The sequence below is a fragment of the Pongo pygmaeus genome, chromosome 7, assembly GCF_028885625.2.
Source record: "Pongo pygmaeus isolate AG05252 chromosome 7, NHGRI_mPonPyg2-v2.0_pri, whole genome shotgun sequence".
Taxonomy (NCBI): Eukaryota; Metazoa; Chordata; class Mammalia; order Primates; family Hominidae; genus Pongo; species Pongo pygmaeus.
The window spans coordinates 102,950,926-103,023,014 of NC_072380.2; the positions used below are offsets into that span (position 1 = coordinate 102,950,926).

General features: G+C 38.6%; 1 protein-coding gene across 1 annotated transcript; it reads right to left on the reverse strand.

Annotated features, from left to right (window-relative positions):
• Window positions 1-25,701: 25,701 nt before the first annotated feature.
• Window positions 25,702-48,031, reverse strand: TMEM64 (transmembrane protein 64). The gene is made up of 3 exons (XM_054499091.2): window positions 47,237-48,031; window positions 33,707-33,862; window positions 25,702-28,034 (listed from the first exon to the last, which is right to left on the reverse strand). The coding sequence occupies exons 1-3, from the start codon at window positions 48,029-48,031 to the stop codon at window positions 27,843-27,845; spliced, it is 1,143 nt and encodes a 380-aa protein (XP_054355066.2). The 3' UTR covers window positions 25,702-27,842.
• Window positions 48,032-72,089: the final 24,058 nt, after the last annotated feature.

Below are 72,089 nucleotides of genomic sequence, written 5' to 3' on the forward strand. Positions count from 1 at the left end.
CAAAATAAAGTAGAATTATACAAGGTATAAGAGTTATCCCTTATCAGAGGATTGCTGAATCTGAAATTTTACTTTAATGTTAGCTAAAAATTAGAAAACATATTTAATATATTTCTAAATGTTTTCTTTGCTCTAGGGTGTGTGCTTGTCAAACTTTTTTGCTTCACAGCACATGAGAAAACCATCATCTTTGTATAGCACACTGGTCTAAGTGGATGAAGCTTCTCACAGATCTAAGAAGAGACCTGGAATGCTGGGCTGCAGGTCCTGTCCAGCAACGTCAAAGGCTGAGGGGATCAGTACCTGGGTATACCTGTAGCACATTCATGGCTGAGAAGCTCTAGTCTAGAAAATGGGAAGGCATATTGCATTAGGGGTCCTAAGATCAGTTCTAGAATCAAACTAAAGGACTTCTCAGTCACTAGAGCTCACTGCCGTTTGGTTGCTTCATCCATAAAGGTCTAATAAAGTCTACCTCATATGGTTAAGGTTATCCCTGTTAAGTGCCTGGACAGTTGGAGCTTAAAAAACATGACCTGTTGCATTGTTCCAAACCCTGGGATTATCCCAAAAGACTATGGTTAAGCCAGATCAGCTGCAGTGGAACAGAAAGGCACACAGCTTCCCAGGAGATGAGTGGGTGGATCAGGAGAGAAAATGCTATGTAGTTACTGCGGAAATCTCAGTGCTCTTCTCCTAAGAGCAATGTCACAACTAAACTAGATTGTGGCATTTATTTTTCCAAAGAATAACTCCAGACATTAACAAAGTATAACTCAATGGGCAAACAATCAATTTACAGGATTCACAACACAGATCCTTATTTCAGAAATAACTCTATGTTCTACATTAAAAAAATCATTTAAACTATTTTTTTTTATTTTGACCATACCAGCATGTAAACCTAAGATAACATGGGCTTTGCAACACAACAACTTAATATGAAAATGTTATAAGATTGAATGTAAATTTAATGAAGTCAAGAGGTAATTTTACTTATGAAAGGAGCCATAACATATTAAATAAACAGAGTAGTTGTTAATATGAAAGAAATGTTAATACTTAAATATTAGATAGGGTTTAATTCTCAAAGTTTCCATCTCTACCTTGTATGTGTAATTAGCATCATTTAGTGAATTCGTATGTTCTGTGACAGAAGGATATTTAATTAGTACTTTACTTCCCACTAGATAAAATTAGAACATAAAATCAGTATCTGAAATCTGTTGAGAATTAGAGTTTTCTATGTTTTCACCTAGATAACTTGCTGCAAAGAAATTTCTTTATAAAATTAAAAAATAATTCTACTCTAGAATAATATAAATCTCAAGAAGCATTTTCATGCATTTTCCTAAGAAGAAAACTCAAGATGGACACATTTTCAACATCAATTTATCAAAGTACCTGGGCAAAAATACTAGGATACATTTATTGTCATTATTTCTAGTGACAGGAATAAGTTCATATATCCGAAGCAAGAGATATCACATGACATGCTCAATAGAATTTATCCAAGTATGCTTTGACTGAGTCCCAAACATTTCAGTGACTTTTTGTTTGTTTTATATTGGCTGGATTGTCAGTATACCTTCCCAGTTACATATATAATGACAGTAATAATATTCAGCTCATTTATGCAGCAATTTCCCCTGGAAACATAAGTGCATTTTTTGTAATTTTTATTTTTTTGTTTTTGTTTTTTTGAGACTTAGTCTTGCTCTGTCGCCCAGGCTGGAATGCAGTGGCATGATCTTGGCTCACTGCAACCTCTGCCTCATGGGTTCAAGCAAGCCTCAGTCTCCTGAATAGCTGGAATTACAGTTGCCTGCCATCATACCTGGCTGATTTTTGTATTTTTAGTAGAGACGGGGTTTCACCATGTTAGCCAGACTGGTCTTGAACTCCTGATCTCAGGTGATCCGCCCACCTTGGCCTTCCAAAGTGCTGGGATTGCAGGCATGAGTCACCATGCCCAGCCCATTTTTTTTAATTTTAATAAAAATTTAGAGGCAACAAGCCATGGTAATTAGAAAAAGGTATTTTTAAGTTTAGGAAAATCAAGAATTTATTTTTAATTGAGTAGTTGTCAAGCCAATCACATAATTTTCTTTCTACTAAATTATTTCTATCATCAGAGGACAAAAATATCTCTTATTACAAAGGCAAAGGGACAATATTTATTCATTTATATAATCTATATGAATTATTACTATGTGTCATTTAAACATACTTAGAAATCACCTTGATAAATATAATACTTATGACTCTTTGGAACCCATTTAATTAATATGAATTTTTAGTTCCATAAAGAATGCTTGCAATTTTAAAATACTGTTTTAGGGGATGATATTGATGTATTTTCTCCTCATTTCTAAAAATCTGTGTCTATACATCTAAAATAAACTCCTCTTCTTTTTGTGAAATATAAAATTGTCTAACATAAAAGTAGATTTTTAAACATAAACACTGGAACTACTGAAAGTACAAGCAAGAAAATTAATTTCTAAATCCTAATGACCATATTTATTATACTGAATTCTACAATAACACTCCTTAATAAATTTACTTTAAAAATTCAGAAAGTTTCTATCAAATTCACAAGAAATTAAATGTTTTTGTTTTCAGTAACCCAGAAAAAGCAAGATCCTTAGTATAGCATAATTGTGAGTATTAAATTATATCCCCTGGCATTTACGTAACACATTAAAAGTGAAAAATGATTAATATCAACACTTTTAAGTATTTATTAAATCCAATAAAGTAAGCAAATAATATTAACATTTGCACTGTAAAAAGTAATAATAATTTTACTATTTCACAAGTCAACAAATGTATAATGTATCTACTAGGTACCAGGCACTGTACTAGGTACTGCCATATGGTAATGACCAAGGCAGAGAACAAGACAAATGCTTCTGAGAAGGCAAGGATGTTGAAGCAAGAGAACTTGAGTGTACCTTAGTAGGCATCGCTAAAGCTCCATAAAACATTCTATTTCCATTTATCTGCTTCAGCTGAACCCTAATTGGAGTCCCTGGTCCACTCCAGAAAAAGAGGAACAAAGCAATTGTGCATAGGCCAGACAGAGAAAGGAAAAGAAATGAAAAGAGATTGGCTTCTTTTACTCTGTGAAATGGTAAATATTATCGAGTAACCCAATATACTACTATTGATTTCACTGTTAAGATTTTCAATTTTAGAAATTAGAATAATACGCAACAGTACGTTCTTCAAAACAGATAAAGTAGGAAGGTTTATAAATATAGCTTAGAAATTAATTTAGAACAAAAGACTTCTTTACAATTTGATTTCCAAATAAAATCACAGCAGACCTTGTTTCTTTGAACTTGACAGTAAATAATGTGATTTTAAAGGTCATCTTGTTTCCAAAATATGTTGTGCACTGAAAAAAAATTAAAGATAATAATAATATATATAGCACAATCCCAGTATAGTCAGTGAGGCAAATGCATACAAACATATTTTTATATACTTGTACACAAAGAGAAAAAACTCCAAAGTATTTTACACAAACTGTTAGCTGTGAATTACCTATACCTGCAAAAAAAGATGATTGTTAAAATACCCATTAAAATGGTAATTTAAAATACCACACAGACCTAAGAAAGAGCATAATACTAAATAAAATGGAATATAAAATGTAGTAAACACGTGTTTCTGCATTAGACAGTATGTACAGAATAACAGAGGAGAATAAATTAAGTATTTTATGGAGGTGGAATTAAGGCTTGGATTTTCAAGTTAAAAAGTTTAAACGTATCCACGCCCCTTTATTCTGGTAATAGCATGTTGTATTTAATTTTTCCCGTTTTAAACCTCTGATTTTTCTTTAAACTTTTCAAAAGATTGTTTTCTAAACGCTACTTATTGATATTACCTTTTAAATATAATATATTCTATGTACACCTAGGTCTCATTCTAGACTTTCTCTTCTGTTCCATTAGTCTATTTCTTCTGATTTCCATGACTTTACATATTAAATTTTGGTACAGGAAGTCCTTCTTTATAATTTTAAAGCTTTCCTGGCCATTTTCACAAAATTTCATTGCAGATGATCCTTGCATCATTTTGTTAATTAAAAAACAAGAACAATGCTTTGGAATATTTATTGTAAGGAAACTACATTGATAGGGTAAGTTGAAAGAAGTCAATATGTGATGTGACTCAACTGGCCTCTCTCACCTCACAATAAAGGCACAGTCCTGGTTACTCATTCCCAGCTAAAAGTTAGATATTTAAATACAAAACAAATATATAATAAGCCCCGTAAGAAAAGCAGTAGGGCATTTTTTTTCTTTTTTATTCTAAAGGGGTGATATGAAATACAGTAAATCATAATAAGAAAGGTAGTTCTAATTTGATTACAAAATTTAAAAATCCTTTATCAACGGCTGATAGGTGCAGCAAACCACCATGGTGCATGTATACCTATGTAACAAACCTGCATGTTCTGCATATGTATTCCAGAACTTAAAGTAAAATTTAAAAAAAAATGCTTTATCAATCCAGAGTTAAAAGACCTCGAATTAAATCAGCTCATTTGTCAGAAGTACGAAGCCAAGAAATTCAATTTACTCAAGTGTTACTAAATGGTAACAGCTGCACCTAAACAAACTATTTCTTAACTTATTAGTCAAGAGTAACTGACACCCAAAAAAGACATAATTGTAATTGTTTTGTTGTTGTTTGTTTTGAGACGGAGTCTTGCTCTGTCACCCAGGCTGGAGTACAGTGGTGTGATCTCGGCTCACTGCAACCTCTGCCTCCCGAGTTCAAGCAATTCTCCAGCCTCAGCCTCCCAAGTAGTTGAGACCACAGATGCGCGCCACTGCATCCAGATAATTTTTGTATTTTTAGTAGAGACCGGGTCTCACCATGTTGGCCAGGCTGGTCTCAAACTCCTGACAGGTGATCCACCCGTCTCGGCTCCCAAAGTGCTGGGATTACAGGCGTAAGCTACCGTGCCTGGCCAAGTAATTGTAAATTGTTAGGTCTCTTACACCTTAGTGAAAATATGAGCCTCTTTTGTCACTGAATGCTCCTCCATACAGTGTGTCCTGCAGCAATGGTCATTAATTCTGTCACTTAAAGAAAGCAAAGCAGTGAGGAAAGAAATTCACATTTCTCAAGTGTCTATAATGGATGGCTTAGGTCTTCTGCATATGTTATCATCATTTCATAACTTTCGGTCGTGGGGGGAAATGTAGCACAAAAATTGTGATCCAAAGCCAAATCAAGTTTCACTTCTCTGACATCAGAGTTAACTCATTGAGCACTGTAATTCAGAACCTTAGGTTAAAAGACTAGTAAAAGTAGCTCCTAAATACACTTCAGTCTTTCCATAGTATTACAAATAAAATTGTTTCTTTTGATCTGTTTGAATAAATCCTATGTTGTTTCTAATTGTGTCTATCAAATCAATAAGTACAAAAGGTTTGTAAGATAAATTCGAAGAATTCCATTGATAACATCTGCTCCTCAGTGTTTAGCACACATTTTAACCCTGAAAGCATATTATGAATACATGCATCTCCAGAACTTTATCATTTTTTAAGCTTGAAACTAATGCTAGAGCAAAAATTATCTTATTATCTGACCTAATGTCCTATATATACAGCCAGAGATATGATAAGGCTTGCAACTACTCCTTAGGAATAATTTTCCTTTCTTTTCAATTACTTCTTATACGTGTCTCTGTATTTTTAAAGATTTTGCTTTTTTTGCTGAGTAGAAAGTATATCTACTTTGACATGTAACAAACTTTTCTGTGTATCACTAACTAAATACCCTAAAATTCATTTTTCTTTATTTCAATGGCAAAGACTTAAAACTAAGGGATTGTGGCATGCGCGCGCACACACACACACACACACACACACACACACACCCCCCATATATACACCATGAGTCTCAGACTATTTGTTATTATTAGATATGCAATTTTCCGGAACTTAATATTTTTGTTGCTGTTGTTGTTTGAGACCGAGTCTCGCTCTGTCACCCAGGCTGGAGTGCAGTGGCGTGATCTCGGTTCACTGCAACCTCCGCCTCCCGGGTTCAAGTGATTCTCCTGCCTCAGCCTCCCGAGTAGCTGGGACTACAGGCACGTGACACCACACCCGACTTATTTTTTGTATTTATAGTAGAGATGGAGTTTCACCGTGTTAGCCAGAATAATCTCGATCTCCTGACCTCGTGATCTGCCCGCCTCGGCCTCCCAAAGTGCTGGGATTACAGGCGCGAGCCACGGTGCACAGCCCAGCTTAATGTTTTTAAAGAATTCAGCTTTAATCAAATTATATGCAGTTTAAGTGGTTGTGGAGTAAAACTTTCAATAAATTAGGAAATTCTAAAGGTGCTCTGGAGCCTCCCGTATCACCAAGGCAACACAGGCTGGACGCTGTTCTGTCACTGCTTCTGCTGGCCTCCTGTTGCCATTGAGTTGACTTGCACAGAAAGCACAGAATGGGACAATGAAATACTGAAATGCTTTGCCACTAACTTTCTCTCACCCTAGGAAATGTCCTCTTTTTTCAACATGAAAAATCTGAACTAGATAATCTTCATTACTTTCAGGTTTAAAACATGTTTTTCTAAAATTAAACTAATTTTAAAATAAATTTCACTGGAATAAAAATGTTGAGGGTAGAGAACAGAGAATGAGTTTTCTCTAAGCCCTGCAGTTCTCCAAGGAGGGTATCAGATGTGTTTCATCATATGAATCTTTTGATATTCTTATTTAGGAAATTAAAGAAAAAATGTTAAAGCATCCTAAGATTGATTAGAGTTGGAATTATATTTAACCCCACGGACAAATCCGTTACTTGTTCTAGAGAGCCATGATTCTGCTAAAAAGGTGGTTGAAAACTAAAACAAATTTATACTGAAATGGACCTTAGGTAAAGGATCTCAGCCTCCACACTGTATACATGTGGAATTTTTTTTTTTTTTTTTTTTTTGAGATGGAGTCTCACTCTGTCGCCCAGGCTGGAGTGCAGTGGCACAGTCTCGGCTCACTGCAAGCTCCGCCTCCCGGGTTCACACCATTTTCCTGCCTCAGCCTTCCAAGTAGCTGGGACTACAGGCGCCCGCCACCACACCCGGCTAATTTTTTGTATTTTTAGTAGAGATGGAATTTCACTATGTTAGCCAGGATAGTCTCGATTTCCTGACCTCGTGATCCACCCACCTCGGCCTCCCAAAGTGCTGGGATTACAGGCGTGAGCCACCGCGCCAGGCCCATGGAAATCTTTTACTTGCACAAAATTATGTAGCTAACTGGCAAGAGTGAGAATTAAAATGCATTATGTTTCTTAACTCCCAGACCAATACTGCATTTACTTGTATAATACCAGTATCTTGTGATATAGGCTAAAGGTATCTCTAATCAATGAGTTACAACACACTAATATAAATTATAGAAGGCTTCTCTCTCTCAGTATTTAGTAGGCTTCACTCACTCCTAGCTTAACTGAAAAGCGCTTCCTCTGCGGTTTTCCAGTCTCACCCTCTTACTAGGCATCAGAATTAGCTGGAGCTCTTACATAGAAGTCAATGCCCAGGCCTTACCTGGAAAGATTATGATTAATTGATGGCAATGGCCAGGTATGGGCTATTTTTTTTTTAAAAGTTCTCCAGGTGACTTTAATATGAGAGAACTACAGTCTTACCGTGTCTGGAATTGGTGGGTTCTTGGTCTCGCTGACTTCAAGAATGAAGCCACGGACCCTCGCGGTGAGTGTTACAGTTCTTAAAGATGGTGTGTCCGCAGTTGGACATGCCTGGAGTTTCTTCCTTCTGGTGGGTTTGTGGTCTCACTGACTTCAGGAGTGAAGCTGCAGACCTTCGCAGTGACTGTTACAGCTCTCATACGCAGCACAGACCCCAAAAGTGAGGAGCAGCAAGATTTACTATGAAGACTGAGAGAACAAGGCTTCCACAGCAGGGAAAGAGACCAGAGCCGGTTGCAGCTGGTGACTGGGGTGGCCTGATTTATTCCCTTATCTGGCCCCACCCACATCCTGCTGATTGGTCCATTTTACAGAGAGTTGATTGGTCCACTTTACAGAGAGCTGATTAGTCCGTTTTGACAGAGTGCTGATTCGTGCGTTTACAATCCTTTAGCTAGACACAAAAGTTCTCCAAGTCCCCACCCGTTCCAGGAGCCCACCTGGCTTCACCTCTCACAGGCATTTGCCATGGGGACTTTGCAGCACCTAGCCCAGGCAGTTTGGCAGCCCAGAGGGAGCTTGACCACTGATCAAGCTCAGCAAGCGCCAGCCAGCCGCGCGGAGTGCAGGTCCGCTGAGCCTGCGCCCACCCGGAACCCGCGCTGGCCCGCCAGCGCCTTGCGCAGCCCCGGCTCTCGCCCGCGCCTCGCGATCCACACCTTCCTGAGCAGAGGGAGCAGAGGGAGCCGGCTCCGGCCTAGGCCAGCCCCAGAGGGGGACCCCCACAGCCCAGCGGTGGGCTGAAGGGCTCCTCGAGCGCAGACAGAGCGGACACCGAGGCCGAGGAGGCTCCGAGAGCGAGGGGGGCTGCTGGCACGTTGTCACCTCTCATTACCTGTTTCATCTTTTCCCATTCCTCAGCTACTGCTGTAACTCGGTCTGACTTTCCAACACTTACAATGACATAATTTAATAACTATATTAAAAACTTCAAAAGCGGTGAAATTTACAGTAAAGGGTAAAGAAATGCAAGTCTCTTTGAAAAGCAGGCCCTTTTCTAACAAGCCTCAATGTTTATATTGTATTCTTCCGCTGCCGCTGCTAAGCTTATCTAGAGTGGTCTACATTTTCCCATCTCCCATTCGCAACTCAGCACTGTGGCAAGGCTTCTGTGTTCCCAAGTTGTGTGTAATTACTGCCGACAAGCTACCAATGACTGCTTAAATTGTCAAACTCAATCAGTGTTTTTAAGTTAACACATTTGGCCTCTCTGTAGTATTTAACAGCGTCCTGTTTCTCAACACTTTCTCCTTCCTCTTAGCTGTTTTTGTATCTGACTCCTTTGTGGGACTCTCATGCCTGGCCCTAGTCTTGGTCACCATTTCTTCTCACTTGGTATCAAATCCACACCAAACGCTTGATATATCACCTATGGATGTTGATAAATTTTCAAACCTCTGTCTCCAGCCTCTATCTCTTCTTGAGTTTCAGCTCCGTAAGTCCACTTACCCAGTGTCTCTTGATTTCCATGGCACATAGGCATTTCAAATAAAATATTGTCCCCTCTGTGTCCAAATTGCTCATACTTATATTCCATCTGCTATAGTTTGAATGTGTGTCCCATCCAAAACTCATGTTGAAATTTCATTGCCATTGTAACAGTATTAAGAGGTGGGACATTTAACATGTGATTGGGTAGAATTAATGCTGTTATAAAAGGACAGGTTCAACCCCTTTTTGTCTCTTGGTTCTTCTGCCTTTTGCTGAGTAACCAGGCTTTCTCCACTCCAGAGTCTGCAAAGCATAGTTTTGGAAGAAGAGAATGGCCTCACCAGACACCAAATCTGCCAGCCTTGACCTTAGACCCCAACCCTTCAGAACCATGAGCCAAAAAATTTCTGATCTTTATAAATTACCCAGTCTCAGGTATTCTGATATGGCAGCACAAAACAGACTAAGACACCATCCATTCCAAAAACTGAGGAGCCATCACAGCTTCTTCCCTCTTTTGACACCATTCATCCTATCCTTGCCAAATTTATTTTCTTTATGCTAATGGCTCTCAAATATAACCACTCCCTATATTTGTTGTCATGTCCTATTTCTGGCCTTCATTATTTCTTCTGTAGTCAGTCTTCAGACTGGTACTTTTGACCCTCTTCAATTTCTCCAAACTTCTATGAGTGTGATTTAAAATGTAGACACAATTGTCACTTTAATATCACCTCATCCATACATATAAAACCCACACTTGTCTAGGTGCGGTGGCTCATGCCTGTAATCCCAGCACTTAAGGAGGCCGAGGTGAGTGGATCACAAGGTCAGGAAATCAAGACCATCCTGGCTAACATGGTGAAACCCCGTCTCTACTAAAAATACAAAAGAAAAAATTAGCCGGGTGTGGTGGTGGGCGCCTGTAGTCCCAGCTACACGGGAGGCTGAGGCAGGAGAACAGCGTGAACCTAGGAGGCAGAGCTTGCAGTGAGCCGAGATTGCGCCACTGCACTCCAGCCTGGGCAACAGAGCGAGACTCCATCTCAAATAAATAAAATAAAAATAAAAACCCACACTTGTTAATTCTTAATATTTTACATTATTTATATACATGTTGTAACACGCAGACATACACACACACACCCCTATAATGCAAATCTCCAGCCTCAGTTCAATAACCCCCTCTAGCCCTCTATGTTCTAGCTATACTGAACTACTTGCCATTCTTTCCTGTGCTTTTGTCTTTAAAACACCCTTCCTCCTCTTTTCCCCTTGGACTATTTGTGTTTTTTCTTCCAAATTCAATTCGGCAACCACTAGCTGTAGCATACCTTCCAACTCTGGTTCAACCCCTGCCACCCCCAGTGCCCTCTGTCCCTACCTCCAAAATGGCCTTTGCAAAAATTGTAACAGTGAAAAAATTATGATAGTAAAATATGACCATCTAACCAACTCCATCCTGTCTTTGACCTCCAAACTGGGTCATTCCTGGGTGTGGGCCAAGCTAGCTAGGAGAAAAATTTAGATTATAGTTTAAATAATAATAGTCCCTCCCAAAACTAAATCACCTTTATAAAACTAATAAACATTTACTAGATTAAAAAAATGAGAAGGGCCTAAATTCTGCTAAAATATAGGCACAGTTAAACAATTACCCATCATTATTCTAAAAGTCACAAGATTTACAACTTCCTCAATTACTTCTGTAAATAACATCACTATTATCAAACTGAAGACTGACCCTTTGAGATGTCTTTTCAGGCTTTTGCATTTCTGACGACCAGACGTCCCCACCTGAATCTGTGATTCTGACTCAGTTGGTCCTGTGAATCCCGCCCAGAAGTGAACTCAATGCACAAAGCCAATTTTCCATACCTCTATGATTGCATCCCTAACCAATCAGCATTCTCCATTCTCTAGCTCCTGCCCAGCAAACTATCTTTGGAAAACCCTAGCCTGCACATGTTCAGGGAGGCTGATTTGAGTAATAATATAACTCCAGTTTCCTGTTTGGCTGGGTCTATGTGTATTGAACTCTTTCTCTACTGCAGTTCTCATGTCTTGATAAATTGGCTTCATCTCAGCAGAGGGCAAGAGGAACCCATTGGGTAGTTACATATTTGTCAGCTCATCTGGGATAGTTGTTGCGGGCACCTGCCTGCAGTTTGGCAGCCCCTCATTGGTGATGGGTCTGGAGGCCAGCCCAAGTGGCCACCTCAATCTATTGGACTAAGGGCTATTTCTGGCACTGCAGCTAGCGGCGGGGTGCTGTTGACCTACAGTGGATGGATCTAATTGCAATGGAGAAATATTGGTGAGTATTCCAGGCACTGTCAACACACCCTTACTTCTCTTGATCTGTTGGCCCCTCTAGAGGCATTTATTATTTTTTCCTCCATTTTTCCCATCACAGAGACTGTCTGGCTGTGTAGTCTATCATGGGGACTGTTTGGCTCTCCATAGATTGTAGGAAGAGTTTTGCTTTGGGGATATTTCTCCCCAAATGTATGGAGAATAGGGGACCTGTTTGGAGGAATATTCTTCTGGTTTGGAATCTGGTTTGGAAGGTCTTATGTCTTTAATTTGTTGCCTGTGTTTATGTAAAGGAGATCGTTGAAGGAATTGCTGGTTGAAGTCTAGCAGCCTCTCCTAGTTTATTTGGTAGGTCACATTGGGTGAGCCCTGAAGGAACTGTTAGCAGGAGTTCAACAGGTCTAACTCAGGGTGATCGTCTGCTCTTCCATCTTTCCCAGAGACCACCTGTTGAAATTCCTGGTCAGAAATCATCTGACTCTACTTTGAGTAGATCAAAGATATCAAGGTCCAATAGGAGCAACTTTGAGGCTTGCCAGGTCGATACTCAAGTGCTGAGTGGGGTGACTGGTGTGTGTTTTGTTATGTGTATTTTGTTCCAGTCAGAATAAGGGATGTTAATTCAGCTCCCCCATGAAAATTGAGAGGCTTTTGCCTATGGTTCCATGAAGTGGAGAAGGATGACTTCCTTTTGTAATGCAGCTTGGCCCCTCTATCTATGGCACAGCAAACATAGTCACCAAAGTCACTCAGAGAAAGGGAACCTGGAAACCTGTCAAACTGGCAAAAGGGTAAGAATTTCTTACCAGGCAGGCTTCTGGCCTCTATCTGAGCAAACCAGTTGGTTGAATGAATGGTAAGAAACAAGTCTCCTCTGCAAGGTTTTGATTAATAGGAAAAAAGATTTGTGAGACTAGACTTAGGCTGTAACAAATCTGGTGTATTTTGTACCATAAATTTGTCTTTCTGTGTTGTTCTGTTGTGGAGAGGGGTACCACAGGATAGAATGTAGGCCTAAGACCCCTATAAACCCACTGTTCGAGCCCACCCTGAAGACTGATCAGATACAAACTTTGCTGCACATCCCTGAAACAAAATCATGAGGTTTCCCTCTTGTCTTATGTCCTTAAAAACTTGACTTTGTGACCATATGGAGGCACTCTCTCTTGGTCTCTGCCATTTGGCAGGAAAGAATTTTCAGGTTCATGTCATGGCTAGCCTTAAGAATTCTCTTGAGCAGTTAAAATCCTTTACAAGCTTAAAAATGACCACTCTAGACTCCTTCTGGGAGAGCAATGACAACTGTCCCATGCTGTAGTTTAGTAGCTAAGGCACTGCCCTTTCACAATGGTGGCCTGGGCTCAATTCCCAGATTAGGGAACAAGTCCTTTCTGGTTTAAAAATTGTGGGACTTTTGCCATTTATTATTTTTTCCTCCATGTACAGCTTCTGATATCCTGTCTTAAATTTTTCTTTCCCTGAGCTACCTTTAGTGTGATTTTAGATCTTGTAAAGCTCACTTGCCATCTCTTTGGAGACACCTCATGTGTCTGTGGTTAAGTCATAGCCTGAGTTAAGGATTATTAATTTTATGTGGGAGGTTACCTTTGGTAAAAAATTCAAAAGCTGAAAATATCCACTGTTTGTTCCTGCTGAAATCTGGTAATAAGAAATTTTTTAAAGGATTTTTTTTGAAAGCTCTGTAGTTAAAATTGATTTAATTTGGACTATATGGGTACAGATATTGTTTTAAGGCTCTTGCTCTCCCTCTGTAAAAACTACTCAGTCAACTGAATTCTGTTTCTCATTTACTCCTGTTTGTCCCTCCTTCCACTGTATCTAATATCTGACTTTTGGGGGCACCAGGATTAATTTGCATTATGAGAAAATTTAACCTTAATGTATAATAGCTAGATAAGAGATATACTTTTTTAAATGGCTGATGTCAGTTGCTTATAGTGAACGATGATCACCACAGGGTTGTACGTCTTTCTTTGTATGTTTAAATAAGGAAAGCATGCTTGTAAACACCTAGAAGGTACAGAATGGAAGATGGGGTGATTATAGCATAGGCTGATTGGCATTGGGTTGCCAAACGGCCTAGGAGAAATGTCCTTTCAATGAGATACACTGTGGAATGATTGCACTGTCTTGTCTTATAGTATTTCCCTCTTTCGGGGACCCAGGATTTGGTGTAAAAATGAGATCCTTGATCTTGGGGATCTGTTTTGCCTTCCAGCTGTGCCTGTTTATCGGTCCCTAAAAACTGCATGCTTTCCTGACCCTGTTCCCTAAAAGACTCCATCCTGAAGCCAATAATCCAATCAAGAAACAGATCTTTAAAAAGTCTCTCTGTGTAAGGTGGAGGTTGCAGTGAGCTGAGATCATGCCATTGCACTCCAGCCTGGGCAACAGAGCAAGACTCCGTCTCAAAAAAAAAAAAAAAAAAAATCTCCCCGTGTAAGAGTGTCTGTTTTTCCTGGTCATCTTGACTAAACTTTTATCCACGCCATTTTCCCTTGGTTTAAATAAAATATAAGTTCTCTATTTTGTTTCACCTAAAAATTATCCATTTAAAAACACAAATTTAGAATTGCCTGGCTGACAATTATTTAGGTCAGAGAGCAGATAATCAAGAGACTAATGGTCTGAGGCCAAAAAGGAAAACTTAAAAACTGACAAAGAATCTTATCACAATTAGCCAGGCACGGTGGTGTGCACCTGTAGTCCCAGCTACTTGGGAGGCTGAGGTGGGAGGATTGCTTGAGCTCAGAAGGTCAAGGCTGCAGTGAGCCATGATTATGTTAGTGCACTCTAGCCTGAACAAGAGAGACATTGTCTTAATTAATAATAATAATAACAATCATCATCATCATCTTATCCCCCACCAGATCTGCTTCTGTCTATTTATATATGCTGGGAACATATTTTGTTACCAAAATACATGAAAGAACTGTAATTAATTGGCTTTAACAAAATTCTGTATATAAGCAAGTTGGCCAAAATTAAAAGGATATTATTTAGTTTTTCCATAAATTAAAATATTAAAATAAGAGTACACTGATGCAGGGCCAGAATCTAGGTCCATCTGTCTAAATAACAGAGTTTCCTTAGAACGCTGATCTGCCCTTTAATAAAAAATTAGAAAGGATTATAAAAATAGACATAAAAATCATACCTCATAGTCAAACTAATTAAAATTGGACAGATTTATTTATAAAATATTAAAAATTGAGTATAACATTAAGAATACACTAATGCAAAATTAAAATTTGGCTTTCTCTTTTAAATAAGATTTTCATAACATTAAGAAATAAAAAAATTTGTCATTTAAATACAGAGGAGAGAGAAAAGATAGATTGCGTTGGCTTCATGCTATCTGTATTGGTCTTAACAAGTTGAGACTCCTCTCTACTAACAAGTAAATATTTTTGCCTTTTTGAAATTTTAAATTATTATTTTGGCTAAATAAATGACTTACAATGACCTAGAATTCTATTTTGTGATATCAAGTGTTAAACGTTAGATATTTGACAAACATTCCAAAATCAAATTCTGATTTAAGTATATTTTTGACTTCAGTAACTTTTAAATATTAGGTCCTCTGAAGTCCAAAAGAGACATATTTGACTTATTTGGTATGCTAAAATCATACAGAGAGCACTGTCAAAGATAAAATGGTATTCAGCTTTTTTTTGGCTGCAGTCAATAAATGTGTTATTAATATGTGTTCCAAAATTCTATACATTTCCTATAATTCTGATATGACTGAGTATATGTTATAAATAATAATAATTACTATATGGTTATGTGCCATAAAAATGACCAGGTTTCCTTTTCAGTTGCATCTTTAACTGTGGCTGTCCTGACTTTTGTCTTCCACAGATAACTGTCTTGTTTTGATCCTTTTCAAAAGGCGGTTTATAAGCAGCTATAAAATGCTAATGGGTGCTCTTGGATGCAGGTTTCTGATAATTGTACAGACTGTGCCATTAAAATGAAAAAAAAAACTTCCAGGACTGTCATAGAGAGCTAGTGTGTTCATGAGGACTGCTGATCCAATATTGGGCAAAACAGGAATTGCATGGACTGAATTAATAAAAGACCAACATCAGGTGCAGTGGTTCACATTTGTAATCACAGCACTTTGAGAGACTGAGGCAGGAGGATTGCTTGAGCTCGAGAGTTTGAGACCAGCCTGGGCAACTTAGGGAGACTCTGTCTCTTAAAAAAAAAAAAAAAAAAAAAAAGACTGAAATAATATTTATGACATTTTGTTTAAAATATTGCTAATTCTTTTGTTTTGCAGACTCTAGAAAACTTTTTTCTTTTAAGCTATTTACAGAGTATACTCATCGGAGTAAAAGTTAAAACACATTTCTTTCTATCTTATTTCTCCAGAATTTAAAAACTATTTATAAGCATATACTTAATTTATAACAGTATAGTTACATGCATAAGTTCAATAAAAATCTGTTTTCTTTTATGACAAGATACCATTGGTTATTTTACCAAGACTTTGACTAGAATGGCATGCTTTCAAATATAAACAGACTACTTTAAGGAATCAAATTGACTTACAGAGTTGATAAAAGACCCTTGAAAAAATCAACTTCATACCTTGTCTATCTAGTCCCTATACAGGGTTCCTGACCTATGATTTAAAAAAAAAAATCACTTTCTGATAGGCCTGGGAGCCTCAAGTTATCTTGGGATCTGGAGAAAAGAAAAATTATCCAATTCATACAAGTATTTGCAGGCACAGATAAATCCATGGCTGGCCCAAGGCTTTAAAAATTCAAATCTGCAATTCCTTATTTTAAAAAGTTCCAGCAAAGCCAATGTTTAGAAAGCCTGTATGGCAAATAATTGTTCTTGTTGCACTTTATGCAAATAATCAAACCAAGTATAAAAAAACTAGACTCATTTTGCAAATAAATTTGTCCTACTATGATTTGACGTTAATAAAATGGAAACTGGAGAGAGAAAAAAAATTATATTTCAAATAAAAAAACCTATAATACATCTGTTTTTAGGTTCTAGTCTTGTCCACTGTTTTGGGGTTTTTATTATTTTCTGCAATTTGGACCGAATCTTGAATTCTTTCCAGGCTACAAGTCCCTAAACTTAACATTTTCAAATTTTTCTTCCATTTTTCTGACAATGACATTGTGACTACCTTTTCCCGAAGACCTTGAAAGCTAGAACTTATTCCTTGTAATACAGGCAAGAAAATCATGTCAGATCAGATTGCCACCACCTTTTTCCTCTGTAACTAAAAATGCTTTGAGTCTAATATCTGGATAAATTGTGCCCAACATTAACCTTGGCTTTTATTTCTATAAAAATGCCTTTCATTAAAAACTTTTGCCTTCATCATATATAGAGGCCTAGCCCATCATATATAGAGGCCTAACGTCCTGAAATGAGACACAGTTGTTTAACTGATCTAGTCACAGAACTAAAACTGACTATAAAAGATATAGTATATTTAAATGTACTCTTTCCTGTTTATCCCAATTTGTCTTTCTAACAACCTCTGACCGACCCAAATCTCTCTCTAATAGCAAACTCATCTCTGATTGGCTCTCAGGGCTATTCACCAGGATCTCTCAGGGCCTCAGATGAATTCTACAAGTACACCTGCAGCCAGAACTTTTGCTTGTTATATTAGGCATGCAGACAGCTGCAAAGCAGTTTCATTTCTCTTACCCTGGGACTAACTCCTATCTCAACTAAGCCCCCTGTCAGCAGGAAGTTGGAGCAGTCACTGACTTTTTTCCATCTCTGACTGGTTTGGCTGTGTCCTCACCCAAATCTCATCTTGAATTGTAGCTCCCATAATTCCCACATGTCATGGGAGGGACCTCGCGGGAGGTAACTGAATCGTGGGGGCAGGTCTTTCCCACGCTGTTCTCCTGATAGTGAATAAGTCTCACAAAATGTGATGGTTTTATAAAGGGGAGTCCCGCTGCACACACTCTCTTGCCTGCCACCATGTAAGACATGACTGCTCCTCATTTGCCTACCACCATGATTTTGAGGTCTCTTCAGTCATGTGGAACTGAGAGTCAATTAAATCTCTTTTATAAATTACCCAGTTTCAGGTATGTTTTTATTAGCAGTGTGAAAACAGATTAAAACAGTAAATTGGTACCAAGAGTGGCGCACTGATGTCAAGATACCCAAAAATGTGGAAGCAACTTTGGAACTAACAGGCAGAGCTTGAAACAATTTAGATGGTTCAGAAGAAGACAGGAAGATGTGGGAAAGTTTGGAACTTCCTAGAGACTTGCTGAATGGCTTTGACCAAAATGCTGATAGTGACATGGACAATAAGGTCCAGGGTGAGGCAGTGTCAGATGGAGATGAGGAACTTGTTGGGAACCGGGACAAAGGTGACTCTTACTATGTTTTAGCAAAGAGACTGGTGGCATTTGGCCCCTGCCCTAGAGATTTGTGGAGCTTTGAACTTGAGAGAGATGATTTAGGGCATCTGACAGAAGAAATTTCTAAGCAGCAAAGCATTCAAGAGGTGACTTGGATGCTATTAAAGACATTCAGTTTTTTGTATTCACAAAGATCTGGTTTGGAATTGGAACCTATGCTTAAAAGAGAAGCAGAGCATAAAAGTCTGAAAAATGTGCATCCTGATGATGCAATAGAAATAAAAACCCATTTTCTTTTAAAAAATTCAAGCCAGCTGAAGACATGTGCGGAAGTACCAAGAAGCTAAATGTTAATTGCCAAGACAATGGGGAAAATGTCTCCAGGGCATGTCAGAGGTCTCCACAGCAGCCCCTCCCATCACAGGCCTGGAGGCCTAGGAGGAAAAAAATGGTTTTGTAGGCTGGACCCAGGGCCTTGCTGCTTTGCGCAGTCTCAGCACTTAGTGCCCTGCATCCCAGCTGTGGCTAAAAGAGGCCAACATACAGCTCTGGCTGTGGCTTCAGAGGGTGCAAGCCCCAAGTTTGGGCAGCTTCCACATGGTGTTGAGCATGAAGATCCACAAAAGTCAAGAATTGAGGTTTGGGAATCTCCACTTAAGATTTCAGAGGATGTATGGAAATGCCTGGATATCCAGGCAGAGGTGCACTGCAGGGGTGGAGCCCTGATGGAGAACTCTGCTAGGGCACTGCAGAAGGGAAATGTGGGGTGGAAACTGCCACATAGAGTCCCCACTGGGGCACTGCCTAGTGGAGCTGTGAGGAGAGGGCCATTGTTTTCCAGACCCCAGAAGGGTAGATCCACTGAACGCTTGTACCGTGTGTCTGGAAAATCCACAGATACTCAATGCCAGCCTGTGAAAACAGCCAGGAGGTGGGGCTGTACCCTGCAAAGCCATGGGGGTGGAGCTTCTCAAGACCATGGGAAACCACCTCTTGCATCAGTATGATGCTGATCACTATCAGCATTTTGGTCAAAGCCATTCAGCAAGTCTCTAGGAAGTTCCAAACTTTCCCACATCTTCCTGTCTTCTTCTGAACCATCTAAATTGTTTCAAGCTCTGCCTGTTAGTTCCAAAGTTGCTTCCACATTTTTGGGTATCTTGACATCAGTGCGCCACTCTTGGTACCAATTTACTGTTTTAATCTGTTTTCACACTGCTAATAAAAACATACCTGAAACTGGGTAATTTATAAAAGACATGGAGTCAAAGGAAATCATTTGGGAGCTTTAAGATTTGACTGGCCCACTAGATTTTGAACTTGTATGGGGCCTGTAGACCCTTCGTCCTGGCCAATTTCTCCCATTTGAAACAGATGTATTTATCCAATGCCTGTACCCCATAGTGTTTAGGATGTAACTAACTTGCTTTTGATTTTACAGGCTCATAGCCAGAAGAGACTTGTCTCAGATGAGATTTTGGACTGTGGGCTTTTGAGTTAATGCTGAAATGAGTTAAGACTTTGAGGGACTGTTGGGAAGGCATGATTGGTTTTTATGTGAGGATGTGAGATTTGGGAGGGGCCAGAGGTGGAATTATATGGTTTGGCTATGTCGCCACCCAAATCTCATCTTGAACTGTAGCTCCCATAATTCCCACATGTTGTGGGACGGGGGTAATTGAATCATGGGGGCGGGTCTTTCCTGTGCTGTACTCGTGACAGTAAATAAGTCTCACAAGATTTGATGGTTTTATAAAAGGGAGTTCCCCTGCACACACTCTCTTGCCTGCCACTATGTAAGACATGACTTTGCTCCTTATTTGCCTTCCGCCACTATTGTGAGGCCTCCCCAGCCATGTGGAACTGAGAGTCAGTTAAACCTCTTTCCTTTATAAATTATCCAGTCTTGGGTATATCTTTATTAGCACGAGAATTGACTAATACGATCTCCAAAGCTCACACCTTAAGAATAAGGTGTGGAAAAACCCAAAAGGGAGGATTGAAACTATCTTTGCAAAAATTATAACAACTTGTGTCAACTTTTATAACAGTAAAAGAGATCCAATCTAACCAACTCCAACTTGCCTTTAACCTCCAAATTGCCCTTGGTCATTCCTGGGTATAGGCCAAGCTAACTTTGGAAAAAAAAAATAGCTTATAGTTCAAATAATAATAGCCCTTCCCAAAACTAAACCACCTTTATAAAACTAATAAATGTCCACCAAGTTAGGGGCCTAAATTCTGCTAAAACACAGGCATAAACAATTGTCCACCATTATTCTGGAGGTGACAAGATTCACAATTTCCTCAGTTACTTCTGTATTAATACATCACTATTATAAACTGAAGACTAGCCTTTTGAGATGTCTTTTTAGGCTTTTGCACTTCTGACAACAGGATGGCCCCACCTGAGCCTGACTCTTGACTTAACTGGTTCTCTGGCCCCCACCCGAAAGTGGACTCAGTGCACAGGGCCATTTTCCACACCCCTATGATAGCATCCCCAACCAGTCAGCAGCACTCACTTCCTAGCGCCTGCCTGCCAAACTATCTTTTAAAAACCCTAGTGTCCAAATTTTCAGGGAGGCTAATTTGAGTAATAAAACTCGTCTCCCATTTAGCCAGCTCTATCTGTATTGAACTCTTCAATTCTCCTGTCTTAATAATCAGCTCTATCTGGGCAGTGGGCAAGAAAAATACACTGAGCAGTTACACCACAGCTCCTATTTCTACCTTATCCTTCTGCTTTTACAGTAGAAACCTTTATTATAGACCTGGTTGGCCACATTTTATTGTAATTGTGTCTTCACTTTTCTACCTTCCCCATTGAGAATCCCTCTAGTGTTATTTCTATCTCTGTAACCCCAAAGCCTAATAAATGCTTGATATCTAGCCTATTTTCTCTATTTGCTCAAAATATGACTACACAGAAATTCAGAAAATTTAAATCCTACTTTCTCACTAATAATATAAGGGATTATATGGATAACAGAAAAATTGATGTAAAAAAATCACAAGAATTCAATAAACTTAACCTTAACTGTTTATGAAGGAAAGAACTTGGATAACTCAAAAGATATGAATCAAATGAGTCTAAGTTATGTGTTAGCTGAGTAATTTTTTAAAGCTGCTGGTGGAGGTAGTAGTCAACTGAGGGAAAAAACTCACTAGACTGAAAACTCATTTGTTTACACCACCCTGAAAAAAGTTCCTATTTGCATGAATTTTACCTTTTGCCTCAATTCTTCTTAATCCTTTTTTGGTCAGAGACCCCCTTGAGTACCATGAACTTTATAGTTCCTACCTGCAAAAACCAAAAACAAGGTAAAAAATGTATCTTTTTAAAAAAATTTCCCCAACCATCCCCACATGCAATGATTTCTTTAAGTACTCCTTTCACCACTCAGTTTGTGCTATAGTAATTTTTACATTGATATTTTACCCTGTAAGTATTGTATGGTTGTCGTTTTTGTTGTATTTGTTGTCTCTCTACCTTCATTGTGTGCTCTGTAAAGATAGGAGCCAGGTAACTTAATACTCTGTCCTACTCTAGCCCATAAATGACCAACTCAATGTAGTCTGCCAAATACTCAAATACTGAAAGAGCTTCTCAATGCCTAAGAACAAGTTGGTGCCAGGTAATAATAGCTAATGCTTATTGTGTACTTACTACCTACCAAGTGTTACTCTCAACACATAACTGTTTAAACTCTTTAACAATCACCCCAATGAGCTAAACTAGGCTATCATCATCCAAGTAAGGAAACTGAAACACAGAAGTAACTTCTTAACTTCTCAAGATCATGTATCCAAGAAGCAGTGGCCCTGGTGTTTGAATACTAGTAGCTGGCCTTAAGAAAGGACATTCTTCAATTCTCTACTACATCACCTCAAGTACTTAAGCAGAACAACTAACAACTAGGATGTTTTAAGAAGAGAATGACTTCTAACATGTCAATGAAAGAAATACAGGCCCATTTTGTCATTAAAAATAATTGCTTTTTTCCCTTCCTTTTTGGCTTTATTATCTTCCCCCTCTCTCCTCTTCATTCTATGCCCATCAAACCCCTGAACCCAGCTTTCCACCCCCACCAGAGTAATCCTTCTTAGTTTCCCTTCCATATTTTTATCCATACTAATTTAATCCTATATGAGGAGATGCAGATATTCACATGCATACAAACCCACATATACATACATATACCAAGGAAGAAAGGGCATTTTCTTAAAAATGCAATAGTTTTACAACTTTGTGCATCTTCTTTCACAAAACAATACCTCCTGGTAACGTCTCTCACTGGAATACATCTAGTTCATCCTTTCTGATGGCTACTCAATCTTCCTTGTGTGGATCTATCACAATTTATTCATAAGGGAGTGGCTGAAAACAAAGTTCACTTTGTTTCCAGTTGTTTGACACTAAGAGCAAAGCTGCAATTAATGTAAGACATTAGAAATGCCAGTGGTGGAACATGTAGCAGGCAGGCTGAGTTCCTTGGAGGAAGCTTCTCTGTTTCTGGTCTTCCTGAGTTGTCTTCTCAGGCAGCAGGGAACACTCCCTCCTTCTCAGCCATTTGGTGGGGGTCAGGAAGGGAGAAGTGACATATTTTGGTGGGGCCAATATCAAACTTCTCTTCAGAAGCTCAAATTTGAAAGCCAAAGAGATCTTCAAGATCTGCTCTCCAGTCTTTTCCCCTGACACTTGCTGGCCCATGTATGAGAAAATCCTGTCCTGGTTTTCTCTGCCAAGACCCCCACCAGAGAGCAAGGCCTTATATGCACTCGGCAGCAAGGGAGGGAAGGAAAAGCCCCGGTTCTACGTTCCCGGAACCTATTCCAAGTCCATCTCATAATTTAATGCTCTGCTATGAAACCTGCTTGAAATGCTCATTCCAAACAAAGCTGTTCTATTGTATATTTAAAGTAGAAATGTGATGATACAAAACCAGCTAATTTACTTAAAAATCAGAGTAATTAACTGAAAAAAAAAAAAACTAGTGGAAAATACCTCAGTTCCTGCCTTGCCTGCCAAGGTCAACTTAGGACAAGACTATAAGAGCTAGAGTATGAAACAGGCCATGTTTCAAATCACTTTACTGAAAATGGCTTGATAATCAACAAAGACAGAACCAAAGAGTTCCCTCTTGGCTTCTACTTTTTGGTGGTCATGAATTTTATGTCTCCTAGGATAAATGTACTTACATTGAAGCATACCACCCAAATTGTACTCTAAAATTTTTGTAATTTTGGAATTATTATTTTTTGTCCAATACATATTCTATTCACTCTTTCTTACTGAACTTCACGGCATATTTTAAGATTTTCAAGTCTTTCATCCAGCAGGCTACCTTACAGAACACTAAGTCACTTTTAAGACAGTGATATCAGTTAGTAATTTGGATAATCAACTTGGCAGAGTGTTTAAATGTAAATTTACTATATACACATATCTTGTTTAATATCACCATGCATATAATGCTACCCCTATAAATGTTCAATATTTAACTTAAAATACAGTATACCACTAATATACACTTTCCCCATACTCAGGATACTAATAGGCACTGTCAACCAAGAAGAGCAAGCATGGCAGACAGTATCGTACAACCTTGGATAACAAGCACACCACAATGTCAAAATGCTTATCTGATGAATGCTCCTCCTCTACACCACCTTGGTGAAAGTAATCTGCAACATGTGGCTATGTCTTGTGGCCCATTTTATAAACTAGCAAATAATTGTGGCCCAAAATGGCTAACAAAAGGTGTACAACAGTATTGGAGCTTCTACAAATAAACAAGGACAAATATTGTTCTTGGTGCTAAGATGAAAATGTTATGGCAAATGGAATGTGCCTTTTAGGAAACAGTCATGGAAATAGGGTAGAGATCAACAGAAAATTAGATTAGTTAAAGTCCTCTGACATTATGAAAAGCATCATAAATATTGCCACTGGCTGGGACAAACGACTAACAATTGTTTGGCAGGTGGCATTTCATGACTTAAAGATATAGAAAAAAACTGGGGTGAGTGCCAATTTAAGACGTCAGAATAATTTCTCCTTAAAGCTTCTTCAAGAACCATAAGCACCCCATGGAGGGTCAATTATCAACATTCTCATTTTTAGGAGCACATCCTCCCTATCCCCTGAATCAAGGAGTGATTCAGGGGATTAAGGATATCCCCTGAATCCACCCTACATGACATGTAGGGTCATGTCTCTACATCCACTAAAGTATAAAGACAAAGAAAGAAAAGCGAGAACAAAGTAAAATATTACCTTTTATTTTCTCAGGCACACAAGTGATTTGGATACCAATTATCAACACATTTTACTGATTTCCCTTTAGAATGATCTATTTTAAATCTTCAGCCACCTTAGAAAAAGTTTGCAGCAATCACTTTGCAATTCATAAGTATCAGGTTAGAATTTAGTTGTGGAATAAGTTAACAGTTTATGTTCAATATGTGAGGTTATTTGAACTCCTGAGTTTTAAATATCCTGTGGAACAGTGATTCCTCTCCCTTCTAATGGCTTTTCAGATTAAAGCAATGACTTTAAAAAGATTACATCCTAAATACTTGATTACAACAGAAATCGACCAATCTAAAAATCAGATAGTGTTATACTGAACATCATTCTGATATAATGAGTAGCCTCTGGCTGAAACAAAATTCCACCACCAAGGCCATCAACCAGGTTAGTATTGTTTTTCCTGGGGTCTATGTAAAACTCTCCTTTTCTCTGCAAATGCTGCTTGGCCGTGAACAGCATGGATTTACCTGCACCAATTTGGCACACACCTAGCAACTTTCTCAAGCATTCTAAAGATATCCCCAGAGCTAACAAATATTGACATATGTAAGTCACAGCACCTTTCTCAAGAACAGTCCAAATCAGCAGTGCACATTCACACACACAGGAATGCTGGGGATATGCTTATACCTGCACCACTTAGTTACAACAAGGGGAAATAAGAGTAACTAATGAACTTAATAGCTTCACAAGAAAAATGTTTTATAGTCATATACCTGACCCTATTAGGGAAAAGCCACCTAAAAGGATGTGTAGCTGGTTACAAAGTGCATCAAGGGAGAGAACGGCTGGCTCTGAATAAACCCACAGTCACTTCTGAACATAAAATACATATTCTAATGACAGAGATTTGGTAATATTATTTTCACAAACCAAACAGTACAAATTTCAAGTTATTTCACAAATCAGATGATCAGATAAAAATGGACATGAATATACTTAGTAAATTAGTACATACTTTTTTTAAAAGGTGCTATTGTAAAATAACCTACATGACAAAATTTGGCAAAGAGTAAACAAAATCATTAACAATAAACCAAAAAACATGTAAAACTTAAGAAAACGCCCAAAGAATTAAAAAAGAACTCATATTTCATAAGATTCAGAAATTATATATCATTTTTAAGTGTGCATTAAGCAACTTTATACTGCACTTTAACAGTCTGAGAAATTTGACATTTCATTTCTATAAATATACATGACTGGAGACATTTTATAAGTATATATGACTGAGAGCAATATTTGGACAACATAAAAGTATCCTGTAGATATGTGTTGCTGCCATAAATCTGGGATGCAGGATTAAAAATGGAGTAAATAAGGCATGACAATGCTTTGCACGATTTATTGTGAATGCAACTTAAAAACCCAGCAACCAAATTCCCCCATCAAGTAGCAGGACTATAAGGGACTATTGTTTACTTGGATGCTGGAAATGCTGAAGAAAAGAAAAACCACAGCCATATATTGGTATTTTAGAAACAGTCAATCCATACTATTTTAAGAAAAAAAGGATGATTTATTATATAAAATTAAGATTGGCAGAATACAGAAAATTATTTCTTTTACCTTTACATATTTATAAGTACCAAGCAAAGTGTAACAATTAGAAGAACTCATTACAAACTACCAAAATGTATTCATTTGGTGAAATTATTCAAGTCACAAATGCTAAGTAAATAAATGCACTTCAAAATACATGAAGTATAAAACAAGTATGAAAACAGTGATCTTAAATAATGATTCCTTTCACAAAAACTAACCAACAAACAAGAAGCACAAGAAAAAGGTTGTCAGGTTACACAGAAAAAAATAAATCAAATGTATTGTTGGTTGGGATTGTTAAACTAAAATCATTAAACAAAAACCAGCAACTAGGATTCAAAAGAGAGAAAAAAAAATGAAATGAGTAATTAGGATTCAAAAAGAATAAGGGTATTCCAATACTATATCTATTTTCCCAGTAATAGCAAGAAATGAGGATTTAGAGACCAATTATGTCCTGTAGACCCAGGTGCTCTCAAAGTATTTGCACTGGTCTTCTAGGTATGGACATATAAATGAACTTTACTGTTACTCAAAAGGGAGAAAACTTACACATTATAAAGGAAAGGAAAAGAAAACAATTATACCTGATAGAGCAAAAAGATCACACATTAAAATGATCAAATTCATCTCTAGCGTAACACTAGAATACTCGGCTTCCAAAGAATTCCTTTGTACTTTAGTAGATGAGGACAAAGCTTTCACCATAATGAAAAGGCAAATGGGAGGTCTCTGATAAGTTGGAATCGTCATAGCAAAAAAAGAGATACCTATCAGAAAATTTGCATTAATATCTATAATCTCATTTGTAAAAAAAATTCATTAAGTTTATAAACTATTTTAAAAATAAAATGAATACATATGTAATATGAATCATATGCCAAATTATATTCTATAGTCATAAGTGCTATTAGTAAATACAATTGATTCATGCTACAAGAGAAAGAATTGAGACAATTTCACATTTCAGAATTCCTGAGTCTTATCAGAGAAAAACAAGTACTGAAAAAACAAACAAAATAGACCTACTTAAAGTAGGGCAAATAACACAAATTTGGGCATTAACTTAATATCATATTTATAGTTTTAAAGCTGAAGACTATGGGAACAATATATATGTACTTCATGAAATTATAAACATGTTTTTAAAGCTTGGTTTTTAAAAAAGGCGTTTTGATCAAACAAGGCCACCTGAGTGACATCTTCAATGATGGTAAGCCCACCATTTTAAAGGAATAACATCTTTATTTAAAAGCCTAATTATTAATATAAAAAGGAAAAAAGTTTATTTTAACAAAATGTTTTAGTAAGATTGCAATGGGACAGCCCTTTGATGAAAAATCTAAGGAGGGTAAAGCCAACGTAACTGAATTAGAACAAGAGTTCTAATTTTGAGCTACCATCCACCAAATAATTTCCCTTTTGCTTTGCATATTACACAGTGAAAATAAACAGTTATCTTAAGAGCACTTCAGTCCCACAAGGTAGGATTTAAGCTTTCTGAATAGGTGTAAATGGCCCTGTAACAATGATGCCTGCAAAAATACATTCGACTGAAAATTAATGTCTGTTCTTTAATTAGTAAGGAAACGGGAAGCTAAGTGGTCCCACTTAAACAATAAAACAAAACAAAACAAAAACCACTGTTTATCCTTTCTGGAAAGACTACCAAAGCAAAGAACATCCAATAATATTATACATTTAAAACTGCATACTTTTACTCATCTTTACAAGTAGGAAAGATGCATACAAACTACTCATGGCCTTTATAAATAAAGACACTAAGCAGAAATAATATTTGGGTTATTTCTCTGTTCGTAAATACCCAGAAATAAAACAATTAAAAAACACTAAAGTGCAGACCTATAGGCCAATACAGGCATGATAAAGAGGTGCAGCCAAATTTGCATCTACATTTACACTTACATATCCAGAAATGATTCTTGCTTTAAAAAAAAAAATTGTGCAATTTAAAAACTAGTCAGTTTTGTTTGTGCCATAATACAATTAGAACTTGTCTCTGCCCACTAGTGAAGTGACTGCTAGACCTTAGATAGCACACTAGGCTCTTGACAATCACATATCTCATTAGAATCATACAACATTGATTCCACCTCCAGAAAATGTTAGGGTCCTCTTGTTGTAGAATGAAGAGCCACTGGTATTTGGTTGATTGCCTTTAACCAGAGAGGATTTCAGTTCCATTTCACAAGCTACAATAGCTGCATTCAATTCCACTTGAGCTCGATGAACTACATAAAACATGAGGCCTATACTTATAATAATCTGCGAATAAAAATAAAACATTAGTTACCAATATTTTATACAAAAAAAAAGAGAGAAATAAATCCAATAAATATTTGGCTTAGAAATGCTTCAAACAGGGTACTTCTCAAAGACGGTAGGTAAAAGGTTATACATTTTTAAATAGTTTACACACAGTTATTGTTTATTCTTTCCTTTGCTGCTTCTCCTGGTAGTGGAGGACCGAAGTCTACAGGTAACCATGACATGGTATTAGGAAAACACACATTCCTTTTGGTTCACTTGATACAAGCCAAACCTGTCTCTTTGTACCAAAAAGCTTTCTTGAAGCAATAAAAAATGTCTACAACAGAGGTAACAGCTGACTAAACTTTGTTGGTATAATTAATGTAGTATTATACCTTTGCATGACTATAAATGTCCACAGGTATTTCTAAGCCCACTTAGTGAGAAGCACTACTATTTGCAATGAACTACCCGGTGCAGACAAAATTAAAAGTATTATGGACCACTTAAAAAAATGAAATGCCAATAAACTTCCAAAGAATTAACAAGAGATTGTGAACAAGTAATTGCCTGTACTTAGGAAAACACAAAATCAGAGGGAAACATGATGATTATTTAAAAATGTTAGTCAAAGGGATACTAGAAAAATCATCACACTGATCAAACTGTAAGTCAGGTTTCTAGTCTTAGCTATTCACTAGTGATGTGATTTAGGGAAGCTTCATTGTCCTATAGGAAGCTGTGGTCCCTCTGTACTTTTTTTTCTTTTTTTGAGATGGAGTCTCGCTCTGTCGCCCAGGCTGCAGTGCAGTGGCACAATCTTGGCTCACTGCAACCTCTGCCTCCCGGGTTCAAGTGATTCTCCTGCCTCAGCCTCCTGAGTAGCTGGGATTACATGCATGTGCCCCACGCCGGGCTAATTTTTGTATTTTTAGTAGAGACGGGGTTTTACCATGTTGGCCAGGCTGGTCTCAAACTCCTGACCTCATGATCTGCCTGCCTCGGCCTCCCAAAGTGCTGGGATTACAGGCGTGAGCCACAGTGCCCGGCCCACTTTAACATTCTATGTACAATTCCTCAGAATGTCTAAGCAGTGTACATTTTCTAAATGAGTTTTATTCCAAAGTTCATTTGTAAATCAGTTCTTTAGGATCTGGAGCAAACACAGCAGGTGTTATTTAATGTCCCAGCAAGTTTGCAAAGGCTGCTGTAACCAAAAGTGATACGGAAATATAATACAATTTCAATGAAATCTACCCATAATTATAGCATAAGCTTTATAGGGAAAGTATTCTAAATCCAAGTGCTGAGGATGGTTGGGGGAGGAGATAACAGAAGCAGAGCATACTGCGGGTATGGTAAGTGTGAGAGGGGAGGAACTTGGAACTTGCGCAAGGGGGTGCCATTAAATGAGTACTCATCACTCAGTAAAATTGTAAATAAGTTAGGCATCTTAAAGCTGGGTCTTTAAATTCTGTATTTGTTTTCTGTTAATTCTCTTAAAAGAAACAAGATATATTTACTGAAAACTCCTAAGTTTGCTACGTATCAACAAATGGAAACACCATGTAAAGAGATGAAGAAAATTTGGGGGTGGGGGTGCGTTGTGAATTAGATGCTACATTTTGTTTAAGACATGCTGAATTTGAGGTGCCTGTTAGATACCCAAAAAAGTTCATGGATGTCCGTGAATGGGTCTGAAGCTATGGAAAGAGGGCTGAGCTAAAGACAAGTGCTGGGGAGCAGGATGAGGGCGGGGGGAGGGTCTTTACCCAAATACACATATTAGCAACCATCAGAGTAACTGGATTTGCTGTAAAAAAGTTTTCAGAGTAGGACTAGAAAACTTAAGCTAGGATCTTCAAAAACACAGATATAAGGGGTGAAAGGAAGAAGTTAAGCATAAGCTAGGCAAGTGGAAAAAAAAAGTTAAGACAGTGGTATCAAAGAAACTAAGGAAAGGAGTGTTTTAATAATGAAGGCACTGTCAAGAGTCTTAGACTGCTAACAGGTCAAGCTAGATGAGAAATGGAAAGTACATCTCATTTAGACAAGGTTACTAACAGCCCTAAAAAGAGCAGTTTGAGGGAAGGAAGTGGCAGGGCCACAGACAGCAAGGGTGAAATGGTTACATCTTTAAGTGGGACTTTCCCAGCTGCACTTCTGATCCCAGGGCCTGACGATTTGTACTGTCCCCCAACACACCCTCCCCATCTTCCTTAGCTGAGTGAAGTGTTAAAAAGGATTTAGAAAATGGAAACAGATAGTATAGACAATTGTTTTAAAAGTTTCCTTATTAAAATGAAATCAAAGAATCAAACACAGGCAGAAGGTCAAGCCTCATACAGAAAGACAGGCATCTCTTAATGCTAACTGGTAAGCAGGCTAAGCAGGGGCAGGAACGTAAGAAGTTAACAGATTTCTTATATGAAAATTCAGGGGTTTCTCAGTTGAAGGCTTCTGATTTTTCTGTTAAGCAAGAGAGTTAATCTGTTGACAATAAAGACTGAAACAGGTGAAGGAGTCAAAATTGTGAGGAGAAGTGAAGACAGTTTAAAATAATTAACTATTTCAAGACAACAGCAGGGGGTGAGAAGACAAAGGAGACAGATAGGATGTGGGGCAGTGTCGAGAAACTAGGTGAAGATTTGCAACCGTGAGTTAAATATCAATGTGTCTGGTTACATGACTTCCCCAAAAGAATAGGGGCAAAGGAGATAAAACTTGGATGTATTCAGGTTTGGGGTTTTGGTTAGCAGATACATAGAAAAATAACAGGCATGGAAGAGTAACTAAATAGACCACAGAATCTAAGCTGGATTTCAGTACAGGTTGAGCATCCCTAACCCAGAAATTCCAAACCTCAAAGGCTCCAACCAAAAGTTTTTGAGCACTAATAAGACACTCAAAGAAAATGCTCATTCGAACACTTTAGATTCCAGACATTTGGATTAGGGATACTCAACAGGTAAGCATAATGTAAATATACTAAAATCTGAGGAAATTCAAAATCTAAAACATTTCTGGCCCCAAGCATTTCAGATAAGGGATAATCAAACTGTACAAGAAATGGTTGTGGCTTCCTATGAACATTTATTTTGTATTGCTTTATTTTAGGCTGGCAGCCATAAAACTCAGAGGCAAATTTGTGGCTCATTTCTAGAAAATAAGAGAAATCTCATGAATACACTTATTATGCTAGCTTTAACCTAAGCTCTCTTTTTTTTCTTTTGTATATATTTTGTAAGCTGCATTAAATGCCTCCTGATACAAATTAAGCTGTAACTAATATCAATTAAATCAAACAAGCGTAAACATGTCTTCACTTCTTTTCATAAATCCCTAGGCGAAGAAACACGTGCTTTCCCCACTGTCTTGTATTCTAAGCTTAAATTTGCCAGCTTAACCAAAGGGTGGAAAATCACTGAATAAAAGGAGATTCTATAGTTTAAAAAGCATCATGAACTTCATTGACTATAGTTGAGTAATTTACTAAGATGCATAAAAATATGAAGTTTCAAATAGTAAAAGTTCTCTCCAAGCTACTAACAATGAGGGATTCTAATTACTCAAATGTAAAGTCAAAGGGAAAAAAATGTTTCAAATAGATAACTTATTTTCAGGAAACTAAAAAAAAAATGCTTAACTTCATACTAAAAAAATCTGAGAATGCAATACATATGAGATAATTTTACAGTTCTTTGGGATGATCATAAATGTTAATTTATATACTGTGCTATAGATATAATGCATAGAAAGTTTAACTTTATATGATTAGCATGCTGTATTAATATAAATAAACCAACTGTAACAAAAACATTTAACTTAGATTCAGATTATCTGAAGAAAATATAGCTCTGGGGAAAAAAAGTAAAGAAAAATAAAAACTGACTCTGCATGTCAAAAATATTACAAAATTTTTCTTAAAGCAAGTACTCTTATTGATAAGCTTTATTTAGGCAACATTTCAATGTAAATATTCATGGTTTTACTTTATGTACTAAACTTGTACCTCATAAGCACAAAGAAAATTAACTCTGGCTTTATTTTATCATAGTATTTTAAATACAATAGGGCCTCAAAAACTTGAGAATAATGCCACTAAAATTAAATTTGTAATATGGTACCATATACTCAATAACAGTTAAGTTAAAACTAACAATTTAAAAAACCAGTAAGTCTGGAGGACCATTTCATTAGTATTATTTGCTTAGAGGAGTATAGTGTTGTCCCCTGTATCTGTGGGGTACTGGTTCCTGGACCCCCCCAGATTTCAAAATCTGTGTATACTCAAGTCCCTTACATAAAATGGCATGATAGTTGCATATAACTTTTGCATATCCTTCCATGCTTTAAATGATTTCTATATTACTTATAATACCTAATATGATGTAAATGCTATGTAGTTATTGTAATACATTTTTTGTGCTATTTTTTATTGTTGTATTGTTATTTTTAATTTTTTTCCCAAATATTTTTGATCTGTAGTTGGTTGAATCCATGAATGTGGAACCAATGGATACAGAGGGCTGACTAGATTCTACTGGTTTTGAGCACCATCTCTAGAACCAACCACCTTGGTTCAAATCCTGGCTCTACCACTTATTAGTGGGGACTTTAAACAAGTTACTATCTAATGGTGTCTTTGTGAACCAGTTCTTGTGGATCAGAGATAGGTGGCTTGATTTAGAGCACTTGCCATTTCCCATGGTGTAAATATTCCTATCATGGGCAATTTCAAGCTATCAATGTGATGTCACTGAATGCTGAGTTGGGAAGAGATGTACTATACATAACCAGCTCAAGATAATAAACATCTAAAAAAAAAAAAAAGATAACATCTGTACATCCTAGGATTTTGGTAGGGACTAAATGAGCTTAAATATGTGGCATATAAAGCATGGAATAAAGGTTAACTATCAACATCATCTTAATAGTTCATGAAAAATTATGATTTTCTATTTTGTTAAATCTCAGGAATAAAATCAATCACAAATAAATTTTTAACTATTCTGCATGCAAATTTAAAGGCTCTAAAGAAATTTGCCTATATGGCAGTGTTTTCCTCTTTCATCAACTTCTTATGTAAAATTTTATGTGCCCCAAACTATATTACAATTTGCATGGTAATAATAATCCATTACACAAGTCTTATTTGGACTTGTAATAGAAAACCTTAGACATTTTTATGAGGTAATACTTTTTAAAACAAATCTTTTGTTTCACATCAAACTGCACTAGAAAGAAATTTACATTGTCAACATAATACTCTAAAAAATACAAATAGGTGAGTTTCAATAATTTGAATATAAATAATAAGATAAGCACTCAACTCTGCCCAATCTTACTAAAATTATTTTCAGATACACTTCATACAAAATCAAAATACAGTATTTGATTTGTGATGACTCTGAAAATAATCACTGCAAAAATAACCCTATTTTTGTCATTCTTTTTTGCCTCTTTAAGAGGATTTTTCTGTATCAATTCAGTTCTACACACTTGCATATATCCACACAATTAAAAAATTTTAATGTTGTCAAAATATGAAGTAGTAATGAAAGAACCAAGAAAAAATCTAAAATGGAAAAACCCTCCAATTATTTTCAATGAAATCTGTCAAATCAGCAATGCCATACAAAAAGAAACAAAGAGAAAAAAGAGACAACCTTTGGCCTTAAACTCACCTGTAAACAAAAAACAAAATATCCACTAACACTCTGTTCTGCAATGACATCTTCCATTGTCCGCAGGGTGGTACCCAAGTAAGAATTCAGAAGCTGGGTAGGAAGCAGTCCAACCGAAGATGCCATCAGATAGCTGGGTAATGAGAGATCAGTAATCTAGAAGAGTAGATTAAAGGGAATGATTCATTACCAAGTAAAATTTCAATTCAACATAAAAAAATGTGTGTATTAAGTCTAACTAGTGGTATTTCCTTGGGAAGGAGCTGACATCTTTACAACAGTATTCTGACTTTACAAAATGATTATAAAGAGAATACATGCAGAATGTAGAAAATTTAGAATGAAATAAAAGTAAATTTTAATATTCCATTATACTATCATTGAAAGGTAACATTTGTGACTATTTTTTCTTTCATATAAATAAAATCCACACATAGATAACTCTGTAAAAACAGTTTTGTAAGTCTTCCTCATATCATTAAACATTCTTCATAAGCATTCTTAAATAGCAGTGTGGTTGCTGAGCTTTGAAGCCAGATAACCCTAGAATGGCATTCTGGTGCTGATAATTCAATATGCTACTCTGTCTCTAAATGTCTGTTTTGTTTTGTTTGGAGACAGAGTCTCGCTCTGTCGCCCAGAGTGGAGTGGACTGGTGCGATCTGGGCTCACTGCAACCTCCGTCACCTGGGTTCAAGCAATTTTTCTGCCTCAGGCTCCCAAGTAGCTAGGACTACCGGCACATGCCGCCACACCGCTACTTTTTGTTGTTGTTGTTGTTTTTGAGACGGAGTCTTGCTCTGTCGCCCAGGTTGGAGTGCAGTGGCCCCATCTCAGCTCACTGCAAGCTCTGCCTCCCAGGTTCATGCCATTCTCTTGCCTCAGTCTCCCAAGTAGCTGGGACTACAGGCGCCCGCCACCACTCCCGGCTAATTTTTTGTATTTTTAGTAGAGATGGGGTTTCACCATGTTAGCCAGGATGGTCTCGATCTCCTGACCTTGTGATCCGCCCGCCTCGGCCTCCCAAAGTACTGGGATTACAGGTGTGAGCCAGCATGCCCGGCCCTACTTTTTTGTATTTTAGTAGAGACAGAGTTTCACCGTGTTGCCCAGGCTGCTCTTGAATTCCTGAGCTCAGGCCATCCGCCCACCTCAGTCTCCCAAAGTGCTATCAGTTTTTTCATCTGTAAAATGAAAATCACCAGCTTAGATGGCTGTTGTTAGGATCAGAAATATTTCTAAAGTATCTAGGAAATACCTGGCATATGACTGACACTCAAAAAAGGTGAAAATTATCATTATTATGCAATTATACTACCATTGTGTGGATGTAGCACAATTTAACCACTCCTGCTGTAGAATATTTACATTGCTTTATTTTTTGTATATATGTAATTACACATTTATTTTTGGCTATTATCAAAAAATTCTAAAATTACAATGACATCTTTTGGATATTAACCTCTGTGGTAGGCAACATCTAAAATATTCCTAATGACTTGATCTCCTGGTATTCATGCCCTTGTGTGATCCCTTCCCCTAGAGTGTGGGCTGGACCTCGTGCTTACTTCTAGCTAACAGGCAAGAGCAGAAGTGAGGAGATGTCACTTCCAAAATTAGATTACAAAAAGAATAGGACTTCCACTTCTTCCTCAAGCAAGTAAGCTGCCATGCTCTAAGTAGCTCCCATGGAGAGACCCATGTGGCAAGGAACTGATGTCTTCAGTCAATAGCTAGCAAAAATAGTCTGGAAAAATAGCCAGTCAATAGCCTGGAAGTGAATCCTGCCCCAGTCAAGCCTTAAGATGACTCCAGCCCTGGCCAAAACCTTGATTGCAGCATTGTGAGGAAGCCTGAGTCAGAGGTACCCAGCTAGTTGCACAGGAATTCCTGACCCAGAGAAATTGTGAGACAATAAATGATTGTTTTAAGCTACTAAGTTTTGAAGTGATCTGGTATACAGCAATACATGACACACGTATCTTAACTCTGGTAGGACAGATCACTAGGAGTAGAATTATTAGTTCAAATAGTAAAAAACTTATTTTCCAAATGTTCACAATGATTTAACACACCTGTCAGTATGTGATACATGAATGTGTCCATTGTGTCATACTGTTACCAACTGTTAAGTATTAAATTTTAATCTTTCTTATTTTGATAGGAGTAAAAATGATGTTTCATCATTAATCTGTACTATTTTATATTGACACATGTTCTATATATGTTTTTTATTCACATTTCCTTATGGCTTCATTTGTTCACATTTGCTCTTTTTTATTGGGATGTTAAGTGTTTTTATTTGTAAGAACTATTTATATAGTGAGGGCAACCTGTTGTCTATTATATGTGGCATATAGTTTTCACTAAAGTGTCCTTTATCTCTTAATTTTACGTTTTGACATACAAATGTTTTTAAATTTTTATATAATCAAATATTATCTATTTTTCCGTCTTATTTTTCCATTGCATTTAGCTTTAGAAAGTGTTTTAAGAGTCTATTGTTGGTTTCTACCTATATATTTCTTCTGCTTATGTTTTCCTTTTTAGCATCCACCACTTATTCCTTCTGAAATTTATTCAAATTAAAGGTGAGGATATAGCCTGATCCCTCCCCTTTCCCAGTAGCCAATTTTCCCAGCATTAGATACTAAATAATCAATAACTTCTCCATTGACTTATTATGTATACTTTAGTAGAAATAAAAGTTATTTTATATAAAAAGGGCTTATTTGGAGCTCTAATACTGTCCATGTATATTTTAAATCTTGTACTAGAACTAAAACATGGGTATCTCAAATCTTGTACTGAAACCAAATTGTAATAAAGACTACCAGTTAACACGTGGCAAGGAATTTCCCATTCTATTCAAACTCCTTCATTACACTTCTTTTAAAAATGGCCATAACTGTTCTTGGCCATATTTATTCTTGCAGATCATTCTGTCACTGAAAAAAAATCAGTAAATTTTATATTGGGATTAAGGCAAATCTGCAAATTAATCTGGATAGACCTGAAATCTCTACAATATTAGGTATTCTTATCCAGAAATTTTTCTATAATTACTCAAAATCTTCTTTTGTACCTCTTACTAAAGTTTGGTCACTTTATTCACATATCTCGTGCATTTCTTATTAGTTTATTTCTAAGCACTTCATGTTATTATTGTTGCCACTACTACTGACTTTGAAAGTAACTTTTCCACATCCCCATCTGAGTATTACTGGTATATAAGAAAGCTACTGGCCACTATATTAAACTTTTTTACAAATTTTAAAATCTGATATTTTAATCAGCTATAGGTGACTCCACAACTATTAATACAACCTAATCTAAAAATCATTTCATATTTTCAATAAAACTACATTCAACTCTATTAACAGATAATGAACTGGAGATGCATCAGTGCTGATTTGGAAAGAATATTACAGTGACTGGTTGTTAACAATCCACCTTATTGATGACTGACTCAACAACTGCTCATGCGAGATGCTCCAAGAAGTGCTTGGAAGAGATAAAAAGACACAATGCCTACCACTGATGGATTTACACACTGACAAGTACACACAAACTACCTCAGAAACAGGCAGAATGGGGAGCATTGAGAAGGACTACATGCTGAGCATTAAAGAATAAAGGATGAAAATTAGTTGTAGAAGTGGAAACCAAAGGGTAACTTTTTGGGAAGAGAGGGATTCAAGGCAGACACTGAAAGCCTAGTATGAGTTTGGCAAGCAAAGACAGATAGGATGAGGAAGGCAGGTGTTCCAAGAAGAGAATGAACAAAAGATGAACAGCTTCTTCCAAATCATTTTATTTTATTTTATTTTATTTTGAGACGGACTCTCGCTGTGTCGCCCAGGCTAGAGTGCAATGGCAGGGAAAGTACAGAATATATTCATAAAGTTGGCAATACAGCTAGGATTGTTTATAGGACACACACAAATCCCGTAAAATAAAGACAGGAAAACTACATGGAGTGATACTTGTTGGGGCCTTGGATAAAAGAGGAAGGAGCCTATACTCAGAGGAAAGGTACCAGGGAGTCTAGTCAAAGAATGATGAGAATGGAGCTAAGCTGAGCAAGATTCCTTCTTCAATTTAGAGCACTCCCAGGAGCAGAGAAATTTCTTTAGAATAAACATGTCAAATATAGAAAATGAGGACAAAAATGAATGTTATAAAATTATATTGCAGTTAATAACAAAACATTACATATTATGGAAGTTATCTTTAAAATAAATATCTTAGTTCAAAAATTTCAGAATGCAACACTTCTGGCCACAACCTTTACCTTTAAATGTAATGAAGTTTCTCTAAATAGAACACATAATTGACATTCACAGATGGCATCAATAATATTCAAATTGGTAATTTAAGAACAGATTTCCTAAATCTGAAACAATTCCACCACTCAACAAGACCGTTGCCCATGCATAAACTGCATAAATTGAAGTTTATCAAACCTTTCATGACCAAACCTTACCCTTGGGAAAAAGTGTTATGCATACATACAATTTTAGTTAATAATCATAAATATTTTTGCTGGAGTGCTCAATGCTTTAACCAATGGAGCAACACGGTAACATACATATACACAAGCTTTAAACTATTAATAACTTTATTAAAGATGAACAGCTTCCTCCAAGCTATTTTATTTTTATTTTATATATATATTTTTTGAGACAGAGTCTCACTCTGTTGCCCAGGCTAGAGTGCAATGGCACGATCTCGGCTCACTGCAACCTCTGCCTCCCAGGTTCAAGCGATTCTCCTGCCTCAGCCTCCTGAGTAGCTGGGATTACAGGTGCGCACCACCACACCCAGCTAATTTTTGTATTTTTAGTAGAGGCCGGGTTTCACCATGTTGGTCAGGCTGGTTTCGAACTCCTGACCTCATGATCTGCCTGCCTCGGCCTCCCAAACTGCTGGGATTACAGGCGTGAGCCACTGCGCCTGGCCTATTTTAATATGGCATTTTCTATAAGCAAAAATTTTACTCAGAATCTCCATCTAGCTGAGTCTTTGACAAACATATTTGGAATACTTGTTCCCACAAGGAGACGCATCCAGCCTTCTCTCCCCAGTAAGTCTTCAAGCACCAAAGTTCTAAAATTCTGTCTCCTTGTTCTACTTTGTAGAAAGACATTAAACATGAGCCTAGATCAATACCATTGGAATTCCTGCCTGCAGTACCCAGCATTTTGGCTCAGGAGTTGTATTCCAAATCAAAGAACCCCTAGATTTCTCAACCTAGGATATCAATGCTATCTTGCTAGTTAGTTTCTATGATGAGATACCACAGCAAGAGCTTAAGGGATGGCAAACACCACCTGATTGCTGTCATCTCATGTTTTAAAAACTCTAGAAGCACTATAAAATTATATATCCTCTTATTCCCAGAGGTACAGTGATATACTTGGAGAAGTGATTCACTTAACTGGGTCAGCAGGGGTTAACATGTAGAACATCACTTCACCGCTATACCAAATAGATCCTGAAAACAAAGAAGTACTTCATCTGGGAGGGAAAAAAAATGAGAAGAAAAAAAAAACTAATTCTGAAGAGCAAGAGCTGATTCACCTCTGAACACAGCATTTTTGGAGCTGACAACAGAGAACCTCTGTCTTCAGGTCATTCACTGAAGCTGGGGTTGTGGTCGATCCTCTTAGGCACAGCACCAAGCACAGCTCTCAGGAAACTGACCCAGCTCTTCTGCTTTCTAAGATTATAGCTTTTTACACAATGGCTTTACCACTTTAATTTAACCCACCAAGAAACTTTGTTTTTACATAGAATATCTTGGCATGGATGTAATAAAGAATATAACGGTGACTAGTATTCAGAAGACCTCAAATTTTATGTGCAGCACTGTGAATCTAGCATTAATTTTGGCAAATTATACCTTCCTGTACAGACTTGTTGCTTGGTATTTGGGATGCTGCTTATTAACAAAGTTACTGTTAAAATATTATAAATTCCAATTAAATTATATTTAATTATATTATATATGAAAAAATGATGAATCCCTATAGAAAAAAATCATGAATCCCTACGACTGTTAAGAAAGGATTGGTCAAGAGAAATTAAAATGACCAGTTTGGCCTTTTCATCTAATTAATATTTACTGATAAATTATTTTACTGTACATATCCCCAAAATACTTCCTATTAATATTTCAGAAAAATTGGGGAACAGAGAAAAAGAATTCAGAAGCGGCAACTATTTTTCACTCTCAGAAAATCAAAACTTTAAAAATCAGTTTAAAGAAAAACATTAACTACCTATTCCCTTTCCTTTGCTCCCCAAAATACCTCTTCATCTTTTCTGTGTTCCTAATCTCAGTGGCCATAGCTGGAGACCTCATCAGTCAGGCACATAGCTAATTCCTCATTTCCCACATCCAATATCTACTACGTCTTGTCAACCGCACCTTCTCTGGGGAAATCTATCCACCATCTGGGCCTATTCCTAATTCAGTCTCCTCTCTGGTCCTGACTACACAGACTACCCCCACTCACTACCTATGCTAACCCCTGCAGAAATCTTTTTAAAAAGTGAGCCTAATCCTGCTTAAACTCCCTCCTACTGCCATGAGGTTCTTCAGAGTGCAAAGTGCTTCATGATCTGGCCTCTAAGCATTTCATGCATCCTGTCACACTATGTCCCAGTCACATCAAAATTTTCTCAGTTCCTAGAACACTACTTGCTCCCCTTTCCCTCTGGGCCTTTCTACATTGTTCCTTCTGGGGAGTACAACAAGCACATCCTTCTTCCCACTCCATTTACTCCGAAAACTCCTACACTGTCTTTCACTACTCAGTCATCAATTACTCTAGGAAACCTTCCCAGATGCCCCAAGTCTCTGTAAGTGCTTTCAAGTGCTCTGACAGAACACTATACTTCCCCGTCCCCTTTGCACTGGAGAACAACTGAAGGTTTCACCATTTGTTTGCCCCTCAGTCCTTTCCCAGACTATAAATTCTGTGAGGAAAGGGATCTGTCTGTCTTGGTCCTCATTGTGTCCCTAGATCTTAACAAATGCCTACTATATATTAGGTGCTAAATATATGTTTATTGGAGGTTGGATGTATCAACACCAATAATATTTTATTTATAAATATGGAAACCTAGAATAGTTGCCAGTTTATAAACAAGTTGGAATGCAAAGTCCATTTTTAATTGGATTTTCAGAAATTAAGAACACTCTACCACACAGAAAAAATGTTATAAACGAAAATTAACTTATTATCAGCAAAACTTACACCATGATTTACCCAGAATGCTATTTCTCCACTGGAATGCTACCACCTCAAGGGAGAGACTTTCTTTTATTCACGGCTACACCTCCAGCATTTAAAACAGCAGCAGGCACATACTAGGCACCTACCAATTATTTACTGAATGAATACTAAAAATATTTCCAGAAACCTCCAAGGTGAACCTAATGTCAAGGCTAAGACCCTCTGGTTAGGGTCTCTCAAGCAACCCTGAGAGTACTGAAAAAAGTCTTGCTACTGGAGATTAAAAAAAAAAAAGAGAAGAAGAACAAGGCCGCAGCAGTGCTGAGACCCTATCCTAACAGCTAGAGAGGGCTTCAGGGTAAAGAGATTTCTACTGACAGAAATGGTTAGGTCAATGTCTGTCTACAACACAGAAGCATCTTCCTATATGCAAGCTTTTTCATGAGTTCACTGTCCCTAAATTAGGAACTGCTTTTAATGGCTCCCAAATATCTTAGAGAGGGGTCACCAATTTATTTGAGAATCTGGTTTAACCCCCCTTCCACCCTCCCACCCACATACACACAGAGGCCTTGAATCTTCTCCTAGGGGTGGAAAAATGTGTATCTTATTGTACATAATTTCTGGAACACAAGTTGAAAAGCTTTTCTTCATACAATCTGACATACTATAGGTTTATTATTTGTACTAAAAAAATGTATCATATGCCTTCTATACATATCTAAGACCCAGTTCTAAGCAGGAATAAAAAAGATACAAAGATAGAAAACTACAGCTGACTGTGCAGTCATTAAAAGTCATGTTGTAATACATGTAATAACAAGATGTTCATTACTTCAAGTAAAAGAAAGTCACAAAAATCATTAACTCAACATTATATTAAAAATACACATCAATAAAATGCAAAGAGAAAAATAAACACGAAAATGTTAATGACGTTTTTCTTTGTACTTGCTACACTTTTCAAAGTTTTTACAATGAATACATATAGACAGAAAAAAACAAATATTGTTAAAACACGTTTTAATAACCTCTTTGCTTTTAAACAAATTTTTTTAAATCTAGGAAGGGTTAATAAAACATACTGTATATACATTAATATAACAGGCTAGAGATATAGATTAGTGAATTGTAAGCCTACATATGACACAAAAACTGCAGAAGCTGATGAGATAACTAAAGAGACACAAAGAGGAGGAAACAGTTTCAAGGAAATAAAGGTCAACTGCATTCAGTGGTATTGTGAGGTCTCAGGATGTGCATTGAGATGACATTACACAACTTGGTCATCCTATCTGACCTTTAAGGGCCAGACTCCAACTCTTTCAAAACACAGACTGTGTCTGCCTTTCTATTTTGCCTGAACTGTACCACTGGCAGTGAATCATTACACTTTAATAGTAAGAAGAAATCATCATTAGATACACTGATACAGTGACAAGTATTATGACCCATCATATCTTTTTCTGAATCTATGGCTCTATCTACAGCACAGAATAAGAATTTAAGAAAATAAGAAAACATATTACAGAATAAGAACTTAAGAAAATGAGAAAATGTGTATTTTTATAACACATACTATCACTAAACTGTTAAAAAATAAAAGGTAATGTTACATTGTTGCTCGGAACATTTGTCTTTTTAAAAGCAAACTCTGACCTCATCTATACCCTCTCATTTTACAAATAAGGAAAACTGGAGGCCAGAATCATTAAATGACTTCACCAGGGCTACAAAGGAGCTAAGACAGAACCAGAAGACCCCATAGCATAAGCTAAGACTATACTGTATTTGTGGTCTTAGAGTCATTTGCCAAAAACTTTTATTTAGTTGTAATAAATTTCAGTTCAAATATAAACTAAATTACTAAAAGTAATTTATCTTCTTGATAGCTCAATGCAAACTCTAAGAAAACTTGAGAACAGTTACATCTGCTTAAAGTTATGATGACATCTTTCACTATTATTATTTCAGTCAGTACCAGTTTCACAGCTTCCCAGCTCCCTCCAAAACAAAGAATCTATTTGTTGCTTCAAACCTATGGTGGGCTCATATAAATAACCAAAGTAACTGGCGGTTTGGTAACACACAATTCTATAAAGCAGTTCACCAAGAAGTAAGCCAGGGTGATGGGTAAGGTCTTGCACTTTAAGATTTACTCATTTATATTTTGTTTGCATTTTACACACAGTACCCATTTATTGCTCTTGTTTAAAATTTTTTTTTCTGTTAAATAAAAATACAAGATATATGTGAGAAATTAAGGGCCTCTTCCTACAGTTGCAGGGGCTCAGCCTTGGTAGCCGTTTTGTTGCTGTGACTCTATAAGGCAGAAGTTGGCAAACTTTTTCCATGAAGAACCAGGTAGTAAACAGTTCAGGCTCTGTAGGCAGTAGGGTCTGTAGTAACTACTCAATTTGCCGTTTTGGCTTAAAAGGAGACACACATAGCACACACATAAATGAGCACAGCTGTATTCCAATAACATTATTTACAGATGCTGAAATTTGAATTTCATATAATTCTCATGTACATGAAATATTCTTGTGATATTTTTTCCAGCCATTTAAAAATGGAAGAATCAATCTTAGCTTGTATGCCATACAAAATTGGGCTTTGGTTTTCTGACCCCTGCTCTAACATCTGGGATGACACCTAAGTCAACTGTATAGAACCTTACCCAGTCCTCCATAATGTCTGATCTTCAAGGGGCGCTAGGACAAGTATTCTACAACTGGAATCAGGATGTGTCTGGGAAATCCAGCTCTTCTTGGACCAACACTAGTGCCTGGGTAAGTTAATGACTCTAAATATTTACTAACTGTGTAATCTTGAGCAAGTTATTTCACCAGGGTGCCTCAACTGCCTCAGCTATAAGATAAGGATCAGGGCTGAAATGAACAGTAAATAAGTTATGTGTGTATGATTAAACAGTGCCTGGGAATTAGTTAAGTACAATATAGGTATTTGTTAAATTTTTTTAAAAAGTAGCTCAGCTTCAGTGTCCTCATTTTGGAAGGCAGAGGATGGTGAGAAAGAAATAGTAAATAATGAGCAAACTATACATTTTATCACAGCTTTGCAGCAGGTATTATTAAACACATCCCACAACAGAAAGTATAGCTCAAAAGAGTAACTATAACTACTTCAAGATGACACTGTAAATGTTGGATCCAATATGATTTCAAGTTTCTAGTATGCATGGGAAAAGGGGACAAAATGGTTCAGAGGAGATAAGCAAGGGAAAGCACCTTTCCTTCTTCCATATATTATCCTTTACAATCAGCTCCTGCTTCTAAAATGTGAATACAACTACCTCCACCACTACAAACAATAATAACACTTAACAATTACTGGGAAGTGACTATGAGCCAGACAAAATACTTAACGCCTTCACTGTATCAGCTTTTTTAAGCCTCATAACTCTACTTCATTTTACAGATGAGGAAATGGAGACAGCCAGACGGCACAGACTAATTCAGGATCATCTATTTCCAAAGCCTGGGCCTCACATGACCACTACACCTAACTTCTTTGAGGTACGCCCAGATGAATTTCTCTAATTATGGGCACAAAAAAAATGAGTTTTAACTGATATATTTTTTTAAAAGGATGATTTCAAAGATAGGGAGGGATGTGGAAAACACAAGACATATGCCCAGAAAGGGGGCAGCTATGGTCAGCAGGAGAGGTATGAGGTGGAGAGGATATATGAGGAGGCAGAATGGAGTTCTAGAAGGCAGAAAGTCAAGTCAGACTAAAACCAACATCAGCCTTAACTAAGCTTTCTTTTCTTTCACATATCCTGGGTGAATTCAGTAAACTGTTTTGGTTGAAAGGACTACTTCTGTAAGCAGACAGTTCAGAACAATAGGTATAAACAGGACGTAACAGACTATATCCAGGGGCTTCACAGCCCACCCTGCTATGGCTATGAGTCAAAATTTTACAGTAAGATGCACCATATCAGCTGATCCTGGGTTCAAACCCTAGCTCAGCCACTTGGTAGGTGGGTGACTGAAGAAGTTCCTGGATGGTTGAGCCTCTGTTTCTTTCTCAGTGAAATGGTGACAATAATACCTATTGCAAGAGGCCATTTTTCTTTTTTTTCCCCTTTTTTTTATTGACCACACAATGCTAAATTGAGAGCTGTCCCTTGTCAAGCTCAGTTTCAACTACATGATTACCTTAAATTATTACCAAGTACAAAATACAACTTCTTAGTCACATACTTAATATGTAAGAGACATAATCAAAAGAAAAGCCTACCTTATTGTCAATCAATAAATACATAATGAGCCCTTACTATTTACCCATGACTACACCAGGCATTAAATATATATTGAAGAAATAAAGAGGTGGTGGGTTGAGACCCTACCGTCAGACCATGGTTCAAAGTTTGACTCTACCATTAATTTAGTACCTTGGTGACCTTTGGTCATAACAACAGAAACAACAAAAGCCAACACGTGTTTGTTAAGCCAGGCTCTGCTGCATGTATTCATCTCATGTAATCTTCTCAATAATCCTATGGAAGTAGGTATCATTACTTTCCTCATTTTACAAATAAGAAACAGAAGCCCAGAGAGAATAAACAACTTGCTCAAGGTCACTAGATTCTAAGCAGACAGCAGGACTTCACAACACCAGCCCTGTGCTCCCAACTAGTAGACACTAGTCTATAATATGTGCATAATCAACTTCTGCAGGGCTGGTTTAAGGATCAGAAATATGTGGAAAGAGCCTAGGACAGTAGTTGGCACACAGTAGATGGACAAGAAAAGGCCCAAGGATACATGCTATATTGAAACACAAACTAACAGAATCAATCTATTCAGGTTCCTTAGCCCAGCCTTCTTTCAAAGTCCTGGGACAGTTTATTTATTATTACCCAAGACTGGGTCAAAGTTAAAGTTTATATTTCATACTATAGGAGGGTATGAAAAAGAAATGTAAGACTAAGACTATACCAAACTACTGCTAACACTAAACTTTATCTCTACAGAAAACCCCTTGTCTGTCTCCATTGCCTCTACCAAATACCATTCCATAATCATTGCTGCTGTTACTTGGAATCAAGAGGTTTGCAAAAGGCATTTTAAAAAAAAGAAAAAAGAGAAAGATTTTAATTTCATCACAAAGAGGTAGATGGGTTAGAATTATTCCTAATTCAAAACAAAATGAGAAAGTTTCCAGAAACTAACAATAATTTACTTTTTGAAACAAAACAATGCATCAGAATCACTTAAAATACATCAATTCCTATGGTTCTGAATGCAATTATCTCTTTATTTCAGTACAGTTTTCTTTAAGTCTAGCTGAAGGGTTAAGTTCCTGGGAATCTACGTAAACTCTTGGTAGTTTAGAATCATTGAATTTGGGGAACATGGTAATCTACTTTTTTAAGTCCTTCACTTTAGAAAAGAGAAAAGTGAAGCCAGACAGAGTCAGTAACTTGATCCAAAGTCACAAAGTTTGTAAAGACCAGATTCTTCTTCCAATAAGATAATCTCTTCACTAGCAGTGTTTCTATCCTAAGTCAGTTGCATGGAGATGCACACTAGCTATAGAAACTTGAGTAAGCAAAACATATGAACACAAGGACAGAAAAGAGTCTATAATGGTGCATATACAGAAGAAAAATATATGCTAATTGAGCAAAAGGTTATCTGTTGTTTTATTCACCACCCCGTGATTTCGAAATTAAGTTCCTCCAAAGAACGAAAGATAAACAGTAGGATTTTCTTCTTTACATCGCATTAAAGCACAATTACTTGAAGAAGGAAAAGCCCACTACAAATTTAGGAAACTCCAAAATCTGGAGTCTGCAACTAGCTCCTCCACTGTTTACTGAAACACTTCCTTCGGTCCATGCCGCTAAAAACTTGAATCAAAACCCTGGATGCATTTATGCAGGCAGGAGAGAAAGCTTTCCTCCCTAAATGTTGCCAAAGCTGCTACAAAAGATGACAAGTATTAAAGATGGGCATTTCCATTCATGTCCCTGCATGCCTATTGTTAAGAGGGCTTTTCATTTTTAATTACATTCCCATCCCGAAAAGAAACATTAGTTTTTTTATCTAACAAACTCTCTTTCGAGGCTCCGCGTTAGGTATGTTTTATGTGTATGACAGATTTCCCAGGGTGCGATGGAAAGTAATCGTAACTCCTGCCGTGAATGTCACTTCTCTGCTGGTATTTATCTGATAGAGCGCCCTCCTAGGGCCGCCACAAGACCGCTCAAAAACAGACTTGGAGAGGGATAGGCCAGCGGGACCCTACTTACCGAAAACACTGCATTCTGAAGCCCAAAAGGTATGGGTGTCAGTCTGGCCAGCGCCACCACTTTCAGGCCGCTTCCTCCCTCCACGACGCGAATAACCGCGCTCAGCTTCTCGCTGCTCTGGATCCTGGCGGCCACCCAGGCGGTGAGGAGCCGCTTGCAGACCACATGGGCGATGAAGGTGCCGATGAGTACGCCCACCATCATCAGACCCATGCCCAGCACGAAGCCGTACAGGTAGCCAGCGGCCACGTTGAGCACGATGTAGCCCCAGCCACAGGGGAAAGAGACCACGATGAAGCCCACGACGAAGAGCAGGACCCCCAGCAGCGAGTCAAGGCTCTCCACCCACAGCAGGAGGTGCTGAAGGTAGCGGCGGACCAGGGCCAGGGAAGCGAAGCACAGGGCGGCCAACACGCAGACCAGCACGAGGCTCCGGCACCAACAGGTGCTGCCGAGGCAGCAGCAGCGCCAGTTTCTCACCTCGGCCACGCCGACCACCAAGCCGCCGCCGCCACTCCCAGGGCCGCCCGCCAAGGCCCCGCCCGGCTCCGGCAGCTCCGAAGCCTCGGGCGGACCGTGGCGCTCCAGACAGGCGCCGAGCAGGGCGCCCGAGGCCGCCGCTGCTGCCGCCGCCGCGCTCGCCCCGCCCCCGCGGGGAAGGCGGTCCGCCAGGCCGTCCCCGCCCGTACCCCGCGGCAGGGCCCAGCGGGCGGGCAGCTCGGCGAGGCCCGGGAGGGCGGCGTGCTGCAGCAGCCGGGGCAGTGCCTGGAGCAGGATCCCGCCCGGGCTCCGCATGCCTCGGCCCAGCGCGGGCCCTTAGCCGGCCAGCCCCTCCGCCGCGGCGCCCGTTAGGCAGCTGCCCTTCATGGCGCCCGGTTCGCCCGGCCTCGACTCCCGGCGTCCGCTCAGGGGGTGGGAGACGGCCCGTAGAAGGGCGCGGAGTCAGCAGAGGAGCGACGGCCAGCCGGCGAGTGAGGAAACTCCGGCCCCAGCGCCCACGGAGCCCACTCCGGTGGTGCCCGCCCCTTGTCGGCCAGAGGGGGCGGGGCCGCGGGCGATGGGGCGGAGAGGGCTGTGTTCTGGTCCAGCTCCCGTGACGCGCTGCCCGCCAGGCTGCGGGAGTCGCGGGGCGTCCGCGTGGGCCAGCGGAGGCCCACAGGTGCGGAGGGAAACCGCTGGGAGGGGAGGAGGAGCTCTGGGGGGAGCGAGGCTGCAACGAGGGGAGAGCCGGGCGACGGGCAGGGGCCCAGGCGCGCTCCCCGACTTCCCACAGGCGCGCGCATGCCTGCGTGTCAGGGCGCGCGCTCCCCCTCTCGGACCGAGGCGACCCCAGTCCATGAGCGGCTTGGACCCGTTCCCTCCTGGTCGTTTCCGCAGTAACCTCTTATCGTAGCGGGCAGCTGTGAGTAGCGCTCACATCCGCCGCTGCCCTGTCGAATTGGGGAAAGAGTTCTTGTGTTCTGAGGAGGGTTTGGCTATGGTCCTTGACCCTATTCTCCCTGCCTCAGACTTGCCTCCCAGGTAGCGAAGTCTCCCTGTGGGTTTCATATGGCTTGGTCCTTTAGGAGCTGGAAAAATTAGGTATAAAGTCCCCCCACCCCCTTGACAGAACGCCTCTTCTGACTCCAGAGGTCCTTTATCAAGTGCCAGGCATTGGTCTAGGGGCATTTGAAAAAGATTCACTGAAGGACATTTCTTAAGGGTTCGCTTTCTCAGAGGGCAGCTTCTCAAACTCATTCGCTGGTTTCTTTTCCTCTTTTTGCCTGTTTAAGGTTAGTGTTCCCCAGGTCCTCTTGCCGTCTTCCTTTTTAGAGCTTCCTGAGCCATCTCATCCAGGCCCAACAGCTTTGATCCTGCCGTGCCCCCCGTAAGAGGTGACCCCTAAGTGAATGTCTCTGCCCACACTTCCCAGCTTGTGGTCCGGCCTGTGGACACATCCAGGTGGAATTCCTGCAGGCAGCTCAAACTCAGCAGAGCTTGGTAGATAAATGATTAACTTGGGCTCTGGTGCAAATCAAGTTTAGTAACTGGTCAAACAATCGGTCCCTGAATCTCATTGTTTCTTTTTAAATTGCAAAATGGAGATAATGGTACAACTTTGCTTCCTAAGAGTGTTGTGAGGATTAAACAAAATAGTAAAGTAAGGTGATTAGCACTATGCCTGAAATCAGTCGTCAGTAAATGTTAACTATGTGATGGTATCCCTCATTAAAAGTGTGATCCCCCATAGACCGACTCTTCCTTCTGGGTTTCATATCTCAGTGGATGTCCTTCCACCCAGTTGCCTGCCAGATAACGGACCAGGACACCTTAGGTCGTTGCTGATCAGGCTCCTGCTTACTCCTCCATGCCATTCCCTCCTATCCACCCTGGTTGGGCTGAGTCAGGTAGAGTCCCTACTAGGTACCAGGCAAGTGCTGCATCCTTCAACTCCCTTTTCCAAGCCTTGTGACTCACACGGAGGAGCAGCTCTTACTGCTGCCACAGCATTTACCTAAAGTTTTACTTCCGTAAAACAGTACCAAGGAGGGATGGTGCTAAACCATTCATGAGAACTCCATTTCCATGATCCAGTCACCTCCCACCAGGCCTCTCCTCCAACAATGGGGATTACATACAATTTGACATGAGATTTGGGCAGGGACAGAAATCCAAACCATATCAGTCCTGCACTACCTTCCCTTCACCATCACTCTCAATTTGGTATTTCCTTTCCTTTCCCAGGCTACTTTCTGTATGGCCACTATCACATTTGTCCCATTGTAATTTTTTGTTTACATCACTGTCTCCCTCTTTAGGCTTTGAGTTTCTTCAAGATGGGCCCATTACTTATTTAATCTAAGGAGCAATGAGCCCTCTTTAAATGTTTGTTGCATACACAAATGATTGCCATTTGTAGGGGGAAATGGAAGGCAGGAAAACCAGACAAAATTGCATAGGCAAGAAGCTGTGAGGATCAGTGAAGTAGGATAATGGTCCTGGTGTTAGTTAAATGGGGATAAGTTTAAAGAGGAGCTGGGCAACTGATTTATTTTCAGAAGAGAGGGAGGGGTCAAGGATAACACCTGGATTTCTTATTTAAAGTAATAGATAATGGGGCCATTGACCAAGAAAGCGACTACAGCAAGTCTGTAAGAAAGTTAGCCTTCACTCCTGATGCATGAGACTTGAGATGCCTATAACATCCAAATGTAGTATTCCAGTAGGTGGTTGAAAATATAGATATGGAATTAAGTGGGGCATCTCTCCTAGAAATTTTGACATTGGTGTATGGGCAGCAATTAAGACCATGGTTATGAATGAGTGCATGGTGATAGGTGTGCCAAATATTTCCTGTTGTCTTTCAGGAATATAAGAGGATTGTATGCCCTGGCCTCCCTGTGATGGGGTTGAACTACATGACATGTTCTCCGAATTAATTGTGAGCATAGCATTTAATTGTTGATGCAAGACCTTCCAGAACTCTTTTTCTCTTTGCCATGGCAATCATCAGTGTTCCAGAGAGCATATGCACTATCAGTCTTGGTATTGGAGGGAAGATGATGCAGAACAGAGTCCCAGTCACATCATGAAGGACATGTAAAGTGAAAAGTAAACCTTGGTTGTTTTAAGCCATTGAGATTTGAGTTTTGTTACCAGAGCAGATCTTTGTCATCCTGGCTAATGTGCCTGAGAAGAAGAGGTTTAAGGAAGAAAACTTGTGAACACCAATGTGCTTGTTAGACTCCTTTGCTTGTAAGAAAGAGAAACTCAAGAGACTAATGAAAAGAAGGAACAAGTGTTTATATGGGTATATGAGTAGCTATTAGGAGCCCAGGCATAAGCTACTCTCATTTCTTTCTCATTGTGTCTCTGCTCTTCTCTACCTCTTTAATCTATTCTCACACTACCAACTGGCTAATTAATCCACTTCTTATTCTCTAGTCTGCATTTCAGAAGAATATAAGCCAGTTCCAGAGCTCTTAGCTCTAAGTCGCTTCATGGGCTGCCAGCCAACCTGGAAATGAGCTACTCGTGGGTCAGGTGCCCATCCTGCTCTAAACAGTGTCACTCCTACCTGAAACATCATTTAACTTAACTGGGCATGGGACCTCTGGTACGGCAATGCAAGCTGTAGTGGGATATTTCTATTCTCATCCCACTACAATTTATTTTTCACAGAATTGTGAAAATTATATTTTACAATTGGACATCAGATGTGTCTTAATCCATATCTACCAGCCCACCACAACCAGCCTAAAATCCCTATATTGCATTAGGGAAAGACCCAACTCTCTGCCTGGCCTACAAAGCCCTGTATGATCTAGCCTCTGCCTGAGCTTCCTAGCTCACCTCCTGCCACCCTCCCTCTCACACGTTCCAGCCACCCAGGCTTCCTGTGTCTCCCTTGGATGAGTCAAGCTGGTTTCCTCCCCAGGACATTTGCATTCTGCCCTTGCCAATCTTTCTTGTTTGAACACGCTGCCCTTGGCTCTGAGAAAGCCTGGTTTCTTCGTTCTTATTCATTTTAAGCTCTCCTGTCATCTCCTCAGAGGTGACTTTCCTGATTACCCTCATCTAAAGGACTGTCCTCTCTACATCAGGTTACTGGTACCCCTTATTTTCTTCATAGCACTTATCATCACCTGAAATTGCCTTGTTTATTCCTTTACTTTCTGTCTTCCATAAGCAGAATGAAATACCATGAGAGTGAGTATCTTTCCTGTCTTGTGAACCCCTGTACTCTGATTCCCTAGAATAGTCCCTGTCACACTAAATATTTTTTAAGTGAAGGAAAGGGATGGTGGGCAGTGTGCCCATGTGCTGGTTGTTCTCTGGTGTCCTCTATCCAGGTTCAGTGTCTACCCTTCCCTGGCTTGCTGTGTGTCTCAGGAGGTTGGCCTCTAGTGATGGTGTCACTCAGCCTCCACTGGGCTCTGGATTTCCAGTTAGGCTTGACCAGTGAGAGGCACCAGCAGAATATTGGAGGATAGTACAGGTGATAAGTGGTCAGGGTATTTATCTCTTCCCGGTTGAGTTTCAATATAGTTTTGCAGTGGTTGAATTTTGTGAACAGAGTTCTTATTTACCAAGTTTCCAACTCTTTCCCAGCTCTAGTAATGATTTTCTGATGCTTTGTCATCCCTTTTAATACTTCCTCGATTAGACTCTATTTACAGTTGCTTTTGTTGCCTCCAGGGACTCTCACTGACACAGCAGGGGCAGGTCAGAGGCTGACAAGCTCAGTACAACTAACACTTGAGTTCATATCACTGACCTATAGCCACACAGAGAAAGTGGTGGAAGCAGATTTCAAATTTAAACTCAGGGAGTGTGAGGAGATCTTCAGAAACTGTTATACTAGAAGTCCAAGGAAGAGAGAATGTTAAGATGTTAAGATGGAAAGATGGAATGTTAAGGTGGTTTGTCAAGTGCAATTGGAGTCCCTTTTTCTTCTGGGTTTGGTGGCCTGCTGTACCTTTGCCTTTCTCTGACTCTCATTAAAATCGTTAATTAAGGGAGATTTTAGAGTCCTAGGCTCAAAATTAAAATTTGGTTTATTTTGTAATACGGCTCCAGAAGCCTTTAATTCTCTATTTTATTTTATTTCTAAAAGAAAAAGATTGGGCACTACTGACCTAAGATAAAGACCCAAGATGAGAGAAGGACCAATGAGTGTCCCTTAGATATTTCTTTTAAAGGTAGCCACTAGGGCCTTAGGGAAAGTACTTTCAGGAACAGACAAATTGCACCAGTTTGAGAGTGAATGAAAGGTAACTATAAAAGAATGAGTTTAGATAGCACTTTTAATAATTTTGGATGGAAAGGAAGAAAAAGGTGACAGCTAGAAGGTAATATAGGGTGAGGAAGATGGGGACATTCTAACTGAAGGATTCCAGTGTGTTTATAGATTGAGGTAAAGAAGGCTGGAGAGAAGAGGGCATTAAGGCACAGAAGGGAGGAAATATTATGAAGCCAGGTTGTAAAGGAGATGAAAGAGGATGTGGTTAAGATATTAGGGGAAGGATTAGATGCAGGGGAGACAGTGCTTCCTTTGAGATTCAAAGGAAAGAGGTAGAGATGAATGCAAATTTGCCACTGCCTATTTCTAATTGTAATAGATTCTGTCATTTCAGGATTTATTTTAATGTAGTTGGGGAGTGGCAGGTAGTTTTTCTCTCCCCTTTGATAGCCTGGGGCTTCATTTCTATGACTCTTCCTGATCAAAAATAAGAACCGATCTATCTTCTCAGCTCTTCAGGTGTCAATTACACAATGAGCAAATTTTTCCAGGCTCCCTGTTATACACTTGCCACTACACTTCTGACTTAGATGTGGTACTTTGTTAGTATCTGTGAGGACTGAAAATGAGATAGAAGAGAAAAATCCAATCAAGCATTAAGTAATCATATTTAAATGGAAAATGGGAAGATACTATTAACGAATTCAATGGTACATCACTCTCTAAATTTGCTATTTTGTAATTATGAATTTCCGTGTACTGTACAATATTAGCTTCAGTTAATTTTAAGTGCACCCATAACATTAAATGTGTTTTGATATGTGGTTGTTGAAGCCAACTGTTAAAATTAGTTTGCTGTGATTTATTGTTATTCATACAAATGGTTTATCAAATGCAATTGGAGTCCCCTTTTCTTCTGGGTTTGGTGGCCTGCTGTGTTTTTGCCTTTCTCTGACTCCCATTAAAATCTTTAATTACGGGAGATTTTAGAGTTCTGGGCTCAAAATTAGAATTTGGTTTATTTTATAACCGGGCTCCAGAAGGCTTGAATTATTTATTTTATTTTATTTTTTATTTTTGAGACAGGGTCTTGCTCTGTCACCCTGGCTGGAATGCAGTGGTGTGCATGGGTCACTGCAGCCTCCACCTCCTGGCTTAAGTGATCCTCCCACCTCAGCCTGCTGAGTGGCTGGGACTACAGGCATATGCCACCCAGCCTGGCTAATTTTTGTGTTTTTTATACAGATGGTGTTTTGCCATGTTGCCCAGGCTTCTTTAGAACTCCTGGGCTCAAGTGGTACACCTGCCTCGACCTCCCAAAGTGCTGAGTTTACAGGTGTGAGCCACTGTGGCTAATCAGAAGCTTTGAATTCTTCATGAAATTCTGAACCACATAAACACATAAGCCAGGCATCCCTCAGTGAATAACTCCTGAACCAAAGGAAATGAAAATATAAGTGCATTGCATCAAATGGTGGCCTCAGGAGAACAATGCTGTCCTTCAACAGGCTCTTTGGCTAGCAAAGCAAATAGTTTGTAGACCCTTTTTGGTGCATTTTACAGAAGAAAAGTGCCTTTTTTTCAGACTTGCTTAAGATCTATAATTTAAATAAGTATATTTGGACCCTGTGTGAAATTGCTCTTCACTGTTAGCAACTAATTCTTCCTGAATGAGGAGTATTCAGCTTATTTGTTCAAGAACAGTATATTGAGGGTATATACTTTGCTAGACTCTTTTGAGAATATAAAGATGAATTAAAGGCATTTCCTACCTTCAGGGAGTACAATCCAATTGTGAAGAAAAGAACAATAACTCCATTACAAAGCCTGTGTGGTGCGTGCATCAGAGTGGTGTTGAAAGATTTAGGATGGCAAGGGAAAGCACAATGACTCCAGATGGGGTGGCCGTTTCCAAATAGTGCTCCTAGTTCTGTTCCTTGGATGTGTTAACTAGACAGTTGAAACTGAAGGTGTCGTTGATACTGAGCTAATGGTGAAAATAACCGATCTTGGAAAACTCTCCCATGCAAGGTTACAGTTGTAGTGGGAAATGCTGCAATCTCATCCATGCTTGATCTGCCATCCTCATGTTTACACACCTGCCCATGCTTCACCAAGTACGCACCGCCCTGAGGAGTCTCTCCAGTCTCCCTCTCACACTGCTCCTCACTACATATTTGACCCAAAGAAGTGAGTCTTGGTGGAGGCAACATGAAAGGATTAGTAGAGAAAGGGGAAGCACCAACTCGTATTAGCTAAGTAATTGTTTAGCTAATTACCACTCCCAGTCAGAAAATGAAAAATTATAGGTTGACTCTGCAGATGTGACGTGCAGTCCAGAAGACTCAGAAGATTTGGTGTTTCCAGTTTCCATTAATTTCAATTTCATGGGAAATAGTATTTCGGGATTCCAAAAAGAAAACTGTCGTTCATTTATAAAGGTGAACAAAAATGCCAAATCTTACTATTATTATACTTATCTTACCATACAAGTTGATATACACACAAAGTACTTCTTAGTCTAGCCACTATACTAATTAACACCATATAGCATATTAAGGAGAAAAACTAATATAAACTATCCACCTTAAATTTTTGTTTAAAAATGTAAGAAAAAGGAAAATTCAGAATATTCTACTGCCAATGAACCTTTGTTTACTAGTATAGAAAATATGATTAGAAACTTACATTGATTACTTTCAGAGAATAAATTCATTACTTTTTAGTCACACTAATAATGTCTTTTTAGTCACCCAGAATAATGTCTTTCAAGATTTATTAAATACTATGGTTTTTTAACTCTTCTCATTAATCAAGACTTAAATAAAATCTATGATTGGAGAAAATTTTAAGAATTTGAACTTGAATCTGGATTTGCATCAATATTATTTGTTTCATTTATAAGATATGAATTAGGGACGAAAGATCTATACTCTGTGGAACTCTAGGCTTAACATGACTGACCTCATCTCTTTACAACCTTCTCTCCCAAACCTGTGCTCTCAGTTGAAGAGGAAGAAGAGGGGAAACTTCATCTTCAGTTAAAGGAGTGAAAAACAAAGCACAGGAAGAGAGGGGCTTGCCTGCTAAGCCACCAAATAAGATCTTACTCAAAAAATGTCTTGTTGGGCATCTACTGTGATCCCAGCATTTTAAAGGATACATTGGAGGTGTGCCCTCAAGAAGCCATCTTTCAGTGTGAGATGGCCTAAACAACTGCACCGCAAAGTGTTAAATACAGTGACAGCACTGTCAAAAGGAATAACCAAATCTGCCTGGGAGTCAGAGAAAGTTTTGCAGCCATGATGATATTTGAGCTGGGTGTTGAAGGATAAGTATACAGTTATTTATATCTTACTCATTTCAAAAGGATTTAAGCTGTCTCTGGGATTTGAGCAGACAGTGGGAGAGTAGAATAGCCTTTCAGGCACAGAAAGTGCCAAAGCACAGAAGTGTGAAAAGGTACAATGTGCTTGGGAAGTGGCAAGCTGTTCTGAGGACACATGCATAGAATGCACCTCTATGTACTCTGGGGGAAGCCAGGCAAATAATATCAACAAATATGTCATCCTCTAACAGTGGTTTGCAGACTTGAGCATGTATCAGAATTCCCAGGAGACCTTTTCAAAGAACTGTTTACTGGGCCTCATCCCCAGAGTTTTTAATTCTGCTGGTGTGTGGCCTTGGAAGGCAAGAATTTGCATTTCTCACAAATTCCTGAGTGATACTGGTGCAGCTGGTCTTGGGACCATGCTTTAAGAACCATTTCTGGTTTTCTGGACTTCTTCCTATAATCAAGTGGGAGTCCCTGGAATTGTTAGAGCTTTAGAAAGAAATAAACATATTTGGATTTAGAAAATTTACTAAAAGCTATGAGGAGAACCAGGGAAGGAAACCACTTGGTAGATTATGTCACATGTCCAAGAGACAGAGTAAATAGACTGCAACCCATTTATGGAAAGATGAAATAAACTTGAGAATGTCTAAAGCATAACAAGATTACTTGGAATGATGGAATATGGGAATAAGAGAAAGGGAAGGAGTCCAGGATGTTAAAATTATGTTCCACAATATAAATGAAATTCTATAGTGTTTATGAATTCAAAGAATCTTATTCCACCAACAAACCATATAAAGTTTTAGATCATTTTCTTGCCAGTATCATGAGCTGGGCCTTTACAGCTAGATAGAGAGATGGCCCAGTCATGGTCATTCAGCAGTCATATCTCAAAAATGTGTAACCTGAAGCCCACTCAGATAGGAGCAAAACTTCCTAAGGAAACTTCTAGGGGTGCTGAATCCACTTCTAGTGGTTGCAGAACTCATTGCACCCACTCTTAGTATCAGAACCTTGGCTGTAAATCAGTCGTGGTGTTTCAGCGAAAGAAACTCAACAGAGTAGACAGACAACCTACAAAATAGGAGAAAATATTTGCAAACTATGCATCTGACAAATGTCTAATATCCAGGATCTATATGGAACTTAAACAAATTTTTGAGCAAAAAGTAAACAACACTATTAAACAATAGGCAAAGGCCATGAACAGTTCTCAAAAAAAGACATACATGTGGCCAAAAAGCATGTGAAGAAATGCTCAACATTATTAATCACTAGAGAAATGCTAATCAAAACCACAGTGGGATACCATCTCACATCAATTAGAATGGCTGTTATTAAAAAGTCAAAAAATAACAGATACTGGCAAGGTTGTGGAGAAAAGAGAGGGAGGAGTATAAATTAGTTCAGCCATTGTAGAAATAAGTGTTGCAATTCCTCAAAGAACTCAAAACAGAATTACCATTCAACCTAGCAATCTCATTATTGAGTATATATCCAAAGGAATATAAATTGTTCTACCATAAAGACACATGCATGCATATATTCATTGCAAATAGCAAAGACAGGAAATAAATCTGAATGCCCATCAATGGTAGACTTGATAAATAAAATATGGTGTATATGCACCATGAAATATTATACAGCCATGAAAAAGAATGAGATAATGTTCTTTGCAGGAACATGGATGGAGCTGGTGGCCATTATCCTGAGGGAACTAATGCAGGAACAGAAAACCAAAATATCTCATGTTCTCACTTATAAGTGAGAGCTAAACAATAAGAACACATGCACACAAAGAAGGGAAAGCAGACACCAGTACCTACTTGAGGGTAGAGGGTTGGAGGAGGGAGAGGTTCAGAAAAAATACCTATTGGATGCTATGCTTATTAACTGGGTGACTAAATAATCTGTACACCAAACTCCCATGACACACAGTTTACCCATATAACAAATCTGCACATGTACCCGTGAACCTAAAATAAAAGTTAAAATAAAATTGTGGTGTTTCCAGTCTGAATATACTTCAACAAGTGTAGGAGCCCTGTCCCATGACCCCCAGTGCATAAGAGACTTCATGAAAACTATAAGAAATTGATAAATTGAGACTGGTGGAAGCCACAAAATGGAAACATAAATATATTTGAGTAAGTTGATACCAATTATATTAAACACTTACTTACAAGGAAGTTTTGAAATTAACTTCCAGTTTCTCTGTCTAGCAACTATGGAGCCCTTAGCCAAGAATACTTAAGGAATAGTCTCTATTCTGATCTATCCTCCTTTGAGTGTTTTTCTTCTTCAGGTGCCTTGGTTCTGATGACACTCTTCTTGAGTTATATGATGTTCTTATCTCTTGCAGGGCTGTTGAAATAATCAAATCTTTGTACAAACACTTATTTATCTTTTTGCAGATTTTGAATTTTCCCATCAGTATAATTTCTGTCAGTAGTATATCCAAAGTAGTTGCTTTCCTTAATCCTCATTGCTAAATATTTATAACTCATTAGCCTTTCTGTTTTTGCAGCCCATGAACCCTCTGTGTCTCTTGGATTGGACTACAGCCTTTGTGGTGTGCCCTTGGTTAGGACTGCACAGGGGGTGGAAGGAAAGTATGGAGTGGGGTGGGAGTAAGATAGGAGTTACATTTTGCTCCTTTTGACTGGAAGGATAACTTTCATATGGGGTTTAAACTGAAGAAAAGACTGGCACAGTGGGTCATGCCTGTAATCCCAGCACTTTGGGAGGCCGAGGTGGGTGGATCACTTGAGGTCAGGAGTTCAAGACCAGCCTGGCCAACATGGTAAAACCCAGTCTCTACTAAAAATACAAAAATTAGCCAGGTGTAGTGGGGGGCCTCTGTAATGCAGCTACTTGGGAGGCTGAAGTAGGGAGAATTGCTTGAACCCAGGAGGTGGAGGTTGCAGTGAGCCAAGATCACGCCACTGCACTCCAGCCTGGGTGACAGCATGAGACTCCATCTAAAAATAATAATAATAAATTATCAGGAGAACCCACCCCCAATATTTCAATGTAGGTTCTTTCTATTTTCCCTAAGTGTCAGCCGGCTGAGAAATAAAGAGAAAGAGTACAAAGAAAGGAATTTTACAGCTGGGCCTCCAAGGGTGACATCACATATTGGTAGGACCATGATGCCCACCTGAGCCACAAAACCAGCAGGTTTTTTTAAGGACTTTAGAAGGGGAGGGGGTGTATGAACAGGGAGTAGGTCACAAAGATCACATGCATCAAAAGGCAAAAAGGAGAACAAAGATCACATGCTTCTGGGGCCAATAAAGATCACAAGGCAAAGGGCAAAGCAAAGATCACAAGGCAAAGGGTGAAATAAAAAACTCCCGATAAAGGTCTATGTTCAGCTATGCACATATTTCTTGATAAACATCTTAAACAACAGAAAACAGGGTTCGAGAGCAGAGAACCCGTCTGACCTCAAATTCACCAGGGTGAGTTGTTTTCCCCACCCTAATAAGCCTGAGGGTACTGCAGGAGACCAGGGCGTATTTCAGTCCTTATCTCAACCACCTAAGACAGACACTCCCAGAGCAGCCGTTTATAGATCTCCCCCCAGGAATGCATTCCTTTCCCACGGTCTTAATTATTAATATTCCTTGCTAGGAAAAGAATTCAGTGATATCTTCCCTACTTGCACGTCCATTTATAGGCTTTCTGCAAGAAGAAAAATATGGCTCTATTCTGCCCCACACCGCAGGTAGTCAGACCTTATGTTTGTCTTCCCTTGTTCCCTGAAAATCACTGTTATATTGTTCTTTTTCTAGGTGCACTGATTTCATATTGTTCAAACACACATGTTTTACAATCAATTTGTACAGATAACACAATAGTGGTCATCCTCAGCTTATGAAGATAATAGGATTAAGAGATTAAAGTAAGACAGGCATAAGAAATTATAAGAGTATTATTTGGAAAGTAATAAATGTCCATATTAAAATGAAATCTTCACAATTTATGTTCAGAGATTTCAGTAAAGACAGGTGTAAGAAATTATAAAAGTATTAACTTTGGGAACTGATATATGTCCATATTAAAATGAAATCTTCACAATTTATGTTCCTCTGCCACAGCTCCAGCCAGTCCCTCCATTCAGGGTCTCTGACTTCCCACAACAATAAATAAATCAAAAAAAAATTCCTCCCTTGGACAGAAATTTTGCCCTTTCTTTATAGCAATATTAAGCACAGTCTTTGGCTGCAGTCTTTCAGGAACTTCTCTGATTCACCATTTTGTGCTCACAAATCATATGGGAAACAAAAACTTGCATAATACATTTCCTCAGTATTGGGGTAAGAGGGGGTTAATAAATTAGACCTCCTCACCACCTAAGTTTTGAACTTTTGAGAGAGATGTAGGTCAGTCAAATGAAGGTCAAAACTTTAGCAATATTCCTGATAGAGTTGATGGAGAATGGACCTTAGAGTGAGAGCCAAATAATAACTCTCTGCTGCCAGCAGGAACCTTGGAATAGCCCAGTAGCTGGAAGATTTGAGTGTAGAGCAGACAGACTAACCTAGGCCAATCACTGTCACCCACTTACCAGGTAATTAATTCAACCACCACAGGGAGCAAGAAGCCACGAGAAATACTTCCTCATGGAAAGCAAAGGATAAGTTATGTAAGAAGTATATTTTATAAGAGAGTTTTAAAGATAGTAATAAAAAAAATGGCCAGGTGCAGTGGCTCACACCTGTAATCCCAGAACTTTGGGCAGCCAAGGCAGGAGGATCGCTTGAGACCAGGAGTTTGAGACCACCCTGGACAACATAGTGAGACCCCATCTCTGCAAAATACATTTTAAACAAAGAAAATAACAATGACTAACGCTAACCATGTCTAACAATGACTTCTAAACTATAGAAAAATAGTTTCTTCCCTCAAAGGTAATAAATGTCAAACACAATAAGGAATTTTAAAAATTCAAGAAAGTTAATATTTATTTTTCAATCTGTGAATGAAGATGATGATTAATTACATGCATATCTTGTGTTGACTCCACTAAAGGCCTGTTTAATTTTTTAAAAGGTACAATTAGGAGAGTTAAGGTTTTCTAACGTCACACACTAGTTCTTCTTCCATCTGTTCCTCCAGTTTGCATAGTGGTAGAGTTAAAGCTGGATCCATGGCCACCCAGGTAGAAATACAATTGTTTAGTTTTACTTGCAGCTAGAAGTAGCCACATGAATAAGTTCTCTCCAGCGGAATGGTAACATAAGAGTGATGTGTGCAACTCTAACTTCATTTCTTTGTTTTTTGGGGTTTTTTTTGAGACACGGTCTCACCCTGTTGCCCAGACTGGAGTGCAGTGCAGTGGCACAATCACAGCTCATTGCCTCCTTATCTTCCCAGGCTCAAGCAATCCTCCCACCTCAGCCTCCCAAATAGCTAGGACTACAGGTGCATGCTACTACACCCAGTTAATTGTTCTATGTTTTGTAGAGGTGGATTTTTGCCATGTTTCCTAGGCTGGTCTTGAACTCCCGGGCCCAAGTGATCCTCCTGCTCGGCCTCCCAAAGTGCTGGGATTATAGGCGTGAGTCACTGTGCCCAGCTGAACCTTACTTGTTTAAAACGAGTAGTTGTTCCCCACTTCCATTCCCCCTCTGAGTTGAATGCCAACATGGCAGAGACCCAAGGCACCAGGGACCCTTTGTGACCTAATGGAGCAGAGCCATTCTAACTACTTAGTCTGGTCAGACTGTGAGATGAGAAATAAACTCCTACGTTATTTAGGCCACTATATGTTTAGGGCCTTTTTTTTTTTTTTTTTTGGATCAGCTTAACATGTCATTTAACACAAATATGTATACCCATTTAAAAGGTATTTTAAAAAAATATTCAGTAGAAAAATATCTGTACAATTAGCTACTGTGGTGGATTGGATAATGGACCCCAAATGATATGCCTACTCAGAACCTGTGAATGTGAGTTTATTTGAAAATATAGTCTTTACAGTTACAATGAAGGTAAGGATCGCCAGATGATATCATCCAGGATTAACCAGGTGAGCCCTAAATCCAATGGCACATGTCTTTATAAGAGACAGAAAAGAAACCAGAAGACAAGGAAACCACGTGAAGGCAGAGGCAGAGATGGAAGTGAGGCATGTGAAGCCAAGGGACACCTGGTGTCCGCAGGAGCTGGAAAAGGCAAGGAAGAATTCTCCTCTAGAGCTTTTATAGAGAGCTTAGCCCAGCTGACAATTTGATTTTAGACTTCTGGCCTCCAAAGTGTGAGAAAATAAGTTTCTGTTGTTTTTAAGCCACATGCATAGTTTGTGGTGATGTCTTATGGCAGCTCCAGGAAACTAGAACAGCTACCTAATAAAATTTGATCATGAGGATGGAGAAACTGGACATGGAAAAATAAAAAGAACAATTTCTTGTATTGTTATGAAATGCTGAGAGAAGCACAGAGCACTATTTACATTAGTTTTATATACTGGCTCATTCATTCATTCGTGACTTTTTAAAAAAATTATCTGAAATGCCTCAACTGCTGAAAAGTGCAGGGCATATAAAATGAACCACAGGGTCCGAGCCCTCAAGAGGTTACTTGTCTCCTTGGAGAACATAGATGTTCATAGACAATACTATTTTATTCATTTTAAAAATAAATTTCATATGAGAATTACAGGCTACTTGGCAATGAGGAAATCACTCACTGAGTTGTTAGGAAAATAAGTTTACCTGTCTAAGAAAATCAGATATGCAATTTGTCCCATGATGATAATTCTGTCTGGTGAATAGGATAAAAATGTTGATTTTTTTAAAAGGTTAGTTGTACTTCTAAAGCAATTCACTTTATGAAATAAATTTTTTAAATAAAATATCCCCTAATTTAGTTGAATGCTTACTAATAGTGATAACAACTTGAGAAATATGCTGAAAGAAAAGAATTTGAAAGTTTAATTCTTAGGAAATATTACCACTTAATGATTAATCAAAATGGAATAATATCTTAATATGAAAATAAAATGACTTACCGAGGCAAACATTTCATTTATATTTTAGTAATATCATTATATTAAAAGTTAAGTACCAAGAAATCATATAAACACTTTTAATGTAATTTTTTTTTAAGACAGGGGTCTTGAGCTGCTGTCTTCAAGTTTTTCTCCTACCTTGGCCTCCCAAAGTGCTGACATTACAGCAGTGTGAGCCACCGCGCCCAGCCAAATGTGATATTTGTTATTCTTCTATGCCCTTTGGAAAAATGGTATTCTGAAAGTTGGTAAAATAAAAGGAATTGACTTGAGTTCGTTAATAAGTATTAATACATACAGGAAAAATACTGCTTTGCATAACAAAACTAGTTTAATATTTAAAAACAGTTAAATATTTTTCATTTGCACAAAAAAATCTGACCAAACTCCTTTTCAGATTTAATGCACGTGAATAGAAGTTAAGATTAATATCTTTGTATTCCTGTTTTTATATTTTTATTGCCTTACAAGTTGATGAAATAACATTCCCTTCTAATGTTAATGAAAATCTTCAATTGAGAATAAGCTGGAAAATCTATTTAATAAAGGGACTTTTTCTAGGGGGGCATTTGTGCATAATTCCTCTTCATATACCCAGTATATAAAATATGCCTTTTAAAAAATATTCTGATAGCCCATAAATACAGTACCTATTTCAAAAACACAATTGTCCTGGAGCCATTCCTCAGGTTAAAAGCCAAAAAGCCACATAACAAATTGGCTCTGTGATGACACAGAAAGAATGTATTAAGCATTATTCCTTGGGTTGCATTTAGACTTGGGTGTGAATAGTCCAAGATTCTTCCCTATATTAGTTTCATATTGGTGCAACAAGCTACAGAGTGACCTAAAAAGTGTCCTTCTTGGTTTTATTACAGGTTAAACTGTAAAGCAATATGCGATCTATTGTCTAAGTTATCTCTAAATTTTATTTGGGAACTTAAGATCCTCACTACGTTCTCTCATTTTGAGGGTCATCCTTCTTAATTACTCCCACTGTTTTCTGAGTCCCTTCCCCTCCCCGCTAGTATTTTAGTCTGTTTCATATTATCTTTTATTTTGGCTCCCTTCCAATTTTTTACTAAATGCTGAACTTGTATGATATTCCCTTTTATGCTAGGCAGTATTATTTTGACACACAAAATGAGGACTTAGTGTATAAGAAATGTATATTGAAAATATGCATAAAAACACTGGAAGGAAGTATACCAATATGTTTCCCTTTGAGTGTTATTACAAGTAATTTTTAAAAATCGGCTTAGTACTTTTTATCCTTTCTAACTTTTTTTTGACAGAGAAACAGATAGCACTTTATTTTGCTTTGTTCCAACTGCAAAATTGGACAGAAAATCCCTCTAGGTTTTTGGTTTTTTTTGTTTGTTTGTTTTATTTTGTTTTGCTCATGGGTTATCTTGTTAAAACGCCTTCACTGGAACTGTTTTATGTCAAGAAGTTTGTTATAATGTCACCTTGATCATTTCTGATTGTGCTTAGTTAGATCTGGGTTTCTGTTTTGTTTTGTTTTGTTTTTTTGTTAATCTAGCTAGCAGTCTATTGATCTTCTTTACCTTTTTAAAGAAACAGCTTTTGGTTTCATTGAGCCCTTATATGATTTTTGGTTCTCAATTTCATTCAGTTCTCCTCTGATTTTGGTTACTTCTTTCCTTCTCCTAGCTTTGAGGTTACTTTGTTCTTCTTTTTTAACTTTTTTAACTTCCTGTGTGATATTAGATTGTTAATTTGAGAGCTTTCAGCTTCTTGAGGTAGGCATTTAGCACTATAAACTTTCTTCTTAACACTGCTTTTGATTTGTTTCAGAGATTTTGGTATGTTGTGTCTCTGTTTTTATTTATTTCAAATAACTTTTTGATTTCTGCCTTAATTGTGTTGTTTGTCCATAGTCATTCAGAAGCAAGTGATTTAATTTCCATGTAATTGTGAGGTTTTGAGAGATCTTCTTGGTATTGATTTCTATTTTTATTCCATTCTTGTCTGAAAGTATAATCAGTATGATTTTGATTTTTTTGAATTTGCTGAGACTTGCTTTATGGCTGAGCATGTGGCCAATCTTAGAGTATGTTCTGTATGCAGATAAGAAGAATGTATATTCTGAGGATGATGAGTGGACTGTTCTGTAGATGTCTATCGGGTCCAACTGGTCAAATGTGAAATTTAAGTCCACTATTTATTTGTTAGTTTTTTGTCTTGGTGATCTGTCTAACACTGTCAGTGGAGTGTTGAAATTCTCTACTATTATTGTGTGGCTATTTCTACTCATAGGTCTAGAAGTACTTGGTGTATGAATCTGGGTGCTCCAACATTGGGTGCATACATATTTAGGATAGTTAAGTCTGCATGTTGAATTGAAACTTTTATCATTATGTAATGTCCTTCTTTGTCCTCTTTTACTGTTGTTGGTGTAATGTTGGTTTAAAGTCTGTTTTATCTAACGTAAGAATAGTCACCTCTGTCTTTAATGCATTCCGTTTGCATGATAGATCTTTCTCCAACCCTTTACTTTGAGTATGGGATGTCCTTACACATGAGATGGGTCTCTTGAAGATGGCAGATAGATGGTTTGTTTTTGTTGTTGTTGTTGTTGTTGTTTGAGACAGGGTCTCACTCTGTTGCCCAGTGGTGTGATCACTGCAACCTCCGCCTCCTGGGTTCAAGCAATTTTTATGCCTCAGCCACCCTAGAAGCTGGTACTACAGGCACATGCCACCACACCCAGCTAATTTCTGTATTTTTGGTAGAGACAGGGTTTCACCATGTTGGCCAGGCTGGTCTCAAACTCCTGATCTCAAATGATCTGCCCACCTCGGCCTCCAAAAGTCCTGGGATTACAGGCATGAACCATCACCCCAGGCCTAGGTCTTGTTTTTTTAATCCAACCTGCCACTCTGTGGCTTTTAAGTGGGGTGTTAAGACCATTTACATTCAAGGTTAATGTTGATATGTGAAATTTTGATCCTATCATGAAGTTATTAGCTGGTTGCTTTATAGTTTTTATTGTGTGGTTGCTTTACAGAGTCTGTGGGCTATGTATTTAAGTGTCTTTTTGAGGGAGCAGGTATCATTCTTTCATTTCCATGTTTAGCATTCCTCCCTTAAGGAGTTCTTGTAAAGTTAGTCTCTTTGTGCTTGCTTGTCTGGAAAATATTTTATTTCTCCTTCGTTTATGAAACTTAGTTTGATGAGATATGAAATTCTTGATTGAAGTATCATTTCTTTAAGAATGCTGAAAATAGATCCCCCATCTCTCCTGGCTTGTATGACTTTTGCTGAGAAGTCTCCTATTAGCCCAGTGGAGTTCCCTTTGTACATAATCTGACGTTTTTCTCTAGTTGCCTTTAAAATTTTTCCTTTAGCATTGATCGTAGACAGACTGGTGATTATATGCCTTGGTGATATTTGTTTTATATAGCATCTTGCAGGTGTTCTCTGGATTTCTTGTATCTGAATGTGTATGTCTTTAGGAAGATTAGGAAATTTCTCTTGAATTATTCCCTCAAATATGTTTTCCAGGTTGTCTTCTTTTTATCCATCTCTCTCAGGAATACCAATAATCCATAGGCTTTGTTGCTTTACATACTCCAATATTTCTTGAAGACTGTTCATTTTTGTATTTCTTTTTTCTTCATTTTTTTCTGACTGGACTAATTCAAAAGACTGATCTTCAAGCTCTGAATTCTTTCTTCTACTTGGTTCAGTCTATTGATAAAAGTTTCAATTGTATTTTGAAGTTCCTTAATTGAGTTTTTTAGTTACGGTAGCTCTGATTGACTTATTTTTAAGATATTTATTTCTTCTTTTATTTGCTGGATTTATTTAGAAGTTTCTTTGTGTTGATTTCAACCTTATCTTGGATCTCATTAGGCTTCCTTGCTATCTATGCTTTGAATTCTTCATCTGTCATTTCTGATTTTCCATTTTGGTTAAGGACCATGGCTGGAAAGCTAGTGCAATCCTTTGGTGGTGTCACTACATTGAGACTTTTCATGGCCCTAGAATTCTTGCACTGGTTCTTTGTCATCTGGAGATGCTGGCACTTCCAATTTTTGTAATTATTTTCCTGTGGTTAGGATATTTTCTTCTTCTTGCTTTATGTTATTGTTTTTTTTCTTCTTTCCATTTCCCTGCTTCCTTAAGGGATGTGGCTGTAGAGAATTTTGGCTAGGGCCTTCTGGCCTTGCATTTATAGCCCTATGGACTTCTGTCAGCAGGTTTTTTACTGGGTTGTGCAGTTCCACTCCACCCTTCCTGTGCAGAGATCTGCATGCAGAGGGACACTCTCTGCTTTATGCCAGGTAGATCTGCAGGCACTTGGAACACCAGTTCACCTTGTTCAGTTGATATTACCCAGATGTTGCTTATAGGTAAGAGCTGGCTGTGGCCAGTGCAGCTGGGTATGTGCTTGATCGTTGTTTACTGGAAGAAGATATCTGTTGCCTCTGACAACGCACTGATTTATGGAGTGCACAGTGGTCTGAGCTCCCTGCTCAGCCGTGGGTGGTGGAGGGGCAAGATGAGTAGAGTTGGACTGGGAAGGTCCACCTGCGGATCCTCGAATGGCAGGCACAAGTACCACTACTGAGGGAGCATCCAGTGGGTGGCCACCAAGTGCCCAAAGGTATGCCTAGCTGTGGAGCTGAGAAACCTCTTCAGCCCCAGTTCTCTGCATGGGAATGAGGACAGTGAGTACTCTAGGTTCCTGGAGATCTGCCTAGGTATGAGGTGGAGAGGGCCCCTCTGCACCCAGATCTCTGCACAGGAAAGGTGGATCAGCTCAGGCTGCTGAACCTGGTGAGCTGTTCCAAATACTTGAAGATATGCCTGGGTGTGAAGCAGAGAGGGTCCCTCTGCACCTGGATCTTTGCACAGGAAGGGTGGGGTGGCTCAGGTTGTCAATCCAGGTGAGGAGATGCTTTGAATGCCTGGAGATCTGCTGGGTGTGGAGTGGAGAGGGCCCGACTGCACCACAATCTATATATAGGAAAGGTGGAGCAGCTCAGGCTGCTGATCCAGGCGAGGGGTGCTCTGAATACCTGGAGAGACCTGCCTGGGTATGGAGCAGAGAAGGACCTGCTACACCATGTTTATGTCCTGTGCTACACCATGTCCATGTCCATGAAAGGTTGGGCAGCTCAGGCTGCTGGTCCAGGCAGTGGGTGCTCTGAGTGCTGGATTTCTGCCTAGGGGTGGAACAGAGAAGACCTTGCTGCACCATGATCTCTGGGGAGCAGGCTGGGGCACCCAGCAAGGACACACGCAGACTGATTCCAGGTCACCAAGCTGGCCCTAGCTGCAAGTCTTGCCACCCAGGAGAAACTACAGCTGTAGCAGCTCTCTCCTGCCCCAGCCTTGTGATAGGAGAGAGCACAATTCCAGTGCCTACTGCTGAGGTAGTTCCCAAATTGTGGCTATGTAATTCCCTACCCCACTCCAGGGCAGGTGCTCCAATCTTCTTGGCAGAGACTAAAATGCTTCCACAGCCAGGCTGCTAGGTTGACAAAGAATGGCTGACTTTGTACACATCTGGATTAAAAATGGCATCCTGCTTTAGGTCCCGGGTCTGGGAAAATGCCTGCAGCTTTTCCTGGTGTCTTTCCCTCACAGTGTCTCCAAGCCTCTCCCCAGTTAATTCAGAGCTTGGGAGAAACAAAGTGCTTTCCCTTGGCCTGGGTTGCTTGGATCCCCAGTGGAAAGGTAAGTCACAGAGGAAGGTTTTCTGCCTCTTTCATATACTGGGGCTTCACGCACTTTTAGTAGACAGATGCTGTCACAGGAGCTGTTTGCCCACATTCTCCTCCCTGGGATCTGGGGTATCCTTCACAATTCCAGTGGATTCCCATTTTCCTTCCTGAATTAAAGCTCACAGAATTGATCTTTAGGCACTATCTTGTTATTTCCCAGTTGCTGAGGCATGCTAAAAGCCTCTAATCTTGGAGGGCAAAAACTCCTTTCTAACTTTCTATAATAAAATCTGATAGATATTTATGTTCGTTTATTTGCAATTTAAAGTGTCAGCTTTATTCTACAAATGTAAATAGGTGGAAGGAGATAGCTGTGGGGTCTCTAATGCCTGTCCTCCAGGGAAGACAGCTGGGTTCACAGTTGTCTTCCCCAGGATCAGTTAGAGAAGCTGGAGAATCCCATTAATCTCTTTTAAGGAATCCCTATGTAGGTAGGGATACCTTTGTAGGGCAAAGGTAGTGTTGAAGAGTCTTCTTGGGACTTACCTATTCATGAGGCACATAAGCACCAAGGAGCCAGCATTGTACACATTTTACTTAATCCAAATTCATTGTAAATGAGAAGTATAAAATGATATTTAGAAACTATTGTCCAATGGAAGAGAAAAATCAAATGGGATCACTGACATACTCAATTTTAGCTGCAGATAAAAAGAAAAGGTGATAAAATTATATTTTTGTTTAAGTACCTAGGAATCTACTATGATTTTAGAATGCTACATGATGGTTATCAATTCATTAGACAGAGGCTTGAAATGTATTTGTATACATTTGTAGATGCACATAATTTTAATGAATTATCTTTTTGCCATTAAATTCTATGTATAGCTTATCTCAGCAGTATTGGTTTTTGGTAATATATTGTTTGATAAATCTTTGGAAAAGTTAACATGAAATCCATTGTTGTTCTATTCAAGCAGCCAGAAAGCACTTTATTTTAAGCATGATTCAGGTGGTAGAAAGAGTAAAATCAGTTTCGTGTTGGTGTTGCTGCTTTTTCACTCTGAAAAAGATTTTTGTTGCATTAAAGCCATTTTGCTTCTCGAAGTGAATCTTCTTTCCTATATTTTCAGTAAGGTTTCTTATGGGCATTTTCAAATAAAATATGTAAGTGGAGACATATTAAACCAGTAATATTGCTTTTCAGGTGTTCAGTTTCAACTTCAAAACACAAAGAAAAATGTCAAATAGGACTTAGAATAAAGTTGCACTAGGTTTTTAAGACTTACAACATTCACTTATGGAACTACTCATATTTTAAGACAAATATAAAAATGTTCCCCCTGGTGAAATGTTTGCTATTATATGATACATAGTTAAATCAATGAGAAATAAGGGCAAGAACAGACAAATACTAAAGAGAAGGTTCATTGTGCAAATATCCTCAGAAAAACCTTGAAAAACATACCTCTCAGTTGTAAATATTATAGCTGAGTTTACACAAAATGTCTATTAAAGCCAGTGGGAGTCATGCATTCATACATTTCTGGCTAGTATAGGAGTTTTTAATAATCACTAAAGTCTTATATAAAGGTCTATGTGATTCCTTGTCTTAATTATTTTAAGTAGCAGTTCCTGTTTCAATGTCCAACTTTTCTGCTGATTTAATATTTTGAAACACCAATTTCTAAAAATAAGGGGATAATCACTATTTCAGTTGTAAATTAGTAGGTATCACATTTGCTTTGGTAAACTTGATTTGCAATTGTTGTTTAAGCATTTACGTATTAGTATAACAACAGATAACCTCGTATTAAGTTTTGGTAATGACTATGTAGACATTTTATCTGTGAGAGGGCTAATGCCTGTCATGGATCAACCCACTAGTAACTTGTGCTTATTTAAATCTGGTTTTAGCCTCATGGTTTGCTTATCTCACTTTGAGGAGCTGTTAAAGATCAAAAATAATTTAGAATTTTAAAACTTTGTATTACTTTTCAGATATAGAAAAATCATGTTATAAAGAATAAACTAAAGCAGTTTGAACACAACAGATTTGATGAAGGCCATCTGCGTTTGCTGCCTCCATAACTTGCCTTCCTTAACCTATTTATCTGCAGATGCTGTAGAAGAACCTCTTCTGCAAGACCATTCATTCATGCCTTGAGACAGTATGAATCAAGCTGACTTTTTTTTTCCAAGGAGTTTTTAAGTAAGTAAATGAATATACCAGTCAGGAGATGAACGAGAAGTCCAGCCTAAAGATGCAAATATAGAAGATACCAGTATTTTAGTAGTTGGTAAAACCAAGGCAGTGTATGAGAACATCTAGGAAAAAGATTATCTATCAGTTTTCTGAAGCCCATGCCTTTTTTGAATAAACAGAACACCTTTTCCCCCACCCCATCTTCATTGAGAATCTTAGCCTCAACATCCACCTAGTTCCAGCTTTGTTTTTGTGTTCTACATTATAAAACCAACATTTTTGGCTTCATTTTCAAATTACTATAATATTTAACATGCCTTTTCAGACTATATATGTGACACCCCTGATGAATAAGAAGAGCAGCCAGCTGAGAATGGGAACTCTGCAAAGCTATTTTTTCAACAGCTGTGACTGACCCACTCACCTCACAGGGTGGGTAAGAGCAGCAAACCATATAGATCTGTATCTATATGAAAACCATATAGGTAGAGATCTTTGAGACTCAGCATATAAAAGCCACAATTTACACGACACTTGCTAAAAACAGATAATATCCACTTCTAAGAATGTGTGCAAAGGGAAATTTTTATGCTAGCACTTGCTTTTGGAAAGTCTAGCATGGTATATTACAGCGATTCGTAGTTCTATTCATTGCAAAATTTCAACCACATAGCTGCAAAGTAACTAACGGTAGATATATTTTATTATCAGCATTCAAACCATTCTCCTTTCTCTTAATATTTAATAGTTCTCTAATTCTAAATTTAGCAAGTCAAATGGAGCAGCTCGTGAACAGTGTAGGTGGTAGTATGGGTATCCTTTATTCAGCGTATGCAGTCTTGGGTTCACTGTCACGATTTTGTTGAACTCCATG

Bases quoted from the DNA above. Each gene is read 5' to 3' on its own strand.
- TMEM64 (XM_054499091.2), bottom strand. From the start codon at position 48,031: ATGCGGAGCCCGGGCGGGATCCTGCTCCAGGCACTGCCCCGGCTGCTG. The intron at 33,863-47,236 runs GTAAGTAGGGTC...CTACTCTTCTAG, and splicing joins TTCAGAATGCAGTGTTTTCG to ATTACTGATCTCTCATTACC. The intron at 28,035-33,706 runs GTGAGTTTAAGG...TTTTATTCGCAG, and splicing joins ATTTTGTTTTTTGTTTACAG to ATTATTATAAGTATAGGCCT.